Here is a 69502-nt window from a genome sequence, read left to right as displayed (position 1 = left end):
AAATTACATTATTGCCCATCATTTTTTTTTTGTGATAGAAGACTAATTTGTCTTTTTACCTTTTTTTAATTGTCAAAGAGGGTTTTATTAATTAGCTTCATAATTAGCTAGTAATAATTTTGTTCAAATTCGCCTTTGACGAGAATTAAACCTAAGGAAAATTAATGAAAAGGGTTTGAAAACTTTGAGTTTTAACGATAAAGACAAAATAAAGGATAAAGTGAATAGTACCAGGATTGACTTTTTAGTGTAAAAATGTGGTTTTTCGTTAAAGTAAAAACAGTACCGGGAACTTTTCGTTAAAGTTCCCTTAAACTTAAGATCTCTTATTTATAAATAAAGAGAAATATCACTAGACCATAGTACTAAGTGACTATTTTATATATTAATTACATATTGCGTAAACTCATAAGAACCACGTCATTGCCAAAACAACACGAACTACGTAATGTACATATTTAATATAAATACATGCATTGGGGATGATTTTGAGGCTAACAACTTGGATTACGGTTATTCTTTTTAAGTCGTGTCTTATAAGTTTGTGTCAATTTAATATTATTCCTAAGTAAGCCCATTAAACAGATTTGATACGATATAATTGGATTGGCAAAAACTTAAGGATAAGTTACATAATCCATTATATTGTGAATTCATAACCTATTATGTACAATCATGTCCATTTCATATTTTGACATAACAAACAAGAAACTAAACTCTAATCCATTTTAAATGGTTAGAACTTAGAACATATCTCAACCACCAACTCATCAAAAACAGCCTGGTACTAAAAAATGGTTGTGTCATGACATTTGCATGCATAAAATATGTTTGTATGTATGTATGTATGTTTGCATGTTCATATTAACTTGTGGGTCAGACTCTTTCTGATTTTAGGGGAAATGAATGAATGCTAGACGTGCTATTTCAAAAAGAATTAAAGTGTAGTGTTGGACCACGTTTTATAATTGTTTTTATTTAATTCTAAGAAGCGTTGTTTATTAATTTATGAGAACTTTAACGAAAAGCTCTCAGTATTGTTCACTTTAACGAAAAATCATATTTTTACATTAAAAAGTCAATCCTGGTACTATTCAATTTACCCTTTATTTTGTCCTTATCGTTAAAACTCAAAGTTTTCAAGTCATTTTCATTAGTTTTCCTTTTATATACTATTATTAAGAGAAGATGACTCGTATTCTTTGACGTAACCGGATATGACGTTAGGTGCTTACAAGCAAAAAGAAATATGAATCTAAAAAATTTGAACAAGCAAAGGGTAGAACAGTAAAATACATTGCATATGTTTTTTATGGCCAATTTTAAAAGGAAAAATAATTCCCGTGTTATAATACAAGTGGATAGAAAATATATCTCTTCAATTATAACCAACGCCATCATTTCCATTCCTCATGGTGAACAATTTTTTTTAAATGAAAATAAATAAAATTGTCCTGACCATATTATTAACGATTAGTTTCAATTTTTCATTTTATGGATATAAAAAACATTGAGTTATAAGGTAAAATAATAGCAACATTTTTTAATGTATCTCATAAACTCAGGACATAATAGGTTGAAAATGAAGATCTTAACCACCATAACAATCTACCATTGTTTTTAAAATATAACTTTTCAGATCATCTAATATGATTCATTGAACGTAGTCAACAAAGGTCATTCATTAAATCTAGTCATCCATATTTTTAAGCGTTATTTTGAATACAATTGATATTATCTAAACTTAGATGTGATGGAGTAGGTTAAACTTTATAATAGGTTAGCCATAATAATTTGGATTGAATTCGACTTTGGTGAGAATTAAATTTAAGACCTATCACTTACAAGTGAAGAGGAATACCACTAAACTTGTTGTACGAAGTGACATTTCCGATCATTATTCTAATCTAATTTAAACTATATGCAAAGAATCCAAATGGGTGCAGAATAAAGAATATATTACTCTAATCAACTTAACTACGCGCATATTTTTTTAACTGTTAACATTTGAAAAATTGAAATATTTGCAAAAGAAAAACTTCTGATACTGTTTACTTTAATGAAAAATCATATTTGTACATTAAAAAGTCAATCATTGTACTATTCACTTTACCTTTTATTTTGTCCTTATCGTTAAAACTAGGGGTGGGCAAACGGGTACAGGAATTGCGGGTCAGGGCTGGTAATCAAGGTTCGGAGCGGGTACGGCCCTGTTCCTAATTTTTTAAAAGAGAAACAGGGCAGGGCAGGGCGGGGAGGGGCTTTGAAATTTTAGGGGCGGGTCGGGTCTAGAAGTACAGAAAAATGGGTACCCGGACCGGCCCGGCCCGTTTATAAACATAGCTCATTCCCCAGTCACCCAACTCACCCCTCCACTCCTCGTTTTTATCATATTTTTCCGTGCGAAATGAAATTTCTCTCACTACAACCGGAATCAAATTTCACCCATCCATTCCTCATTATCATCGTTGTTTATACCATATTTAGGGCCTCGTATATTTGGGCCTTGGGCCTTGTATTTAGGCCTCACACTAAAGCCCATACTTTGTAAAAGAGGAGGAGCCCCTTATTCTATAAAAGGGGACTCCTCCCCTCATTCTAAGGGAGGCAAAAGAGCCAAGCCAAAGAAGGCTAAGAGAAGCTATCATTACATTCAGGAGAGACCTCACACCACCGAGGCTCTCCTCTCCCTTCTCTTCTTTCTCCGGGGACTTCCCCCAAACACTTGTATCCATACACTTACAGAGAAACAGAATCAACTACAGTGTGGACGTAGCCCAAACATTGGGGTGAACCACGATACATCTTGTGTTATTTACATTACATGCAGATTCACGGTCGGATTTACGTTGTTCCAAGACCTCCGGTTTTGTGCATCAACATTTGGCGCCGTCTGTGGGAATCGACACGAAAAGCTATGTCGGTTCTCTTTCATTTTTTCATCTCACCACCACCGTGAGACCTCATCACTGTCCACCATGAATCTGCAAAATCTGCAAAAACCCAGAAACTGAAAAGATCTAAATCTCAAACAGACACAAAGTTCTCTCTCTCCTCTTTGAGCACAACCTCTCTCTCTCTCTGTGACCATATTTCATCCAATGAATTCCACTCTATTAGAAAACAAGCGTCTCTCAACAAGACTGATGAGACTGAAAGTTGGAGTTCAGTCCCTTGCTCTCTTCCTCAGCAGCAAGCATGCACCGCCAGAAGCAGTAGCACGACCCACGAGACTGACGAAGGCCCGTCGGATTCAGGCCCCCTTTTCACTTCAAGATCACTTCAGAAGCTACCAGGTGCATCAACCAGAGCCCTGTTTTGGTCGATTCATCGACGATGACGACGAGCCTGCCGTGGGTGACGAGAATAACTTGTCCGATCTGCACATATCTCTTGAACAATAATTTTTTCAGACAATCTGAAAAAACCGACGCAGATGAATCGGATAAGATGAGCGAGAGGTAAGAGATTCGCCACCATCTCCAATTGCTTGGATCTGGAGATTATGTACCTGGTTAAGACTCCTAAGTGCACCAATGTAAACTTGCCGCCATACCCAAGTGCTTCAGTGAGCGTCGTGGTCCTTGCGACACGTCGGCAAAACCCAAAAGCATCAGTGGTCTATGCTATCAGCTGAGCAATTAACTTTCCTTTCCCTTACCTCATTCCTTCTGGATATACAAAATAAGACTAGGATTCTCAGCTTCTCTCTCTCTCTTCCACAGCGAGAAAGATGAAAGATTTATAGCTTTTACTGAACCAAACCCAGAAGGTTCGACTGCAGAGAGCTTTCGAAAAGCTCGGGTCCTTGTCTTCAAAAGCAAATTCCAACACCTCCGTCACCGTCACGTAACCACCACTGGAGTTCGTCGTCACCAACGTCCTGGTCGTTCGACCATCGCGGAGAATGTCACGCGTCATCCACGGGATCCACCACGACACCAGCGCGGGAAAGCCAGTACGGATACACTGTCGACGATGACGCGGAGGACCAGATTGAGTGCACGGGGAGGCACGACAAGTCGTTCAGCGGCGTGGCGCTCTGCTGTTGCTCTTGCGCGCTGGTAAGCTCCACCTCTGGAGCTTCCTCGCCTCTGCGCATTGGTAAGCTCCGCCTCTGGCTCTCTGTTGCTACTCCGTCCAGAATCTGGTGAGGACTCTGCCGCTCTATGTATACAATTTTGGAGTCGCGAATTATGCCGGGGACGGCGCTCTCTCTTCGTCGATCTTCGTCTCTCTCTCTATCGCTACTGCTAATTTATACCGGCTTAATTAGCATCTAATTACCAAAAGATACAGCAATCAAGAAGAAGAAGAAAACGATGGAGGGACAGCAATCATGGCGGCCAAGGCTCTCATTCAGGAGTGCCACCATAATGATGTGCTTGCTCAACCTGATCACGGCGTTTCTACTGCTTCAGGACTTTCTCTCCTCCATTACTTCTCACTCCAAACTCTTCGTATCTCGCCTCAATTCAGGGAATTAGGATTTCTAATGCGGGTCTTTGTCCCCTAAGACCCTACTCGAATTGGACCGGTACGTGTGCGAGATCTGCAACCAAAGATTCGCCGAATTAGGTCAACTTTTTGACCGAGGCCTTCGAGAAAGATCAACCCCGGTGTAGACACCGGAGACGTCATTCTGTATCAACCCCGATCTAAATATGAGTGTTTTAATCCACCAATTCCAGATGAGGCCCTCGTTTATTTTCTTCCCTTCAGTGTGGTGATGTTGGTGCAGTACCTGTACGTGGCCGACTCCCATGACACTCAGCCCATCGGACGAGCTGTCATCGACTATGTCAACGTCATTTCTGATAAGCATCCCTTTTGGAATCGAAGCCTTGGTGCTGATCACTTTATGCTTTCTTGTCATGATTGGGTAGCAACAGAGAGACAGAGGTGTAGTGGAAATGAGAAAGAAAAGAAAAAGAAGAAAACAATCAAGTAAGCTGTGGCACAAAAGCAAAAGACAGAGACGCAGTGGAGAGAAAAGAAGAAAAGCAAAAGATTTTCTTATTATTATGATTCTTTCTGTCTGCCAGGTGAAGATACAGAGAGAGGGCAGCAGAAAAACAATACAAAAGCAAGGAATAAACACCCCACCCGAATGATGTAATTTATTTTTATTATCTTTCGGAGACATCTGTATAAACCCCATCAGAGGGTAATATGTATAAACCCCATCAGAGGGTAAAAAAAAAAAAAAAAAAAAAAAAAAAAAAAAAAAAAAGACGGCAAAGCCCAAAATAAATGGGTTGGAATGTTGTGTAGAGGGCGAAAACCCATAAGCCCAAAACAAATGGGCTGACATGTTGTGGAAAGCAAAAAGCAAAGCAAAGTAAAAGAGCAAAGCAGAAAGCATGGCTACCCTTTCAACATGAGATTTGCGGTGGAAAAGAGCAAAGCAGCAGAAAATATGGCTACCCACTGAGATAATTACAAAAGTAGAAAAGAAAGAGAAAAACAAAAGTAAGGAATAAACATTCATAACCATCATTCATGTCAACATGCATGAGCATCACTCATGTTAACATTCATGAGCATCACTCATGACAACATCCATGAGCATCATTCATGTCAATCAACATAAACATTCATGAGCATCACTCATGTCAATCAACATAAACATTCATGAGCATCACTCATGTCAATCAGCTTCAAAAGCTTCATTTACAGAGCTCTAGCTTCAAAAGCTTCATTTACAAAAGCTCCAGTTTCGAAAGCTTCATTTACAGAGCTCTAGCTTCAAAGCTTCACTTGCAAAGCTTCACTTACAAAGCTTCAGTGCAGGGTATACAAATACCACATCCGAACAACCGCCACTTCGGCCCATACATGGATTCAATTTGAAGTCTTCAGCCAACAGACTCTATTGACCGAAGACTTGGGGGACTACATTATGTACCATATGTTGGGCCTCAACTGGGCCTCATGAAAAATACTTGGGGGACTTAGCCCATTATTTATGTATTGAGGAGCAAACCCTTATTCTACAAAAGGGACTCCCCTCACCACTATTAGAGAGCATCAACTCTAGCCCATCATCCATGTATTGAGGAGTAAGCCCTTATTCTATAAAAGGGACTCCCTCACCTTCAAACGCCACAAGCCGAGCCAAACAAGGCAACATAAGCTACAAGCAAAGCGGCCTCGCAACATGTGCTACTTCTAGTTGAGCATCATTTCAGATTGGGCACCGCCTCATATCAAGCATTAGTTCTAGACGACATCTAGTTACTTCGGCCCACACATGGACTGAATTTCAAGTCTCCAGCCAAAAGACTCTCTTGACTGAAGACTTGGGGGACTACTGTTTATACCATATTTAGGGCCTCGTATATTTGGGCCTTGGGCCTTGTATTTAGGCCTCACACTAAAGCCCATACTTTGTAAAAGAGGAGGAGCCCCTTATTCTATAAAAGGGGACTCCTCCCCTCATTCTAAGGGAGGCAAAAGAGCCAAGCCTAAGAAGGCTAAGAGAAGCTATCATTACATTCAGGAGAGACCTCACACCACCGAGGCTCTCCTCTCCCTTCTCTTCTTTCTCCGGGGACTTCCCCCAAACACTTGTATCCATACACTTACAGAGAAACAGAATCAACTACAGTGTGGACGTAGCCCAAACATTGGGGTGAACCACGATACATCTTGTGTTATTTACATTACATGCAGATTCACGGTCGGATTTACGTTGTTCCAAGACCTCCGGTTTTGTGCATCAACAATCGTCACCAACCATGTCGCCGTCGTCGAAGAAGATCACCCTAAAGAGCTCGGACGACAAGTCGTTCAAGGTAGAGGAGGCTGTGACTTTGGAGTCGCAGACCATCAAGCACATGATCGACGACGATTACGCCAACAATGGCATTCCTCTGCCCAATGTCAACGCAAGATTTTGGCCATGGTCATTGAGTATTGCAAGAAACATGTCGACGCCGCCAAGGCCGACGAGAAGATATGCCGAGGACAGTCTCAAGGGCTAAGATCAGGAATTCATCAAGGTTGACCAACCTACGCTCTTTGACCTTATTCTGGTATGTTTAAACCCCAATTTAACCTTGAATTTTGGTTTAAATCTTGTTCGTGATTGATTGGTTTGATTCTAGGGTTTCAGAATTTGGGGATTCTGTTGGGTTAGGGTTTTTTTTATTTGGGGATTTGGGGATTGGGTTATTGATTTAGGGGTTTTCTATGATGGTTTGGTATGATTTAGGGGTATTCATAGGTTTTTGTTTAAATTGGTTGATTTGTTGTTTCATTATTGATGGCTTATCTTGATATCGAATTACCGGTGGCAGGACGGCGAGTCATTCAAGGTCGAGGAGGCGGTCGCGATTTGGAACTGGGTGTGGTGGCGATCTGGAGCTCTGTATCAAAGCCCAAAAAAAAAAAAGACCTGTGGACCTGTCCCGAACCGGCCCGTTTCAAACGGGCCGGGTTAGGTCCGGTTCCAGTGATTAGTTTTGCAATACTTGGCCCGGCCCGGCCCATTTCCTTTTTAAGCGGGTCCAGTCCGGTCCCTCCAAATTTGGGCCCCGCCCGGCCCGTGCTCACCCCTAGTTAAAACTCAAAGTTTTCAAACTATTTTTATTAGTTTTCTTTATTTGAAATTAGCAAGTATTTGAATTTTTTTCCCCCATAATTTAGATTGTCCCATCAGCAACATCTGGAATACATCTAGAATATAAAAGCATCTCTTATAGCTACAACCACAAAAGGTTACATCAAATTTAGGTTTGATTTGCTATTAATCCTACAAAGCACTGCCATGTGAGAATGGTCAAACTCGAATCATGGCCAAACTACATTTACCCGAATAGTCATATTGTTTTTTACAACAAAAAATAATAATAAAAAACCTAGTTAACGACTTCGTTATGAAAGTTCATCCTTTTGAGAACTTGGAAAACTTAGAGATGCATTTCCACTTACAAGGGCCACTACTATGTGATTCACTAACATTAAGAATCGTATCTAGAACATGTTATATGAAATATGAGCTTGAAATTCGTTCCTAACCACTGGGGCATCCTATGTTGGTTCTCAATAGCCATATTTTATGGAGTGTGCTATCCACACACCCCTTTTTGCTTCTCACACACCCTTTGTTAATTTATGTCCGTTGATCTCCTTCCATTCATTCGATCTGATGGCCAAAAATTAGAAGAGTGTGTGAGAAGTAAAAAATGATGTGTGGATATCACATCCCTATTTTATTCATGAAAGTTTTTTTGCTCACCACCATAAGTTATGATGTATGCTCACTATACATCTAATCATCTGTCACATGTTATTTCGCTCAACTTTAGTTATTTTTTTTTCAAAATTTAAAATATAACATTTCATGTGAAAGTTAATTAGAATTATATGAAATGACATGTAACAGATGATCATTTGTACGTACACTATAATTTATGGCGATGAGTAAAAATACTCTCTTTCATGGAATGTAAATTTTGTACGTTGCTCCAGTTTTATGATTTTTTCAATTAAAATAACGCGTTTTATTAAATCACCATAAGATAATATAATAGCACAAAAGAATAGCAAAAAAATCGTCCAAAACCAGACGTCAAAATCGTATATTAAAAAAAGAAGAAGAAGGAATTATGTACAATTTGAAAGGACACAAACACAACATTATTGATACCAAGAAACTTGTGCGCATAAGTCTTTGAAATCATGCACCCTCGAGATTGGCATGCGGGACAAGTGCAATATGGTGAGAAGGAGTTGACAAATAATGTCCTTCCATTTTGCTCCATATTCTTTTCATGTTAGATCGAAAATGTCTTGGAATGGACATTTATATTTATTATTGAAGGGAAAAAATTTAGTGGAAGAGATGTAAAATACCCATTTTGGTTGAAAGATATAAATTTACGATGATGTTAGAGACATCATCTTTTTAAATTATGTTGGTAGGTAACATGATGTGTCAGTTGATGGTTAGATTTTTTTTTTAAATTATTAAAAATGTAATCCAACCATCAAGCGTCACATCATTTAGTTTACAAAATTTAGTCTAAAAAAATGATATTTCTAGCGTTTTTCATAAATGTGCATCTGGATCTTGCAAGTTTAAGAGAGAATAATAAATGACATCCCAAATTTATCTCTCTCATTAGAATAAAAATAAAATATACATCTCCCAAAAATGTAAAGTGAAATGTAAATGCTGCTTTTACATCTTAAACTTGCATCTCTCTTTTGGAGATTCTTTAAGGAAATTTAGTGGTAATCATGATTAGTTGTAAAATTGTGCTTATCGTTTGTAATATTTTTACATTGAACATAATAAAATAAAAAAAATTAATCGGGTCAAAGAATGGAATAGAGACTCCCTATCTAATCCCACAAGCTAAAAGTCATCCCCTGCGAGATATTTTTCAGTGTGTCAGACATACGACATAATAGATCAAGTCTTATAATATAATTAGTTAAAAAATTGAAGAAAAAAGAATTTCCAACCAATTTTATTATAACAATTTGCGTATCAAACCGTGTTTTCAGTACACTGAAAAATCTTTATTTTTGGAGATGCATGCTTTAAGGAAATTTTGTGATGAATCATGATTAGTTGGCTAATTGTGCTTATTTTTTTGTAATAATTAATTGGGTCAAAGAATGGAATAGGGACTCCCTACCCTATCCAAACCCAAAGGCCTAAAAGTCATCCCCTTGAACATAAAATTCTCCCCTTTTTCTTGTAAATGCCTACTAACTCTAACCACCCTCCATTTTTCCTTCATAGACGTGTTACGTGCATACCACAAGAGTTCATGCCTTTGCTAAGTTTGCTTCATCATTCAATTAAACATTAGCCAAATACTTAAAAAAGACAAGATTCCCATAACTTCGATTCCAAGCAAAGTATTTCTTTATAACTCTACAAATGTTTAGACACTACCTATCTTTAATTTAAATCCTCTCTCAAGGATTATTCCTTCAAAAATCAACTGTACTTAAGGCTTTTTAATCCTCGTGATGATGAAACAATAATATTTTAAAGGTGTTTCAACTCGTATTTCTTTTGTTGCAAGAAAGTGAAGGAATCTTTTTTAAACTTACAGGATTTATTGAACAATCTAGTAGCATTACATTCTAGTGTATTTTTCTTTATTTGTCAACGGGATATTTTAAGTTCAATTTTCGTAAACGATGAATTTGATACCAATTTATTATGACTATCTTATTTTGTGCCTTGGCCTAAATTCCCTAGTATTGAAGTTGGCATTTTACATTTCTTGTTAGTTGTAAAGCTCTCCAATTGCAGGACGTAAAATACTTATCTTCTCTCAAAGATGTAAATAAAAATGAATATTTACATCTTTGGGATGCGAGTCCCTTAGTTATAGTCAGAGAAATAAATGAGTCACCTTTAAGTCTCTTTCCTTGGAAAAAAAAAAATTTTTCGTGTACCGGAAACACAGCTAGATATACCAAATTGGTTGAAATTTCTTTTTAGGGAACTTTAACGAAAAGCACCCGGTACTGTTCATTTTAATGAAAAACCACATTTTTACACTAAAAAGTCAATCCTGGTACTATTCACTTTACCCTTTATTTTGTCCTTATCATTAAAACTCAAAGTTTTCAAGCCCTTTTCATTAGTTTTCCTTTCTTTTTAAGTACCCAACCAATTGTTTTGTGACATTTGGTGTCCCGGATTGTGTTTCCAGTACATTGAAAAATCTCTTCTTTCTTTGGAGTTAACTTTTCAATTTAGATCAGTTGCATTCTCATTATCTCCTCAAAATTGTAACAAAGCAGCTCACACGGTGGTTACTCATGTTTTTGAAGAGAATATGTATCTAGTGGGATGATTGGCAGCCAATTTAGTTGTTCAATATCCTCGTTGTGGATGTTAATATATCGGATCCGATTTAATCATTATAAGGCAATTTATAGTTTGACAAAAGACACAAATTACATTCATAATAATGTAAAACGAAATACAAATATAATTTTTACATCTCAAATTTGAATGGAGTAGGATTCTCTTTCTTATTTTTATTCCACCCCTTCCCTCCCCTCCCCTTCTATTTGATCGGTCACGGTTAAGTTATATTAATTTTTTTTATAGAAAAAGAAAGATAAAATAAATAATATGAGAGGAAGGGATAGAAGTGGATGAAAAAAAAAAAGAGAATCCTAATCCAATTTGTATTGTTTCCATCGAAGATCCTAACTTAAAAACAGATGCGACGCTTGGGCGAGACGTTTACACGTCCCTTAACCTTTTGGCAAGGCGTTGGCCACGCCGCCGATGACGACTCATTTGACGGTTTAAATTTGGCTGAACGCCAGAAGGGGATCTCTTTCTCTTTGTTCTTGTTGTTGTCCAATTGGGGCGATGCAAGCAACCACCATAGAGTCCAATAACAACTCGCGCGAGTAGCCATGGGAAATAGTTACTCGCCTACCCGTGCTCCTCACCTGCCCTATCAATCCCTCTCACTACCAAACCTAAGGATATATGGTTGCCTTCCTCCTTTAATTTAATTACTTTTTAATTTATAAAAAAATGGACAATAATTGATGTTTGCCATATTAAACTAAATTAGTACGCTTTTAGAATCTTAGAATTGCATCATGCTTTTACTCATCTCTATTATTCAATCGCCACGTGTGAATTGTGATGAAGAATTATTATTATTTTTTTCTTCATATTACCTACTTATAACCTAAACTACATGTTAACAAAAAAAAACAATTTATCAACCGAAAAAGGAAGAAAAATCAAATTAACTCTGTCAACAAAATTGAAGAAAAATAATCAAAATAAAATTTATGGTCAATATAGTAAATTAAATACAAAATGATTTATTTTTGTTTTTTTTAAAGTAATGTTTTATCACATATTTGTACCATTATTTGTACATCTCTATAATAGAAGAAAGATCTGCCAACGCATGCGAGTCTCATCTCTATTAGAATTTAGAGAGATGATACAAAATATACAGTAAGAGTAACATTTTTGTATTTCAAACCCTCACAACCAGGTAACTATGTCTCCGTTTACTCTTCTATGTTTTTGTCTCAAATAAAATAAACTTTTAGTGATGAAATATAGTTGTCTAAAAAGAGTCGCTAAAGATATGAACAATCTATTTAGAGATGAAGGATTGTTTGAAGATCGTCATAAAAAATCTTAGCAATCATTTTATATATTCTCTCTTCGTAAATTTTATTTTCAAAATTTTAATGAGCACATACATAGCAGATAGTACGAATAATAACAAAGGTGGTGTTATCTACACACTTCTTCTGCAATTCATTCGATCTAGGTACCAAAAACTGAAATGGGTGTCTGAAAGATAAAAAGAGGTGTTATAAATATCTTCGTCCTAATAACAATTCATTATCCATGGAGCAAACCTCAATATAAAGAGAACGACTTATACGGTGCCAGTATACGGCTATAGTTGTGTTTCGCGTCAATAAAATAAAAATATGTGTAAAATTTATTCATATGTGTTTGATTTATTGACACGAGGCATCATGTGGTTGTGTGCAAGTGCCATATAAATTGTTCTCCAACATAAATATATAAAATTTAAGAACACAAACCCCTCCATTCCTAGAGTGAATCCTTGCCGGATCCTCTAATTACATCCGTTTATTGTACATCATGCAATCAGTTTTCATCAGGTACTATTTATATTCAATTTTAAATAAAAAAATTTACAATGATTTCTAACCCACAATGTATGATGAACAAATGTGATTTGAAAATTCCCAATATCCTTACAAAGAGGATCTGGTGAGGATCCTCACTCCTCCATTCCATCTCTTAAGAAAATTGTAAAGGAGAAGAAAGGCGTCATTTTCTTTACTATTAAAAAGTAGGTTTTGATGATTAGTGAGGTGATTCATTTCAAACCGGTGATTGTTTAGTTTCTCTCAAGAAAATTCTTAGTTTTTTTTTTTTTAACAACGATATTATCTACACTAATAGATGAGGGAGTGAGCTAAATTTTACAATAAACTAGTAATAACATGTTCCAAATTCACATTTAGTGAAAATCAAATCTGAAATCTCTCATCTAAAATAATTAGAATATCGAATTTAAAACCGCTCTTGCAACATAACAAGCATAAACAGAAGTTAGGTCTCCCTTGTACAATCTGAGGTAACGGGTTATAGCACGTCATTTCAAAGGGTCAATGATTCAACTTTCACTCCCTATGTAAGTTTATATTAAGAGTTCGTTGAACTTTTCCTTTTTCTTGAAAAGTAATTCTACATAAAAGTACTTTCTGTGAAAAAAATTCATGTTTTTCTTGGTTGGATCAGCTCGGTCGGCGATTTTCGTCTTCTTGTGAAGTTTACAAATTTGCTCTTATAAATCGATGAATCTCCGTATGCTCCTAGTCTTGACTTGCCCAACAGCCACACAAGCTGGATAGAAAACGCCCTAATCCGGTTCAACACGTCACACCGTCTTTGGCATTGATATTTTTAATAATAACACTTTGAGTTATATTAAAAGTATTTTCAAATACTGCATAAATTTTGCAGTTAAGATAGGAAAAGGATTCTGATCGGATTATATTATGGGGATTCGGAGGATCTCGTGATTATAATCGTTTATCGTACATTATGCGATCATAAATTATTTTAATTTTAAAATTTAAAATTAAATATAAATAGTAACTAACGAAAACTGATCGTACGATATACGATGAACGATTATGATCTTGAGATATTTGGGATCCCAAAAAAAGATCCGCGAGGATCGGATCCTCTCCTGAGCCAATGGAGAGGATCTTCCTGACCAAACATTGTTGACCGTTAGATTTTCATCCAACGACTATCATTATTATAACTTTAAAATGACTAACCGTTGGATAAAAATTCAACGATCCGCAATGCTTGGTCAAGAAGATCCTCTCCATTGGCTCAGGAGAGGATCCAAATCCCTTTTCCGTTAAGATAATGCTTTACAAACTAAAGAATGGTTAAAAGAAGGTGCTAGTTCCAGTTTTGATTGGACCGCATCCGAGTAGTATAAGGGTGGTCCTAAATGTCAAACTTTTAGAAATCCAGGTGCTGGCTCAATGCTGCCTCCACGAAATCGTGCACCAATTGGACACGTTTCAAAGTTGCAATTCTGCCAATTTGGACCATACACATACCATATAATAAGTTTCTGCCTGCCCCCACTTGCGAGAAATTAAAAAAGCAAAAGATGGAAAATGGTTATGGTGGCCACTAATATTGGCAATCGAATGAAAGGTGGCATTCAAATTTGATGGCGAAGTTGTGAACACCAGGTGGTGTATATGGAACAGTACTTTAAGAGTTATGAGTAGAGGTGTGATATCTACACACTTTTTTTTACTTCTCACACACTTTTCTAACTTTCGGCCATCTGATTGGATGAATTGAAGAAGATCAACGGACAGAAATTAACAAAGGGTGTGTGAGAAGTAAAAATGAGTATGTGGATAGCACACCCCTTATCAGTATTATGTATTATTTGTAATTATGCTTTGAATTTATTATCATTCTTTGCTCGTGTTTTATTTCAGTCTTGTCCCTATTTCAAGAGAATTTCTATCCAATTTTTGATAGATTTCCATCTGCGACAACTTTAGTTATGTCTTCATGCATGTCATTACTACATCACCTAATCAGATGATGGCTAACACACCTTGAGATTGATGCCCACTAGACGGTAGGGTGGGGTGTATCAGTTTGGAAGATTTTTTTACCAAGGTCTACTTCATACGTATTCTAACGCGACGAAAAAACGTGCTTTATTTTTTGAAATTTTGTTTTGAAGACGCGTTTTATTTTCCTTTTGATTCTTTCTTGTTTACGACCCATAATTATTTTCAAGCAGCAAATCTTTTTATGAAGATTATGCTTTTGTTTTTAATTTTCACGTTTGACTCTGAATGGTTTTTCTTCCTTATTTTGTTTTGTACCATCTTATAGTGATTCAAAAAACACTTTATGCCCAACAAAAACCACCTCAGCTTAAAAGCCGAAAAACATATAGGAAATTAAGAATTCACAAACACAGCCCATAGAAAAAGATTCAGCCCAGGTGACTAAAACTTGGTATGTAGTTGTGTTGGACTCTCATTGTTTGGGCCTGCTCTTGTGCTGTTAGCCCTTTTACTATATGCATGTACGAGTCGACTCATCTTTTCCATGTCTTCTTTTATACCATACATTGTCTAACATATTATCGTTCACAGCCCAGCCCATACATTGGTTTTAAATGATTCGTTCAATAATCCATCACGAGGTGGCTAAATGGTTGGAGATGAATTTCAGGTCCGTATTTCACACAGTACATCTTGGGTTTGATACAATCGTGGGCGAAAAAGCTGAAATGCTTATGTGAATCTTCTCGACTCCCAAAAAAGTGATTTACCGTGACGAAATCACCAATTGGTTCTCTTTTTAAAATGAAAAGAAATGACTCGTTCCATATGCGAGCACTCTCTCAACGTGAATTTGACATTTATTTTTATCTGCATAAATTTGCAAATCTGAAGACATGGTAAGGCAACAAAGCGTAACTTGCACTGCAAGTTACTACCCGTCAAGCCGTACGGGGTCGAACATTAGCTGCTAGCTTCCACGAAAGTGGTTTGGGAAAGGAAGAGGATACGCAGCGTACGCTTCCCCTTTTTTTCACAAAGATGCGAGTCTATTGCGGATGAGGATTTTGGGCAAACAAAACTGATCCCGAATGCTTGAACGTATGTAGTATGCTACGCCGAGAATGTTGCAAGCAATATCACGGCTACTTGTGGATGAGTTATCAAGTCACTTATGTTAGATGATCATAAACATTATCTACATCAATTTTTTGCATGACTCTTGATTCCACATGAAATTACACAACTCATTGATGAACCGGATTGTAATCAAACATCTGTTAAGAACCGATAAAAATAACAAGTTTAATACAACACAACCTATTAAAATAACTGATATGATATGAGAAAAACATCAATACAACAAACACGATGCAGAATTGTTTGATTGGAGAGAAGATAAACGTGGCAGAGAGTCCGGGAGACTTGCTTTTTGAGCGAGTCCATTTCTCCACGTATTTATCGCTGCACGTGTAATTTTTTTAACATAATTTATTAAAAATCTCGATTTTATTGATAACAGTATTATCAACCGTATGAATGTTCTTCACTGTCTGCTGTCAGTTTCCAGAGTTGCACCACCTTAAACGACGTCGCAAACCAAATCCCGGAACCGGAAGTCCTTCTTCTCATCAGTCTCTCTCCCTGAATCTCCCTGACTCCAGAAGCTCAGCCATGGCGGTAACTCCTCTTCTCACTCTTCCACATCTTCCTTATTCGTACTCTTTACGAAAAAATTATCAACTTCTAAATGCATGGCGGTTTTTTTTTGTATAGGACTCGTTTGGGAAGACGCTGATGGATCTGATATCGTCGGACCCGTCCACAGCGTCGTCCTCCACCTCTTCGACGACGTCGTCTTCGGCGTCGACTCAATCGGCGGCTCATGCGCCTTCTCCACCAAAAAGCAGCGCTGGCCTTCCGACGGCTCTGGGGAAGCCGGCCGGAGAGAAGAGGTCGAAGAGGGCGGCGCTGATGCAGATTCAAAACGACACCATCTCTGCCGCCAAAGCTGCGTTGCATCCCGTCCGCACCAACATCAACATTATGCCCCAGAAGCACAAGCACAAGCAGAATAAGGTACTTCAAATCGTATCAAATCAATTTTTTTGTTCTAGATTAGGAATTAGGGTTTAGTTATTGGGCCTAACTGCAATTGGAATCGCAACGCAGCCTGTTTCGTATGCAGAACTTGCAAGGAGTATCCACGAATTAGCTGCTACATCCGATCAGGTAGCTGTTGAATACTCACCTATTTCCGGCACCTACTTTTGTACATTTATTTATTTGTTTACTTTTGAAAATTTAAGTGTTGTTTGTTTTCTATATCTTTTGCATTGCGAATAGAAAAAATCCCAGAAGCAGCTAGTGAATCACGTCTTTCCCAAGCTTGCCGTCTACAATTCTGTTGACCCCTCCGTCGCACCTTCACTTCTCATGGTAACTTTCGCTTGTTTACATGTTATATAGCTTATTGATGGAATGCAGTTGCAATACTTCCATATGATCATATGAAACTTTATAAATTCTTATTTTGCTTTGTTATATTTCCCCTTTACTTAGTTCCATGTTCCTTTGTCATGTTAATGCGATGCCTCTACGCACGAGTGCCAAATAGGAAGGACAATAAGAATCTCAGCACTCGGCACATACACAAAGATACTTAGCACATCAATTCAATAAGCCCACATTGCTAATATTCAATGTTGGAACTGAATCTTAGTTGCCAACTTGCCATGTCTGTTGTTCCCTGAGAGTAGTTTCATAACGAGCTTAACTGGTGTGTATGGTTTGTGAGGTGTTGCACCACTGGTAGGATATGTTTTCTATAGCTAAAGTTAGGGATATTGAAGATGATGGAGTGGCTTGAAGTTTCATGAAGAATGAAAACTACGATTGCACAATTTATTACCATCCCTTGATATGAGTCCTGCATATCTGTTAAAAAGGTGTATTGATTCTGATAGAGTGCCTCCAGAGTTCTGAGAGCTTCTTTTGAGGAAAATGCTTATAGTGGTCAAAGACTCAAAAGTATATTTTGCTGAATCCCTCGTTGCTTTTCTTGGTGCTTTTGGACAATTTCCCAACCATAAACCAAAGATATGTCGATGATGAAATGCTGTTAGGAAGATAAACTTTTTCGGCTTTTAGTTTTACCAAGAGAAAACACGTGTTGTGGGGTTTAACTAGAAACGAGATTCATATTGTTTTTCCTAAAACACATTTATGAGATCATAAATGTTGGCTTTTATAACTGACAGTCTATCGTTCAAATACATGTTTTTCTTAGAAGTCTTTGTTCTTTCTGCAGCTCAATCAGCAGTGTGAGGATAGGAGTGTTCTGCGATATGTCTATTATTACTTGGCCAGAATTTTATCAGATACCGGTGCACAAGGTGTAAGCACTGGTGGTGGGATCCCAACTCCAAACTGGGATGCCCTAGCTGACATTGATGCTGTTGGAGGAGTTACCAGAGCTGATGTTGTACCAATAATAGTGAATCAGCTTACAACAGAGGCTTCAAATGCTAATGCAGAATGTAAAGTATTTTTCAGAGTTTCTCGTAGTTTAATAGGCTTCTTTTTATTACTGCATTTCATGGTTTCCAGTGTCGGAGTAACTTAGAGTTGTATGCTGTCTATTAAGAGAACTCAATGCACAAAGTTCTAAATTCCAGCACATACTAAGGACACACTTTATCTTTTTCAAGTCTATATGGTCTTTGAACGTGGCGTGAAATGGACTTGGTTAACTAACCTTTAAATTCTGAGGGGTTTTGACCTAGGTCTTCTAAACTATTTCTTGCCTTTTTCTTTTTTTGAAAGAAAGAAACTCTATTAAACTATATGCACAGAAGTTAGTGGATAAGTATGTAAAATGGGCCATTCAAATGGAAATCTTTTATATGATAGTTTAGAATATGATGGTTAGATTAATTTTCCTTTTGTTATAGTGCTAGAGATGGTGGATGAAGTTTTTAGCCAGACTTCTGAGAGATCTTATCTAGTGTTCTGCATATTCCATCAAGCTATTCTGTTAGTCTTAGTATAGTCTTCTTTTTCAATTGTTTAAGAATAACAGGTGGGAATTGCAGCTTCCTGGTGGCCAGGTGCTTTCTTTGTAATTAGGGTTTTACAAGTGTTGTTGATTTTACTTAATTATGAAATTATGTGATGGCAGCTTCAATATTCTCACTTTGTAGACAGTGGGTTTTACAAATAAATTTGAAAATCTTCTTATCTGCTGTTACATTACTTGTAGGTGAGGGTTTGATAGAAGTATTTATGCATTTGAGTAGAAAGTAGCATTTTTTCTTTTCTTTTTAATGTTAATTCAATGTGACTGATTAATAGTCTCACTATTTCTTTGCTTTTTAATAGTAACTTAATGTCACATAAGAGAATTAGGGGAGATGTTCTTAAACAGGGACAAAGTAATTGCATCATCTGGGGTGTGTTTTTAAGAGGGGAGATATAGGTTCTGTTTATTGACATTGATTATTTTTTGTTGAAGTTCATGCGCGAAGATTGCAAGCTTTGAAGGCTCTTACATATGCTTCTTTGACCAATTCTGAAATACTGTCCAAATTGTACGAAATTGTGTTTGGCATTCTTGATAAGGTATGCGTTTGGGTTATCTCATATAAACTCATTTGTTTCTTACAATAGGGTTATGTCTGAATCATCTTAGAATTTTGTTCTTGATGGTAGAAAAGAGTAATTTTGGTATAGAGTGACGGTAACTGTCTAACCAAATAAAGCCAAACAAAATTATGAGATGTAAGGGGGAACTCTAAGCTTTATGAAGCTCTGTTATTGTGGAAACTATATATATTTGCCTGTGTATATGCCTTGGGGGAATCCAAATATCTAAATGTGGTTGTGGGGCTTTGAAATCTTGTCTAGTTTTAGGGATGGATTTGGATATCAAAAGGAGATTGAGAGTGCCTCTCTTTTGCGCAATTTAATTTCTAGGTTGCTGATGGCCGGCAAAAACGCAAGAAAGGTATGTTTGGGACTAAAGGTGGCGATAAAGAGGTAAAGTACATCTACTCAAAGGTTCTTATTTTTAATTTTTATGCTGGAAGGCATGGAATTGTAATTAATGGCGGGTTCCCCTACATGTGTGGTACAAGTGTTTTTTTCTTATGATTGAGAACTGGATACACACCTTAATGCTAACGCGTACCTATCATTAGTGGGTCATGTAGTTTTTCTTAAATTTTTCTGTTAGTTATTTACAAGATTTAATATTGGGGAAGGGGCTTTTTTCCATGGAAGACAGATTTTGGATGCCGTTCTAATTGCAAATGAGGTGGAGGAAGTTAGGAAGAAGAAGAAGAAAGTTTGGGTGGTCACTGGTGTTTAAGATAGGCTTTAAGAGGCCACATGATCACGTGACTAGGGTTTTGGAATTGTTGGAATTTGGAGAAAGTGGATGTTTGAATCTGTATGCTTACGTAAAAGCTGGGGGGTGGGGGTGCCCAAAGCCTGTGGAGCCCATTAGGATGCTCAGAACCTGACTTATTCAAACATCTCTCCTCTCTTTTTTGGTTACAAAAGCCTCTTACAATTTCTAAAAAAATTCTTCTACTATGCACCTGCATTTTTTCTTGTTCCTTATCCCATGGTTGTTGAATTTCCCAACCGAGCTGATTACGTATGCTTTAGTTAATCCATGTTTTATATACATTCTTTAATTTTCATTTTCAACTTCAGTTCATCATCCGGAGTAACTTGCAATATGCTGCCCTAAGTGCTTTGAGGAGACTTCCGTTGGATCCAGGAAACCAGGCATTTCTGTACCGTGCTGCCCAAGGGTGTGTTTTCCTTCATTATGGTAGTCAACTTTTCATTGCATAGAGCTGTTGCTTGAGAATATTTTTCCGTATCAATTTCCTCATACAATTTTGACAATTGCATGTGGCACATATCCATTTGGTTCCGATATTTTCTTCTGCCACATACGTATTTTTACTGCATGAGATTGAGTTTTAGTTGGAGAAGTTTTTTTCGATCAAACATTTTCAACTGACTCATTCTGTTTTTCTCATGTCCTTTTTTAAGCTTTGAATCTGTTTTTATGTATCCTTAAACTTGCAACACTTACTTAATTCGTATTACTACTCAATGATTGGTGGGATATCTTTAGAAACTGTACCTCTGTTGTGAAATTGGTTCTCTAAGTCAAACAAGTTTATGTTACACTTCAGGGTTTCATTTGACGATCCAGTTGCTGTACGGCATGCATTGGAAATTTTATCTGAGCTATCTACAAAAGATCCTTATGCGGTTGCAATGGGCTTAGGTGATTTGATTAATTTAACCTTTTTTAAGATTTCGCTTTCTTATTGTGTGTGAAACTAAGCTTCACATCTTTATGCTTCTAATACTTTTCAATTTATTACTTTGTGCAGAGAAACATGCAGAGCCTGGAGGTATGTTTCCCAATATTTGTTTCTTAATCTGAGAAAAAGAAAAGATTACATAGGATCCAATTTTTACCGTAGAAAAAGAAAATGGCTTTAGGTTCAGACAGGCTTTCTAGCCAATCATTTTAACTCGGGCTTTAGCTAATATAGGTGACCAGAACATTTCAAATTTGTTGACAAAAAAAAGAACATTTTTAATTTTTTTTGTTTGCCTGGCTCCTTTAGAAATTGTTCATTCTATTTGTAGGAAAGCAAAGAAAATAAAGACTTGTTCTGTTACAAGATATGTTTTTGCAATGAGTTTTGTGAATGAAATGAGTTTGGTCTCATCTGGTTCAATGCCATTTTAGATTTATTTTTTCATGTTGAAATTTCAAATTGTAAAGTTTGTTTGCATCTTAATATGCTCAAATTGTATGTTCTTACTGCATTTTGTGGTGCCTTGGTTTGTTCCATGTATCAGGAGCTTTGCAGGATGTCCTCCATTTGCATGATGTTCTTGCTAGAGTTGCTCTAGCGAGGTTGTGCTATACAATTTCTAGAGCACGAGCCTTGGATGGTAAGTCTATATGATGAATTCTTCTTCTTCTTCTTCTTCTTCTTCTTCTTCTCTCTCTCTCTCTCTCTCTCTGTGTGTTTAATTTCTGTTTCCTTGTAAGTTATTTGTTTGTTTTTAAATGTGTCTACAGAGAGGCCCGATATTAAATCTCAGTTCAATTCTGTGCTTTATCAACTTCTCCTGGATCCCAGCGAAAGAGTCTGTTTTGAGGCAATTTTATGTATATTGGGAAAACATGATAGTGCAGAGAGGTGTATTATAAGCCTTCCTTTTATATTGATTGCATCCCTTTTGTCATCACAAGGTCATAATTAGATGGAGATTGTTGTATAACTCAGTGTTCGACCCACATATTCTCCCCGTATATAATTTTCTTCATTTGCTTAGTTCTAATATTCATTTGCTTACCTTTTCAATATGCAGGGCCGAAGACAGGGGAACTGGGTGGTACCGATTGACTAGGGAGATTCTCAAGTTTCCAGAAGCACCTTCTGGGAAGGGTTCCTCAAAAGATAAATCTCACAAGACAAGGCGTCCACAACCCCTTATCAAACTTGTAATGAGAAGGTTTAAGGATCTCTCTCTCTCTCTCTCTCTCTCTCATTTTGGTATCAGAACCCGGTGAAAATTGATGTTAAGAGGTAGTTTTTAAAGCGTATTTTCATATGTAGGAGTCTGGTTGAACTTAAAATGTTGCAAAAATAATATAAAGGTAAAAATAAAAAATTCCATTTGGTCAACTGTCACATGGGGCAAAGTTCAGGTGGTATTGCTAAAGTTTTCTCCTTGTAAAAACTTTAAATTATATTCTCTTGATTTTGTGCTTCCTGTTTTATACAGGCTGGAGAGTTCTTTCCGTAGTTTCTCTAGGCCAGTACTCCATGCAGCAGCAAGAGTTGTGCAGGAGATGGGGAAGAGTCGGGCTGCTGCATTTGCTATAGGAATACAGGATATCGATGAAGCAGTGCATGTTAATACATTGTCTGAGTCTCTTGATTCGCAGGATTACAATATTAATGAAACCGCACATCCTGAAAGTAAATTTCCAACTTTTTTATCTTTTGACGGGATCTCTTGTAAGTTGTAACCTTTTAGATACTGGTCCATAGCTTCCATAGCATCTTCCCTCTAATATTTTAGAGGATCAATGATCATTAATTTTGATGATAATTGTGTAGATTATGTAGCTATACAATGAGTGATGTGAGTCACTGGAAATATCTCATTAGTTACGGTTTATATATATATAGAATTTGCATGTATAATTGTGTCAATGGACCTTTTAGTAATAGGCATTAGAGTGGTTTTATAATTATCATTAATTATTTATGAGTATGCTATGAGTTCTGCATCTGGTGTTGAGCTCTACAACTCGTCCCCTGTATTGCACTATTTTTTAGTAATGAAAGTATGCCTCTTATACGTAAAACAAAAGGATGCTCTTAGTTCAGCAGTTACACGTGTCTGGTGTACAAATTTATGGAATATTCACAATTAACTTCATATATGTTTCAAGCCAAAGTCATGCTTGGTTTTTAGTTACTTTTATCACAGGGAATTTTGCACCAAATATACTTGAGAACAGTTCGTGCATGAAAATTTTGCAGATGTTTATCTGGCATAGGTTTGATGATTGAATTTTTAAAGCAACATGTTTCACAGAGTGAAGATCTTATATCATTCTGGTTCTCCAGGACATGCATTGCTTTATAAATATATAGGTTTTTTATTTGAATTCTCCATTTCAAGATCAGGAAGGTAAAATGTGTCTGGTTAGAGTGTTTTTTTTTTAGCAAAGTCATTTCAGTGTATATCTGATACTTTTTATCTAAAATTTCACTCTCAATTTTGTTTTTCTTTAATCTCTTTGGGAAAACGATATGCCATATTAATTTCAGTTTTTTGTGGCTAGCATAACATAAGTTGGAATTTTCCATGTTAAGAGTAAAATAGGTAGAAAACACATGATATGTTGTAACAAGGTAGGTGAATGTAAATGAGGCCTGTACTTTCTCCCAAAGTATTTTGGAAATATGTAGGACTTATACTGTTTGCTTGTGTTTTTACTTGCCATATTCTTTTATATATTTTTAAAGGATGAATAGTTAGTATAGTGGAATGCGATCTAATTATGTTTCACGGTTTCCCTTCCCACCTCATAGGCATTCGAAGAACTTCTTCTGTATCTGCTGGAGTAGGTGGCAAGGATACAATTGCTAGTTTGTTAGCTTCATTGATGGAAGTTGTGCGGACAATTGTAGCTTGCGAGTGTGTCTATGTTCGAGCAATGGTAATTAAGGCACTGATCTGGATGCAAAGTCCCCACGATTCATTTGATCAACTAGAATCTATTATTGCGTCAGAGCTTTCTGATCCAGCTTGGACAGCCACACTATTGAATGATATTTTGCTCACTTTGCATGCTCGTTTTAAGGTATGTAGTGGACAAGAAAGTATCTCATGGTGTGTAATTTGTTGGGAAGTGTATATGTGTAGAAATCTCTATTAATGAACTTCGGCACAAAGATGCGTAGGAAGCGAACCACTGAGTAAAAAAAATATAGAAAACCAAGCCACAATCCCAAACCAGAACTACACCACACATCCAATAACAGCTAATGGCTAAACCATTTGTATTGTCAGGCGACTCCAGATATGGCTGTCACTCTTCTTGAAATCGCAAGGATCTTTGCAACTAAAGTTCCAGGGAAGATTGATGCTGATGTATTACAACTACTTTGGAAGGTAATTTCCTTCAATCCTCACTACAGGCAGTTCTTATCTATGTAGATAATTATGTATGTCTTGTCCATCGTATTATTTTCTTGCATTTCTTTTAGTGAAGTCTGTGTTTCTTGTGAAAGAATTTATTGCTGTATGTTTTCCAGTGCTTCTTATGTGCATTTATAGGCTTGCGTCAGTTATGACGATACGGTAAACATTATCCCACCAAAATGAGCAAGAGGATATAGGATACTGGTGCAGTCTGACTCCATTTTGTATTTAGTTGTTTTGCATATCTACGGGCTTTATCGCATACAAACAATCTCTATTGATGATTGCAACTTGTATCAGTGATTTTAACTAATCGTCATTATTGACTTTCTGATTCCAGACATGTCTTGTCGGAGCTGGTCCTGATGGGAAACACACAGCATTAGAAGCAGTTACCATAGTTCTTGATTTACCACCACCACAACCTGGGTCAATGCTGGGCATCACATCAGTAGACAGGGTATCTGCGTCTGATCCAAAGTCAGCTCTGGCATTACAGAGATTAGTACAAGCAGCTGTAAGCATCTTTTTTCCAATAAGTAGACGCTTTATTTGTTTCTCTTCCAATTCATCCATCAAATAACCTGTAGTACATATCCTTTTCTATTTATTGCTGAACAAATGTACTGTTAGGTATGGTTTCTTGGAGAAAATGCGAACTATGCTGCTTCTGAATATGCGTGGGAATCCTCAACTCCTCCTGGTACTGCATTGATGATGCTAGATACAGATAAAATGGTTGCTGCCGCCAGTTCTCGTAATCCTACTCTAGCTGGGGCATTGACTAGGCTTCAGAGATGTGCATTCAGTGGCAGCTGGGAGGTATTAGCTTCCACCTCAGTGTCAGGCATTTGACATTTTTTACTGACTCTATCTTAGAACGATAACAGGGTGCATTAAATACTAGTTTTCCTATGTACTACCACGGTCTGGCAGTCATGGTTAAGGGTTACAATATTCTGTTGAGGCATGGTTTCTAAAGCATCGAAACGATGGTAGAAGTAGTTAGAGAATATACTTTGCCCGTTGGTGGCTCTATAGTGGGCATGCAGGAGTAACCTATAAAACTCTAGTTTACTGATTTTCCGTGGTTAACATGTGACCTCACCCTCTACATTTTTCGGATGGGGGCCTAGATAGATACTACAGAATGTACACACACGTGCACACAGATTTGTTAACCTGTGAACTCACCCTCTACTCATTTGATTGTCTTATATGTTGTTTGTTCATTTGGGTTTCTCTAGGTTCGAATTATTGCTGCTCAAGCTCTTACAACTTTGGCAATAAGGTCTGGTGAACCTTTTAGGCTACAGATCTATGAATTCTTACACACGTTAGCACATGGGGGAGTGCAGTCTCAGTTTTCTGAGATGCATCTCAGTAATGGGGAAGATCAAGGAGCAAGTGGCACAGGCCTTGGAGCTCTAATAAGTCCCATGATAGATGTTCTTGATGAAATGTATAGAGCACAAGATGATTTGATCAAGTAAGTGATACAAATTTCTTTTTTAAACGCGTCATTCTTCTTTTGGTATTCACTAGAGTTTGTTGTGTGGATAATCAGGGAAATACGCAGCCATGACAATGCCAATAAGGAATGGACAGATGAAGAACTTAAGAAACTATATGAAACTCATGAAAGGTTGCTTGATCTTGTTTCGCTGTTTTGTTACGTCCCCAGAGCAAAGTATCTGCCCATGGGGCCAATAAGGTACAAACTCACTTATAGTGCTTTATGTCTTTAATTTGACATATATTTATCTGTTGTAATTTTTTTGTTTAGTCAGATTTTAATCTGTTGTATTTGAAAGAATAAGAGGTGTGAGGTGTTTTTGTTATTTTGTGTGTAAAACTTGATTCCGAAATGTGGAGATGCAATTTTCTAGTTCTTTAGCAAATGTCCAGAAAAAGAATGTCAGTCGTTTGCACCAATGCTTTAATTAGACGATCTCTCTGTTAGGTAAAACCAGAATTCCTCAAATATGTTATCTATTCACTACTCAACACTAATTTTACAATGTCCTCTTTCATTTTATGAAAAACTTCAATCTACATATACCATTTTACCGAACAATTGTTCTTCCCCTTACTCCTGGTGTCTAACTGACATGATAGATAACAAAGGTTGAAAATCTTGATGTTGGTGGAAACATTTGTTGTCCAAATGTTAAAGGAAATATTAGTAGGAATATCAGAAAATAGTATACATGTAAATGGAAATTTGCTCCAAATTCCAAAACCTCCCGGAAATCTTAAAAAAAAAGTATTAAGCATGACACATTAGAAAATATTGTCCAAAGTAACAATTAAACTAATTGTTACTGTACTTATGAGGTGCAAATAGAAGAAAAGTTTATTATGATTCTTGTCTAAGGATTTTAAGCATGTCCCATTTGGTATGAGCATTAGTCAAGAGTGAGGGTAATTTACAACTAATCACTGCTTAGTGCTTACAAAGCACTTTTATGAGGGATTGACTGTGTCAATAATCATCGGTCTAACTCTAAATTTTAATGAGATGATTCCCACATACTAAAACTCTTTTCATTTGACGGCGAGTGTGATTTCTTTTGAATACCAGTTTTACCTTCTTTTCTATCTGCATTTCTGATTTGATTTCCCTTCATAATCTTTTGACAGTGGAAAACTTATCGACATCTACCGCACGCGGCACAATATTAGTGCATCAACTGGTTTGAGTGATCCAGCTGTTGCTACTGGAATTTCTGATCTTATGTACAAATCTAAACCAGCACCTGAAGATCCTGATGTGCTTGATGATGACCTTGTAAATGCTTGGGCAGCAAACCTTGGTGATGACGGACTCTTAGGAAATAATGCACCGGCAGTGAGCAGGGTAAAATATTTAATTGATCTAAATTAAACTTTAAATTTTACAGATGAAAGAAATTAAATATATTAGTCCTGACCAAAAGTGAGATATTTATCAACATCTTGCTATCTTATGTCTCCCACACAAACGCTAAATTTGAAAACAGTATTTATATAATTCTGATTTGAGAGATCTTTAAACATATTATTATAATTCCCTTCCTCTGTTGAATCTTGTAGTCTAACTTTTAAAAGGAATTTGAGTGGGAATTTTTCGTCGATACTGTTTTTCCATGTTATACTGGTTTAAGGTTTGTCTTAGAAAGTGGAATTGGGACTATAGTAGTTAAATTTTGTATTTAACTTGTATGCAACATTGGCTTACAGTAGAATGTCTTGATCCACTTCAAATGGATGACTATTTCACCTCGACTTACTGTTAGGTTAATGAATTTCTTGCTGGTGCTGGAACTGATGCTCCCGATGTTGATGAAGAGAACATAATCTCTAGGCCTTCAGTTAGTTATGATGATATGTGGGCAAAGACCCTTTTGGAGACTTCTGAGCTGGAGGTATGTGTTTTACATAATGTTCCTGGGCTGGCATTGCATGCAATAACTTTGGAGTAATCATGTATACAATGAGGAGGTTGTCACTAATTATATTCATCTGGATTGTAGGAAGATGATGCGAGGTCATCCGGGACATCTTCCCCAGAATCAACGGGATCAGTTGAAACTTCGATATCATCTCACTTTGGTGGAATGAACTACCCTTCACTTTTCAGTTCACGGCCGGTATGAGATGCATTGGTCAAATTCGAATGAATATTTTCTTTGTTTTTTAACTTTTTTTAATAATATACTTCCACTTTTTCATTTGTTGAGGTTCTAGGCTTAAGATTTCTTATTAGGCTCTAGAACGTTAATGCAGTTCTAGATACTGACCATGCGATAATCATTATGCATTAAGAAGTTATTATCTTTCTAATATTTTTTTACAATTCAATACCATGAAGTTGGTTCAACCATGACTCGACCGAAGTATAGCTTTTATGTTTTTAAGATTTGAATTTTGAACATTTTTTCTAAGTATAGGGTATCGTGGAAAGGGTTGATGCGCAGTTATCACTTGCTTATAAGAACTAAGATCAACGCATTTTCTATACCCATACAAACTCGTTGCCTGATTGATGCCCGGAGAGGATTATAGATTTTTAATTGAAATACACTCTATCATCTGCCATATAGGATTCAGTTGTTTGATGAGTTAATTATTTGTAACAGGAGATGTCTGGAGGAAGCAGATATAGCAATCCATCTACGGGAGGTCCCTCATACGGTGAGGGTTTAGGTTCTCCGGTTAGTGCTCATTGCCTCTCTTCTAACTAGTTTTTTTTTTTTAATTTTATGATTCCGTCATAACTGTAATTCTTCTAATTCTTTGCAGATTAGAGAAGAGCCTCCGCCATACTCGTCACCTGTCACACAAAGATTTGAGTCTTTTGAAAATCCCTTAGCTGGGGGAGGATCCCAGAGTTTTGGTTCTCATGAAGACGAACGCATTTCTTCTGGAAATTTTCAGCATGGAACGGCACTCTATGACTTCACTGCTGGTGGAGATGATGAGGTATGTCAATATTCAGTCTGACCTTAAAGCATGGAGTTTCCCTTTCCTAACATGCAGCAGGTGTTCTGCTTGATAAACGATGCAGAAGTTGAAAAATGAACCATTGCCGTCTTTTACAAGGTGATTAATACGGGTTTTTTCTGGACTTGCAGTTAAGTTTAACAGCGGGAGAAGAGGTTGACATTGAGTATGAAGTGGATGGCTGGTTTTACGTAAGTTTACAGAGTGAATAGTACTAAATAACAACAAAAGGAAAACGAAAAAAATCTTGTTCCGTGCTTTTAAGTACTCCAATATCTAGGAAGGAAGATGAATCAATTAGCGTATTGTACTTGGATAACCTCGATTTTGTCTCGTTAAAAGTAGAATTCGCCTAATATTTTTCATCTGGACATCTTTTTTCTCTAGTTGCTCTTCGAAGGGCCATTCTCTTACGTCCTCGCTAGTGAGGCAACATAGTGTATTCATGTCAGTTGCTAATGTATGGCATTTTTACTCCTTACAGGTGAAGAAGAAACGCCCCGGCAGGGATGGAAAAATGGCGGGGCTGGTGCCCGTTCTCTATGTTAACCAGTCTTGAATTCCAGATTGTACGGCCATCTCCAACCGAATGGGCTATGTTTGATCCTCTAATTCTTCGTTCTACACCATCTCGTCCGGCTATCTGGTTTCTTGAAGGCCCGAGCTGCTACAATAATTGTTTTGAAGAGTGGGAACTCCCACTGCATTTTTGTTTCGATTGTTTTATATTTGTTTCCCTTCTTTCACGAATTCGAACATGGGACATTATTCAATACTGTGAAGACATGAGCTCAATTTTGTTAAATTTTCAGAGACTCAGGTAAGTTCTGTTAAATTTTCAGAGAAACAGACGGGTTTCACTAATCTCATTGATACTGTCCTAACTCAATCATCCGTGCAATAGTTTAAAGTTAAAAGTTAGAAAGTCAATTTTGGAGTCAAATTTGACTTCAAATGTTATATCATTTCCACATCAAATAAGAATAAAATAATGGATTTGGCTATAATACTTATGTGTATTTAATACAATCCTTCAGAGGTCAAATATAACGTTTGGAGGCAAATGCAGAGACATATGACTCTTGGAGCCAAATGCAGAATCAAATGACTTTGCACTTGATTCTGGAGTCATATACGACTCTAACTTTTCTAATGCATTGGAGAGAAATTGAGTTAAATTTGAGGTTAAAAGTAATTTTTCTAATGCATTTGGAGAGAAATTGAGTTAAATTTGAGGTTAAAGGTAGTGTTTGACTCCAACTATTTATGTGCATTGGAAATAACATCTTCAAATTCCTTTGTAGACTTCAAATTTTCTAAATTTGGAAACAAAATTACACATACGAGGAGTGCACAATAACGTTTTTGAAGTGTCAATAACATCTATCAAGTTATAGTGTCGTATTTCACTCCAAATGTGGAGATGCAAGTTACTAAATCTAATGGATACAGAGTCAAATTTGACTTTAGCTCTTAACTTGTATGCATTAGAGCGAGATTAAATGAACTTTGGGGTTAACAGTATCTTCTAAAGGTGGGAGTCTCACATTTAACCCTTGATGGCACTAATGAGAGATTGAGACAAATTCAGAATTAAGTTAACTTACAACTCTAAGCCTTGGTTTGGTTTAGCTTAACATTTTTAAGTGTTTGGTAAACACTTCAAATCAGTTTTTTTTCAAAGGTTATGGGTGAAAAAAGTTGAAAACCTGAAGTTGAAAAAGCAGTTTAAAGAAAGGGCTTATTTCGGAAAAACACGGGTGAACGGTAATAGATAAATGAAAACTTCAATCTTCCAATCCTGCCCTCCTTTCTCTCTATCATCAATCTCGCCACTCTCTCGCATAACCCAGTCTCCAGGTCGCGATCTCTCTCGTTCGTGCTAGTGATTTTCGTTTCAAAATAACTTTTTATAAGAGGTTTTCATTTTAAAATAGTTATGGCAAGCAATTAGTAAAAAAGTGAGCTCCACAATGTCAAGTCCTGAGTGCAAGCAAACAACCATTCATGGACGGATTAAGAAAGATATATATCTGTTTGTGGAGTTATGCTTCTGATTTGTCTTAGGGTTTGTGGGGTTTATAGGGACCGTTTTCTGATTTCATCCCCTATCAATGCCTCCCCTTCTAAGTTTGATTAGTTTGTTTCTTGGTTGTGTTACAATATCATTTATTCTTGTTTTATTATATGTATATAAATATATATGTATATATACAAATCAATAGATGGTATCGATGGCAAAGAAAGGGGCGTCTTCATCAATATCATTTGTTCTTGTTTTTTGGGAGATATCCTTGTATTCTTATATTTTAATTTTATATTTGAGTCTTTACACAGGAGGAGAAAACATTGGACTCAAATCTCAAATTTTGACTTTTACAATTGGGCATGTGCACTGGAGAGGACCTTACTATTTACTTTAAATGGTACTTGTCTTTGTACAACTCCACCCGTTGGGTCAGGGCAATGGCAAGGGTAATACTATTCACAATTTTTAAAATTTTATTTTATTTTTATGCTTTGTAAGTTTGTTCTTTGAAAATAAAATGATTGCCTAATTTCAATAAGATGTTGAGTATTTATAGAATAATAAAATGGTTGGGTGTTTATAGAATAATAAAATGTGGGGAATGTTTGGGTATTTATAAAAAAATCCTATTTTTCCTATGTTAGTGCTGGGTTAATCCTTGCACTTGATTTTCAAACTCATTTAAAATCAAGCGCATTGGAATGTGTTGTATGTCACAATGATAATTCTTTTATACAGTTGGAAATCCAACAGCCTGGGATGTGCCACGTCATAGAGTCATTGGGCTCTTCTGTTGCAACAGGGCTCACTGCTGCAGTTTTTATCGGCTCACTCTCCCTTTTGAGTGAGCAATGCATGCGTCATGCACATAAAAAAAATTAAAAAACATGGCCGACGTCATGTTGACATCAGCCTTGCTAGCTGACGCCATGTTGACGTTAGCCTTGCTAGCTGACGCAAGGTTGGGCCGGCATAAATGACGTCAGCCTTGCCAGTTGATGCCTTGCGCAGAGCCGGGCTTATCTTGCTCGGACTTTTGAATGAGCATTGCATGGCCCACTACTTCACTTGCCCTCTTCCATTTCGGCCGCTGAAGTTGTTTTTGTGTTGAAGGGTATGTATGTTTCAAGCACTTGTCCTTGTCATCCCTTGATGGTGGGTGGATTTGCTAAATACCTACTACTAGCCCAGCCCATAGACAAAAAAAAAAAAAAAAAAAAAAAAAAAGGAGAAAAAGCCTCCAGCGCCGCTTCCTACTTCCCAGCACTCTCTGCTCGGCACCTCAATCACTTCACTCAACTCGACCAGGAAGGAGTGGGAGCGTCTTCTGCGTCCAGCTCTCCTTCCGTTATGCTCTCTCTCTTTCTCTCTCAACAATACCTAATACCTCTGTGTCTTGGCAATCGAATTCCGTAATGCTCAAGCAATTTTCGCTGTTGAGTTGCTTTTGAGTAATTTATATCTTTCCACTGCACTTGCTGTTTATATCTTGGTCTTGGAATAATATTGTGTGCGTATTGTGCTATGAGTATTGTGAATAATTGATTATTCAATCGAATGGGAAAGCAATTGATGAATGATAGTGTAGTATCACACGTTGAGAAACACAATTGGTATTTGACAATGTGGATTTATGCAATGGAATGAAAAACATTATCAATTTAGATTTTTATTCAGTGTGAGTACCGAGTGCAGTGGCATTATAAGATTCATACAGCCGACCTCATAAGGCTTTGTTGTTGTTGTTGTATTCAGTACGAGTTTAACACTTTTTAATGTTATTATTGCCTAAAAATGTATTTCCAGCTCTAGCTGGTGGACTTTTTTGTTTGCAGGACTTGTCATAACAGCCGATATTCGTTAGGTTCCTTATTATAAAATTTGTTGCCTATAGCTAAAAGTTTCCCCTCCACAGTTGTGAATACATTGGAGGGGAAGTGGTTTTATTGATGATTGCCGCTTTATTACCATTACCATTTTCTGAGTATCTTCACTGATGTGGGTTTTAAGGGGAACAAAGCTTCAAGATTGACATGTTTTAATCAGAGTCTTATAAAATATTTGGTTTTCTACTGATAAGAAATAGGAGTGTATGTTAACACATTGTATTTTGACAATTGCAGGCTTGGGTTTCTCTTGGGAAGTCATTATGTTTGATGTAAATGATGGTTTCTGGATTATCGACTAGGCTGTTGAACATATGCATAGCTTCGTTTTGTAAGTCCCGGCTACTGGAGAGAGCAGAAGCCGTTATAATTGATGGCATAAGATTAGGGGTGATTCCAGATGTGGTAACTTACAATACTTTGCTCAGTGCCTATTCTCGGTTTGTTAGCTTGGATGCAGCTTATTCTGTTGTTCATAGAATGAAAGAGGCTGGGATTAGTCCAGATGTCATTACATACAATTCTTTGTTATCCGGGGCCACCAGGAATTGCCTGTTATCACAATCCCTGGATCTGTTTGAGGAAATGTTACAAGCGGGCATACATCCTAATGTATGGAGTTACAATATTCTGATGCATTGTTTCTTTAAGTTAGGAAAACCTGATGAAGCCAACAGAGTATTTCAGGATATTTTACTTCACAATCTCACTCCCCACCCAGCTACGTTTAACATTATGCTTAATGGCCTTTGTAAAAATGAATACATCGATAATGCCCTAATGTTATTTAGGAATTTGCAACGTCATGGATTTGTTCCCCAATTAGTGACCTACAATATTCTTATCCACGGGCTATGCAAGGCACGCAGATTGGGGCAAGCAAGAAAAATGCTAAAGGAACTGGGGGAATCAGGTTATGAGCCAAATGCCATAACCTACACTACAGTTATGAAATGCTGCTTTAAGTTTAAGCAGTATGACGAAGCGCTAGAGATTATGTCAGAGATGAAGAGTAAAGGTTATACTTTTGATGGCTTTGCGAACTGCACGGTTGTTGCTGCTTTAGTTAAGACTGGGAGAATAGAAGAGGCAAATGCTTGCATGGAACAGACAATGGGAAATGGCATTGAACTTGATTTAGCGGCTTATAACACTTTACTTAATATGTATTGTAGAGAAGGTAAGTTTGAAGCTGCCTATAAGCTGATGGATGAAATAGAGAATGGAGGTCTGTTGTGTGACAAGTATACCCACACAATTATAATTGATGGATTGTGCAAGGCTGGTAATATTATCGGGGCTGAACACCATTTACAATATATGAAAATGATTGGCTTCCGTGAAAACTTGGTTGCCCTCAACTGCATGATTGATGGCTTTTGTAAAGCTGGTCAAATCGATCGTGCAATGGACTTGTATAAATCGATGGAGACTAAAGATTCCTTTACCTACACCTCCTTGGTGCACAATCTTTGCAAGGTTGGAAGGTTCCGTTGTGCATCCAAGCTTATGATGAAATGTTTAAGAGATGGCAAGAAAATACTCAGGGCTACCCATCGAGCTATCCTTGATGGTCTTCGTAGTACAGGGTATACAGATGAAGCAAGACAGCTTCGGTGGAAAATTCAAGTGGCTCGAATATTACGTTAGAAACTGGCTATGCTTTTGCTGCTGAAAATTAGTTTCACCCTATTTGGATTGGCATTTTGGACAGCACCATTTAAAATCCCTCTTTTAGTCATATTCCGTAAACATCAGTTGTTTTGGGCTGGTAAGCTTGTTCTACCCAGCACTGATTATTAATAATGAAGAGTAATATTGAATCTGAATGTAAGGCGACTAACTACCCTGCCACTGCCTTGCATTGCTAATCTGACAGTGGTTCTGCTGGTGTGCATAACAGAAAGACACTACTTGTAGCAAACACACTACTTCCTTATTCATGTATGACTGGAAACATTTCTCAAATTCATCTGTCAGTCATGCTGGTTCTTCACTTGATGGACCCACTGTGAGTTTCTGTTTTTGTTCCCACTGATTTAATAGATCTTCTTTGACTTTTTAAATAAACTAATGCTCTTCAAAAGTTACTGAAAGAACACCTGTACTAATTTTTAATATTAATTTTAATTTTTTACTTCTTTTGGAAACAAATTATGAAATCTGTGTTACTTTTGGCAGGGGAACTGGTTAGCATCATTGAGAGCAGTTTAGTTAGAACTCAGGACAACTACTAACTACTCCTGAGAGGTAAACTTGTGTAGTACAGCCTACTTTTCGTGTAAGTAACTTTTGACATCAAATTTTGATAATTTGGTTTCTTAGATACATTTAATGGTTGTACGACAGAGGAATAAGAGAGCTTTGATTCTCAGACAGAGAAAAAAGGATGGTTTACTATACATCCTAAAGTAAAGAATTGCAAACTCTTGCATGTTTTATAAAAGAACAATTCTGAGGGAACCCTTGATTCTCTTTCATATTTGTTGGTCTATTTCTTAACCTGTCACAGCAATGATGTTTTACAATTCTTCAAGGTCTGAGATATTATATCTTTAAATAATATTCTTTGTGAGCAAAATACTCCAAATTTTTACCATAAAAGGTTGATTGTTTACTTTTGTTTATGTATGTCTTCCTATATCTTTGCTCTCTACCTGACTATCATTTCACCTCCTTAAAATATGCTGATAAAGAAATGTTAGATCAATATTTGATTTAGTTCTTTTCATTTTAAAGGAGTTTTATGCTTGAGGGGCCTCATTTATTTTGTGCTTCTGTGTGTGCATGCTTATAACTTGGGTCAGAACTCAGAAGGAGATGCATTGACAAAAAAAATAGTTTTCAAGGAGCATGGGATAGAAACTAAGATGTATGATAATGTGCGTGGAGGTCTGGATTTTAAGCTCAGCAATTCAAATCACGTATGTCATTGTGCAGGTGTAGTGGTCTAAACCAAAGCAAGGTGACAGGGTAAGTAGAAGAAAAAAAAAAGAGACAGAAATATGAATTGCTGGTTTACTTCATATGACTGTATTTTATGTATTTAAAAATATCGCCTGTAGCTCCAAAGAGGAGGTTTACTCATTCGGCATAAAGGGTTTCTTTCCTTGATATCCTGGATGTTTTTAGGTGGTCTAGTTTACTGAAAGTAAATTCCCAAATTTTCAGTCTAGCGAATAAGAATATTATATAACTGCAAAAAACATCTGTCCTGGTCCTAAATAAAAATTCGTATATGACTGCACAAACAGCAATTCGAGAAAGGCTCATACTCAATCAGAATAAAGCTGTTCGAATTATTCGAACAATAAACAAAAATCATACAAAAATATAGGGGAAAGATTGAAATGTATCGGGAAGAGATAACAGAGCTGGTTGTATGAGCTGGGACAGCGAAACAAAAAACCAGCTGCTCAACTTCCTTGGACTGGAACAGAGAAGGAGAGAAGGATTGAGGTATGTAGGTGGGAGGCCGATTCATGTCTGCTGGAAGGAGAAATAGGATATCGAAGAGGTTGATGTGGGATTAGGCTTCTCTATTGGGTGGGAGGAGGAGAAGAAGATGGTGAGGGCTTAAGTGAATACACACAATGGCGGCAGTTTTTGTTTAAAAGAAAAAAACATTATCTAACAGATGACACAAATCCTTACATTAAAAGTAAGCAATCACCAATGACCAAAAGGTGCCATTGCCTCTTAAGACTTTTGAAAGCAAAGGTAGGTTTACTGGTCGTCTTTCTTCTGGGGCTTTCGATGTTTCTCCCATTCTTGGCACCACTGCATCATGGTTTGTATCTTGCGCCGCCACATCTTGGAATATGCGTTCCTTGCTAAGCAATCATATGCCAGGGGAATATTCGGCCTTGCCCCAAAGTGCAACTAGACGACTTTGAAAACACTGATGAACATGGTATAATTCTTGCCTCATTGTCTTTCCTTATTTCTTTGTAACATGTTCATTGATTTATCATGTACCACTGTTGTGAAGAATGACGAAGGTGGTAACTCTGTATCCACTGTGCTTCTCGAGGGTATAGTGACAGTATATTGGATGATATTGAAGGAGCAGTGGATGACAGAGTGAAGACGGACAAGGTAATTGACAAGGAACATTCAGAATTTTATATTGCTAGGCTTGTTTTGTTTCACCTCTGCAATAAATGCTAGTGTATGTATAACTTTAAAAAAACTTGGGTGTCTGAACCATTGAATTTATATCTTCGCTATCATGATCTCTTTCATTTCAGGCAACAACTGCTAGTGTATGTATACTGTTCTTGGAGCTGCAGCTACTGAATTGAGTGAGCTAGGAGAGTAAAGGAGTTCTATTTTACAGAAACGGGGAACATTGTCATTTTCAGGCAATGTGCATTGGATGGCCGTGTTTCATATTCAGGTAATGTGCACAGACGTCGTATTTTGTTCACTTTCAGTGATTTCATATGCAATATGCCTGTTTAGTTAAAAAAAAAATGCAATATTCCTGTCGAGGCTTGGGTTGGCCGTGAGTGAAATAATGAACTAAAGAATCAATGATGTTGCAGATTGGACCAGTATACTGTAGCAAAATTTGCCAAAGGCTTTGACACGATGCCTAAATTTCTTGAGAAAAATGCTGGGCTTAATGCAACGGAGATCATATCTTCTATATGTGCTGAACATGCATCAGGAAATACCAAAGTTTGCCTTGACCAAGTAAGCTGTTCCTTGTCTTGTAACAGTTCATGCTTTTGTATGAGAGTTTCCATTGCATTGTATGCTGTTACAGCTGTGATGCTTTGATGTGATATTGGTTCTGAAGATTATTTTTTGTGCATTAAATTTTGGTCTAGGATTTGTCTGTATGTTGTCACGCTGTGGTGTGTGCTTGCTGGTAAATGATTCTTGAAGTGTCGGTGGTAATTTGTTGGAGCGCTAAAGCCTTCTTTTTCACCAAACGGGTGTCTGTTTTGGGAGTTTGTTTTGTGTATTGTGCTGCTTCGTTTTGCTCAGTGCTGCCTTTTTTTGTTTTTAATTTTTGTGGGTTAGATTTTTGCTTCTTCTCAGTTCATACAATCACAAGATTGTGATAAGTATTTATGAATCAAGTTTACAATCTCTTGCCAACGGGAGTTGTTTATATTCTCTCTTGCTCTCACGTTTCATAGTAACTTTGATATCGCATACATAGCATCTCTCTCTCGCTCTCACGTTTCATAGTAACTTTGATATTGCATACATAGCATCGATCGAGTGCAGCTTAAAATCCACATCCTTTGCCTGCTTCTTCAAGATATCCTTGAGGCGGCCGATTTCACAGGTAAGTGAAGATGGTATTCTTACATAGAAACATTATGCTCAGTGAAGTGACAACCTAGTGCTTCACCAGGTCCTTGTTTGCTAGTGCTTTGGTATGAAACTGATTCTACATTCTCGAGAACGATTTCGTAGCAGGGAATTGATGCTCACCACTGTAACTATATGTTAACTATATGTTAAGATATATTTGAAGATGCTTTTTTTTTTTTTGAGAAGAAACAAACATTTTATAAAAGAAAAGAGAAATACACTGAAATGGATAAGAAATCCACCATTTACAAGAAACAAGAAAAACTCTCAATAGGATTTGGCTACAGCAACAATAGCTAGACCTAACTCACTTTACCGCTGCTAACAAATCTCAATATTTGAAGATGCTGGGGGATTGGAAATGGCGGAGGTGTGGGAAAAGGTCAAGCTTTGGGAACTCTATGGACTCCTGTATTTCGTATTTATAGGATACACATCTATCGACCATTATACTACCCTAAACCCTAAACCCTAAACCCATACAGGTATTTGAAGATTGTAGGGGATTGGAAATGGCGGAGGTGTGGGAAAAAGGTCAAGTATTGAGCAACGTTTTGGGCTTTTGTATCTCTTATTTTTAGGAATATACCTCTATCGACCATTATACTAGCTTGGATGCTAAGCTGCAGTGTCTTGATGTTTTAGTTTACTTATAGATTACTTGTGCATTACTTGTTCACTTTGATGTACAGGCTTTCTTTTGAAATAAATCTTCTTTTTTCGAAAAAAATGTATAGACGTGAAAAACTTTATTGGTCACTTCTCCACAAACAGTAAAAGGAATGTTTAATGAGGTTTGTTATGCTTGTGTTGCCACAGTTGTCTGGTTGCTGGGAAAGTTGGGGGATGTAAACAGTGTCAAGTCAAATGTTGGGTTTTGTTATTCAATGTTTATTCTTTGTAACTATCTATTTTTGTGAGGAAATTTTCTCTACCCCTGGAAATTGAACTTGTGTTGTGTTCCTTATTTTCGCTTTGCAAGTACATTATCTATTTGCTTTGCTTTCATCTGCTGCTAAAAGATTGAGAATGTTGAATGGAATGAAAAGTGAATATTTTTTGCGTATAGCTTAGTCTATAACTAGCTGTGTTAGGCTAAAATAGGCGCTCTACATTCTCGTGTCAGAATATCAATCACTTTTGTGAAATTGCGGCTCTGTTGAATAGTGGATTTAATTTAGCGGGAAACATCAAAATTGGGTTTGTGTGGTTTTTTTTTTCCTTCTTTTTTTCTTGCAGTGAAAGTTGGGATACCAGAGTTTTTGAATGGCATTGGCAATGGAGTGGAATCCCATGTAACCAAGCTTGAGTCTGAGATTAGAGACTTCCAAAAGTTGCCTGTCATTCGTACTCTCAGGCTGAAGAAACTTGGCGTCCCTTGCAAACATGTAAGCAATCTCTTAGTCTAACACTCATGTAAGCAATCTCTTAGTCTAACACTCATTGTAAGGTATTAATAACTGTATTATTCAGCACCAGCTGGGCATTAACACAGTAAAGTTTCTGTTTTTATTTTTTTATCAATTCTCGTAATTTAGGAATGTATAGCTGTAGTACCTACTTAGCAGCAGTAAAGTTTCTGTCTTGCTGATTAGTGGGTGTGGAACGAAATCTGTGTCTCCCTTTCTTAAAAAAACGAATAAATTTCAAGGATTTGAAAGTTGCAAACTTGGTGTTCATTTGGTGGTGAAAATAATTTCACCACTTCACGTGGACTTGTATTTTAAAATTTGATAGCTGGATTCTTTTGCAGAGGAAGCTCATCTTGAAATACACTCACAAGTATAGGCTAGGACTCTGGAGGCCTCGAGCTCAGCCCGTCAAAGCCTAGTTAGTTTAGGAGTAGCGGAGATGGATTGTTTGCCCTCCCCTCCCCATACCCTCCTGTTTTGTGCGGTCATGGTTAAGCCACGTCAACATTTGCTTTTTGTCTTATTATTTTTATAAAAAAATTAATATAAAATATTGACGTGGCTTAAGCGTGACCGCACAAAACAGGAAGGCATGGAGAGGGTATGGAAAGGAGAGGGCAGACAATCCATCTCCTAGGAGTAGCGCGTCCTTTACACACATATTGTCTGCCGCAAAATGTGACTGTCGGACACTTGATGTACTGAGATTTGAAAGAAGAGTTTTACTTGCTTGTTATAGTCGTCCGTCTCCTTTATTTAATTTATAATGAAGTTTAGTGGTTTAGTGTCTGATATACTGGATGTTCAGTTTCATAATGTACCTAGCCAGTTGAATATAACAATAATTTTTTAGCACATTTAATTACGTATTACTCTTCGCATCTCTCATTCGTGTGGAACTCGTACGTAGAATCCCATTCGTATTTGTAAGAGATGTGATCTGCCAATTTTCGATACATGTATCATGAATATCTGCATGACTGAAAATTAAGCTCCGAGTGTTCTTCAATTGAAGCGATGCAGTTGGACCATGTTTTACGATACTGAGGCAGTTGGAGCATGTCTCGGAGTATCAACGTAGCATTCAAAACTGGACATTAAAGCATAAGAACATATTGACACTCATATGTTTCGATGCCCACGCCGTTGGATTGATCGTAACGAGTCGTAACTGAAACGGTCACAACCAATCTCACAAGCTTGCAAACTTATAAATTTTCGTATCTTTAAACTCTCAAGGAAGGAGAGCCCCCAAAAACCCTACATATGGTGACAAATTCTCGATTTAAACCTTAATCCCCCTGACAAAACCCTACTAGTATAAGTACTACAAAAGCTTGTATACCAAGGGAACCAAAACAGGAAACGTCACACTTGAGCGACCAAAACACAATGTTTGATATGATAGTGTACTTGAGCTCTCAACATGACAGATTGAGAAACTAGAAATTTCATACGGTAGTAGACTTCGACCAAAAAACCGTAAAATTTGAGTTCTTATTTTCAACAATCTCCAACTTGACGAAAAATGTATTGGCCGCCACTTCAAATCGAGAAGTCGAGTTAATCAAGAAGCTCAAGAGGATAATCGCCTAAAATTAAGGTTCAGGGGAGAAATTGGCCAATTATAAAAGTTTAGGGGTGGTAATTGGTTAAAATTAAAGTTTTAGGAGGGAAGAGGGGAAATTGACAACTCCTTAGAAGTTGCGAGAAGGGGGGATCGACGGATACCTCATCATATAACAACCCCAAGAATAGAAGGCAAGTTCAAAAAAACCAAACCCTAGCTACATCTTTAAGAGCAGTTCACTCGTTTTAGGAGGGCCAGTGTGAGGGCAAGGCATGTAAATTGCCCTTGTGCAACTCCATCCGTTAGGCAAGGGTAAAAGCAAGAGCGATTACTATTCACATATATATATTTTTTTATTTCTATGCCTTGTAAGTGTGTTTAAGTGTGAACTTTGTAAGTTTTTTTTTTTTAAAATAAAATTCCCAAAAATATAACTCATACCATATTTTCCATACCACGTTTGTATCATCTCTCCAACTAAGGTAAGACTCACATGTGTTTGTGGACCCTACCTTTATTAGAAAAATAATACAAATATGGTATGAAAAATGTGGTAAGTGTATCATTACTCTGAAACTTCATGTTTAACTCCAATAATTTAATTTCTAAAACAAAGCAAATCATAGAATTACAACTAGTATGATATTAAAACAATATTATTCTGAGTAGCCTACAACTTAGGACATACAATGTGTAGTGCTAGGCATCCAGCGTATGGCACAATTTTGTATTTAAAGTATGCTTCACAACATTCCAACGTTTGTGCCTTTGTGAATGATGTATTGTTGTTATGAAGATTAAATCACATTTGTGCTTTCTATTATCTCATTGGCTAGATTATCGCCACTTTGATAAATTGCTTCTGCTTTTGTGAGGACTTCTTGTCAATGCTTCAACTCTTTATGTAGATGTTTGTGCCTACTCTACAAAGATTCCTCTATCCGGGATGTGCCTTGAATCTGCTTAACAAATTGTGCATGAATCTTCTTTCACATTTATTGCACCCTCATCTCATTTTTCGTGATCGGTTCATGAATAACACGTACCTAACTCTCAAGCAAAGCAACATCTTAATCGACCAAATTGCCTTCTCACTCGATTTGTTTTGGGTAAAAAATAGATTTGGAAAGTGGAAACAAATATAGAAATTTGTAGTAAAAATGATGTTGAGTTGTGATGTGGGGAATAAAGAAGATGGTTGGGTATTTATAGTATAATAAATATATTCTTAATTTTTTTACCATTGTATTATTCCTGGCCATTGATTTCCCAACTCATCTAAAATCTGACGCACCAACACGTGCCACGTGGCACAATGATAACTTTTTAAATTTTTTTTCTACCGTTGGAAATCCAAGAGTCTAGATCACATAATCATACGGATCGACGTGAGAGTCCAACTACATTGCAGCTAGAATCCACGTTGTACATTTGAAAGAGGTTGACCCCTTTGCTTCTCTTATGTTACAATCCTCTTCCCCCTGAGCCTCTCTTTCTCCTCAGTCCACATAGACAAAATGTAGAACTGGGGCGAACAGTTCATCAAAGAAGAAAGGACTCACTATTTGTTGGTAGTAGAGCTATTACAACGGGCCCCATGACAACAAAAATTGTTCGTCCAAGTGCCAGACTCACTTCACACGTATAATGCATGTGACAGACAAAAAATAAACGTGGCTGACGTCAGTCTTGCCTGCTTTTGCAAAACTAGATCTAACTTGCCTAGGCTTTTCGGGGGCTTCACATGACCCACAACTTTCCCTTTTAATTTGGATTTGGATCCCATTCGGATCCAAAATATGGGGATCCTAGGAATCTTCACATTTTAACCATTCATTGTGCATTGTGCGGTCAGAAGTCATTTGGTTTTTTTAATTTAAAATTAAACACACATTTAGTATCTGATGAAAACTGGCCGCACAATGTGTGATGAACGGTTAGGATGTGAGGATCCCTAGGATCTCACAAAGTGGATCCGTCAAGGATCCTTGTAACGCCCCGCCCCAAATATTTGCTTTATTTCGGGAAATAATAATATTAGTGATATGCCCAAACTAAAACTCTTGTTTAGTTTGTTACCATTTCTTCCAATTCACTTATAAATCTCCAAACACCTCACACTAATTTTTTTTTTAAATATTTAATTCCCAAAAGCATAAGGTTAAATCTCTATTTATGCATCAAATTCCTTTACTTAATTCCATTCTTCACATTACTTAGCTCAATTTCTCAAACAAGGATTTTATCTCAATTATTTAAACTACTGATTTATAGTGATTCTCTAATCACAGGCCTTGAATCCAACCATACTAAATACGTATTATTTCTTCTCATACCAAAAGTATGATTTCATTCCCAATATATCACCTTTCTCTTTCATAGATCAATTTCCATTCGAATCATGGTTAAACTTATTTTCGTGAATCAAATTTCATCACTCCAAACGATTTAATTCTTACTAAACTATCCATGCTGTTAATTACCAAAACACTCAATTAAATTATCAATTTATTTCCCCAAATTCTTCTATCAAACAACCTCTAAACAAAAGATTAATTCTCGAATATTTAAGGCTGCATCTAACGTTGTTAGACTGCCTACGTACTCTTTAGCGGGATCAAGCCTTTCGTAGTTCACAAATTCAAATTTAACCTAATTACGAAATTCAAACAAGTAACCATAAATCAACATCTATCTCCAAACAAGCGAATCACATCCAATGCTTATCAAACTTGATTTCAGAACATCAAAATTAACTTAAAAATATGGCTTTAGCTCACTGGCCACGTGCCGCCGCCGGTGGCGGTCGGCTGCCTCGAATAGTCAGAAAATATCAACTATTTTTAAAAATTACCAAATTATACATAAATGTAGATTTCAATGAGTGAAGCAACTTTCATACTTGTGACCAAGACCAATTTGGCCTGAAAAAGCCTCAATTTGCCTCTAACCCGTCGAAACCCTATAATTTGGGTGTCCTCAATTCGACTCCATAACAACTCCGACGCCCCCAAACTTGTTTGGGCCTTGTTCTTGGCCTCCAAAGGAGTGTTTTGGTAGTGGAAATTTGAGGATTTTGTTTCAGGATTTGAGGGATTTACGCCATGAACCCGAAGTGCCGCCGTCGGGTTTTCACCATTTTCTCACTTAATTTCTTCTAATTTTAGGTGAAAATGGAAGAGGGAGGGTCACTAATTCAAGTTTAGGTGGTGGCGACATTCAATTCGCCTGAAAAATCACTAAAATGGAGTCGGAGAACCCCTCAATCCCTTCGGGTCGGGTTGCGGTTAGGAAGGATGTCTGATCCCCTCCTCTACTCCCTCATTTCCCTTCCTTTTTTCCTTTCCTCATTGGCCATCCCTCCTTAGATTCCTTCTCCCTTTTCTCCTTTCTATGCTTTTCTTTTTATCACAGCTGTCCATCATTTATATTTCCTTTATCACAGCCACACACGTGGCACAACTCATTGCTCCAGATTTTCCAGAGCCTTCTAAATGGAAATAAAATTACCATAATATCCCTGACTTTAAACATTAATAACTTATTCGTTATAACTCCGTTTCATGAACAGTTTGCGCCTACGCGTTCGTGAGATCGAGCTCTATTCAAATATATAAATTGTGACCTCGAAAGGTATATAGATTTTAAATAGTTAATTTCCAAACTTTAAACCTCGTAACTAGTTTAATTTAAAACTAAACTCACATAAATTATTATAATTCTCAAGAAATCATATAAAAGCTCAATAATACAAATATGTAGATTATCATAATTTCCGGAAACAAAACTTTAAAAGTTCTCGATTAAATTCTTCATAATTATAAATCGATTTATTTTCGATTTTTCCCACATATCCCTAATTATGAATATATAATTCATATATTTAAATTTTCAGGATATTACAATCCTCTTCCCTTCATTTTGGCCCGCTGAAGGTGATTGTTCGGGTTATCAATACACAGAAGTCTTAGGACTTGTTTGAAAAATGATTTTAAATGAGTGAAATCACTTTTGATAAAAATGTTTTTGAAACCAATTACTAATAAAAATGTAAGTTAATCATGAAAAAGCACTTGAAGTGCTTATTGCAACACATAACTGGTGCTTCTTGCAGAAAGCACTTGAAGTACTTTTAAACAAAAAATATTTATCTAAAAACACTTTCAGTCATTCGCAATTCCTAACGAGCTCTTAATCTATTTTATAATACTTAAGTACCCGTTCGAAAACCAGACACTGTAAAAGCTTATTCCAAAAAAGGCCATGCAATCACAGAACAACATGTTATCCTATGACGTAGCGACCAATAGCCAATTTACCAGAACACCCTTGCACTTCCAATGGACCGGCGATATATCAGTCTCCTCACTCTCCTCTCACACACACAGCAGAGTCGTCTTCTCCTTCAGTCTACGCTCTCCCTCCCCAGCCGAAAACCCAAAAATAATCCCAGACGAGCTTCGTTTTCTGATTCTGTGGATGGTGGATCTATCCAAACCCGTATGCTTCTGAAGGATCCGAACCCGTTCTGTTTCGTTCGGTAACTGCAAAATGAGGACCCGTTTTAAATCTGCGTTTTGTGCTGTGATCGTCCTGGTTTGTTTGGGAGCGTCCGGAATCGGTTTAGTTTCGGGTCAGAATCGGAGGCCCAAGAATGTTCAGGCCGCGGTTCGGGCCAAGTGGTCGGGTACTCCATTGCTCCTGGAAGCCGGGTAAGCTGCTTTCTTTCGAAATTTTATGTTTTGATAATTCTGGAATTGATTGTGTCGGTAAAGTTTGAGCTATGAAGTTGTTGGTAATGTCGAAACCGTTATTGTTTTACGCTACTGCGAAGCCGATGCTTTTACAAATTAGGAAGATGATGATTGAGTAGGCGTGCGTTTTGGAAACCATGGAAGGGGCAACGACATGAGGGATGTAATCCCAAAATTGTAAAAGTTTTGTAGGAAGTGAAAAAAACGGAGCGGGTTTCTTTCGGAAGAGAAATGTGGAAGCAGAATTCAATTTTTTTTAGTTGGAGATAGTCAATTTTAAACTAATTTGAACACTTCATTCTAAATATAAGTAGAAATGAAATAAAATTTTAATTTTATGTAGTTTAGATGACCGAAAAATGATTCCTTTCGTTGATAAACTAGCATTGGGGCTGTGCTATTTGTCACACGAGTAAACAGAATGAGCTACTGTATCTTGAAGGGGACGACCGTCTTGAATGTACTTTTATGTATCATAATAACTTAAAATAAGCACATGAAAGTGCTTCCTCTTAAAGTCTTAAATAACGAGAAATTTGAGGTGGTTTTTGAGTTAGAGAAATAGTTGTGTTGGAACTTGGATGCACATGGGATTTTCTCCGTTTGGAAGTTCTGAAGTTTTTCGGTGGAAAGAGAAGGAGGGTAGTGCTTAGGAGATGTGCTATGATGGTAATTTTCTTGGTGGAATGGGAAGAAAGGAATATGAGGAATTTTGAGAATGTTATCGCTGACTAGATGGAGTACCTTTTTGTGGGCATCTGTAGCTTTGGAGTCCAGAGATCTCTTTTTCTGTCATTTGATCAAATTTGAAGGCCTCTATATTGTGATTCTGTGTTTTGTCTTTTGTTTCTTGTTAAAGAAAGAAGTAGCATATGTTATGAGTATTGTGATTATTGATGGTTAGAGCAGAATCATGTCTATGAGATGATTATTCTTTAGATAAGTTAAATTTTGGAGTTCGAATTCTTGATTGGAATCAGCAAATTATTTTCATCTGCTTTTTGTAGATATAGTTTATCTCATATATGGTGCCTTTCCTAAGCTATTATTGGCTTCCTGTTTTTTAATGCAGTGAATTACTATCTAAAGAACAAAAAGACCATTTTTGGGACTTCATTGATGCCTGGCATCATAGTGAGAAGGATGATGCTGAATCTTATACTGCTAAGGGCTGCCTAAAAAAAATTGTAAAGCACGGACTCTCTATTTTAAACGAACCATTGGCATCTTTGTTTGAATTCTCCCTCATGCTTAGATCTACATCTCCAAGATTGGTTCTTTATCGGCAATTAGCTGAGGAGGCTCTGTCTTCTTTTCCTCTGGTTGATGAAACTAATTCAAGCAGTGACAGTGGAATTTCTGAAACAAATGAGCTTATGGAAGGTAAAAGGTCAGATCTTTTGAACATTGGTCGAAACCCGAAGAGCCCTAATGGGAAATGTTGTTGGGTGGATACTGGAGGTGCACTGTTCTTTGATCCAGCAGACTTGAAAATTTGGCTTCAAAGTCCAAGAGATTCGTGAGTACTCTCTTGAATTTTGCCTTGTTCTCTATCTCTAGAAAGAGTATCCATATTGGGAACACTTCCTTACTTTATTTTTCTTGTTTCTCAGTTCTGGAGATTCATTTCAGCAGCCTGAACTTTTCGAATTTGATCACATCCATTTTGATTCAAGTGTTGGAAGTCCTGTTGCTGTTCTTTATGGAGCTCTTGGAACTGATTGCTTTAGGGAGTTTCATCTCACCCTAGTTGAAGCTGCAAAAGAGGTTCACATCATGTTTTATACTTTATATCCTCTTGGACATTAAATTGATTAATCACACTACAGTAAAATTTTTTTTTTTGAAAAGAAACGAAAGAATTTTATAAAACGAAAGAAATACAAAAGAGAAATAGAAAACCACGTGGAAAAGATATCCACCTGGAGCTAGAAGAAAACTAGCAAGGGCCCCTAACTAAAACTAAATGAACAGAGGAAAAGCTAGACCAAATCAAATAACGGCAGCTAACAAATCCCTAAAAATAGAAGAGAAATTGTAATCTCTAAACTCCACTGAAATCGAAGCCCAAAGGGCTGCCCAGTGTTTTACTCTATCCCAAAGCTCCTCAACCCCCACTCCCTTGTAATCCTCAAAGACTCTTTTATTACGCTCCAACCAAATGTTCCAGAAGAGGGCCAACAACAGAGATCCCCACAAAGTTTTGGCTTTCCTCCCTTTCCCTAGGCCTTCGAACTTAGTGCTTAGGAGCTCAAAACAGCCCTTTGGAGTGACCCAACTTGCTCCAGCTTCCTTGAGCAAATTCCACCAAATTTGAATGCTATACGGACAGTGGAGGAAAACATGGTTGATGCTTTCCTCCCCGGATTTGCACAAAGCGCACCATTGGGGGGAGAAACATGCAAAAGGCATTCGACTTTGGACTTGATCACAAGTATTAACCTTCCCGAGCGCCACTAGCCACACAAGGATTTTGACTTTTGGAGGCACTTTTGCTTTCCAAATCTGAACGAAAGGGGGAAATTGTTGCACAACTTCATTGTTGCAAAGGAAAGAGTTATAGGATTTGCAAGTGAACTGGCCAGAACCTTCTAAATTCCATCTTCTCCTGTCTTCTCTAGAATGACACAGCCGTACGGACTCCACCTTCTGCAGTAAACCAGCCACATCTTCAATCTCCGACTCTCTTAGGTTTCTCCTAAAATCGAAATTCCAACAGACCGGCTGTAAAGAAGAAACCACCAAATTGGAAATACTTTGGTTTTTTGTCCTTGCTAAAGAAAATAATCTAGGGAATTGCTCCTTCAACGGTTCGCCCTCCAACCAACCGTCCTCCCAGAATCTCAGCCTCTCTCCGATACCAACCTCGAAGATGCATGAGTGAAGAAATGAAGGGTAACCAGCTGAGATGTCTGTCCAGGGACGCTTGCTCGAGCCTCGACTCGGACAATTAGCATCCCAACCATTTGCCACCAAACCGTACTTGCTCTTTATCACCCTATGCCAAAGAGAGTTTGATTCGCACGGGAATCTCCACAGCCACTTGGCTAATAAGGCGGCATTCCGATTTCTCAAATTTCCCAGACCAAGGCCACCTTCCTCCTTGCTTTTACACACTTTCTCCCACTTGACCAAGTGAAACTTCTTTCCTTCCTCAACTCCTTCCCAAAGGAACCCTTTCATTAGCTTTTCCAATCTCCCAATGACCCCGCATGGGGCTTTGAACAGGGACATGTAGTATATGGGCAAGGATCCTAGGACAGCTTGGATCAATGTTAATCTTCCGCCTCTAGATAAAAAAGCTTTCTTCCAACCCTGAAGTCTCAAATCCACATTCTCTACCACCGGGTCCCAGAACTTAATAGATTTTGGCTTGCCTCCGAGGGGAAGACCCAGGTATTTCATTGGCCAACTGCCCACCTCACAGCCCCAAGAACTTGCTAGCCTTGTAATTTTCTCGCCATTAGAATTAATTCCCACCAAGGAACACTTTGCTTTGTTAATCTTCAAACCTGAAACCTTGCCAAAAATTTGCAGCAAATGTAATAAATTGTTCCAAGCCTCCTCATGCCCTTCCAAGAAAAAAATTGTGTCATCCGCAAATTGAAGATGAGAGATCTCCACGTTATCTTGCCCAACACGCAGCCCTTTGATCAAATGATTATCTTGAGCCTTCTCAATTAATCTGCTCAGCACGTCTACAACTAGGGTGAACAAGAACGGAGACAGAGGGTCACCTTGTCTCAGACCTCTTGAAGCTTTGAATTTTCCCCTAGGTCTCCCATTGATCAGAACTGAGAAATTAGCCGTGCATATGCAACCAAGCACCCATTTTCTCCATCTAAACCCGAATCCCTTTCTCAGTAATACTTCTTCCAAGAATCTCCAATCGACGTGGTCATAAGCTTTTTCGAAATCAATCTTAAGAACCAAACCCTCCTCCTTCTTCTGCCTCACCTCTTCGACCACCTCGTTTGCTACGAGGACAGCGTCCAGAATTTGTCTGTCTTTAACAAAAGCTCCTTGAGATGGGGAAATTGTACTGCCCATGACATTCTTTAGTCTTGTAGCAAGGACTTTCGCCACTACCTTGTAAAGACTGGTAACTAAGCTTATAGGCCTATAGTCCCTCAAGTGCACAGAATCTGCCTTTTTCGGGATTAGGCATATATAAGTTTCATTTGTTACTGTGTTTTTAATCCCATTTTCGAAGAATTCTTCCAACACCTTCATGATATCCGCCTTCAAAATATCCCAAGAACTTTGGAACATTTGCAAAGAGAAGCCATCTGGGCCAGGGGACTTATCATTCCCACAATCGAAAACGGCTTTTTTAACTTCGGCTTCCTCGAACGGCTGTTCAAGCCAAGTTGCCTCGGTGGCATTAATTGGACCCCAATTAATACCATCCAGCCCCCAGCACTCCTCTTCGTTGCTACTGTACAGAGACTTGAAAAAATGAATGATTGCTCTTATTTGTTTGAGAAGTCTAAAAATTGGGTATAAATCATATTATAATTGAGGAATACATGAAGGGAGGTGAGTGGGTGAACCATAATAATAGGTGCAGCGAAGTACTGTTAATTCTAGATTGTTAGAAGCTTTTCTGGAAAGACATCCCCGAATGGCTACACCTGTTTTTGAGTTGCTTCCAGGTCGTTTTGGGTGGATGCTATTAAGTTCTGGGAGGATGTTTGGGTGAGCTAAAATATTTGGATACGGTTCAAAGAAGATGGCCTTCTGTCTTTATTTCTGCCCCCTGGTGTTGTGTGTAGGAAGGATTCTGATTATAGATCACTTATTGCTTCATTGAGCTTTGGTGTATTCTTTACGGTCACAACTACTCGTGGAGACAGGCTTATAGTCTCCTCTAATATCATGCAATGCTTTGTTGTGCGAGGAACTTAATTTTTTTGGGATAATATGGAGTTGGCTCGTTTATGGGGATAGGGTCCCTTTTTGGTCTTCTCTGTGGGCATCACTTTAGAAAGTTGTCATTTTCTTATTTTATTTGACTGGGTGGCAGCTGTTATGTAATTTTTATGATGTATATTGCATCTCGGTAGCTTAAGATTGGTAGTTCTAGTTCATCGTTTCAGTCATGGATTTCTTGTTCACATTTCCTATACTCTGTGACTGTTAATAAAAACACTGTTTCTTAAAAAAAAAGAAAAAAGTAACTATGCAGGGATTCGGGGTAGTAAACACAAGGGAGAGAATTTACTTAATTTGTCAGCTTTTGTTCTTTTTGTTCATTTTCTACTTTTTCCTTTTTTACGAGGATAGGTACTAACTTTTTGTCATATGATCTCATGATGCTGCTTTATGTTTAGAGTCTTCGTACTGGTTATCTCTTTTATGTTCTGTTATACATGTATTTTTATATGTTTTGCACATATGTAAGAAAGGTGAATGTTGCATAATTTTTTGCACATATTACAAATCTTTGTTTGCTTGATAGTGTGTGCTTGTATGTAATATATGCAAAATCTTTCTAAAAGATTGGCCCAAAACTTCCAGGGAAAAGCTAAGTATGTTGTTAGACAAGTATTACCTTCTGGCTGTGATGCCAAGATTGACCGTTGTGGTGCTGTTGGTACAAGAGATTCATTAAACTTGGGAGGCTATGGAGTAGAACTTGCTTTGAAGAATATGGAATATAAGGCTATGGATGATAGTGCTATAAAGAAAGGTTAGAATAATTGATTCTAGCTGTTGCTCTTGATTCTTCTGTTGGCTTGTCTTCTCAAGCTTTTGAGGCATGTCCCAGTATCTTAAGGATGTTTGAATGCAAAAAACGAAATAGGTATTGAACTGTTTCTTGATTAATAATAGTATTTATGAAAGAAGTGTGATGACAGTTAAATTGAAAACTTTATAAATCCCATGTGTGAGGCATACGCTATCCTTACTCTTTATATATGTTTCTGTTTCTAATAACTAAGTAAACCTGATAAACTCAGACCTGTAGTCTTAACAAAAAACGAGATTACAATGGAATGAGTGAATAAAAATGTCTACGGATCAAGCTTTTGAGGTAGAATTATGTTTTCCGCTCAGTTTTGAAACCAGTGATACTTTTGCACTTGAAAGTATTGCTACTTTTCCATAAACTATGAGAGCGCTATTGGATTCCACTTGAGCAAGTTACATTAACCATTTTCTTATTTTGTTTCAAGATAGTCAACACTTACTCAGAAAAAATATAAAAACTTTCAACTACTTTAAACAAGTAATACCAATAATTACCAGAGATATAGAAAGTTTGTAAAGCTGCTTAGCCTCCTAAACATGCATGAATGGGTACCTAACACATACTGCTGACCAACTTAACCTGAGATCTAGAATTAGTTGCTTACACATGCGCACAATATCTTGAGTAGCTCAAGCCTCAACACAACTTGAATATATTCTACTCTCTTTACTCTTCTTCCAAAAATAGGCTTGACTCTCTTTACAAAGAGTCAGTTAAGCTTGAAAATTGCAAATTTCCTGAAATATGAATTGGACATTTTTGAATATTTTCTTTTTCTTCTTTTCTTCACATCTTCATGTTTTTTGTTATTTTTTTTAATTGCAGGAAACAAAAATATGTTTAGTGCGTGTACTCATGTTTAATTGTTCGTAGATTTTTTGTTTTGGGTCAAAATATTCCTCAGAAGTACCGGGTTTATGTTGCAGGTGTCACATTAGAAGATCCCAGGATTGAAGATCTCAGCCAAGAAGTCAGAGGGTTTATATTCTCCAAAATTCTGGTTTGTTTTCCTTGATATAATAGCACAAGTTACAATAAATTTTATTATTAAAAAGATTCTGAGTTTTAAGCATGGACACTCTTACTCTCTTTGGTTTTCACTGGAAAGCTTAATTTTTTTTTTTACATGAATGCCATTGTATTTTCCCTTTCACTAATGACACAAATTGAGTCCAAGAATTTTCGTAAGTCTTAGACTGGGAAAATATCAAAAGAAATCCGGAAGAAGAATTTGAAACAGCTTTTGTTTCAATTTCTTTTGTCCTTTGATTATTGGAAACAGAAAGAGGGAATAAATAGAAAAGGGAACAAGAAATTCTTAAGTTTATCTGATTATTACCTCTAGGTTTTGTTTATCTATTCATGATTTTGTTCATATTAGAGATAATACGAACTTGATCAGGAATAGATGAGTTTCCAAACTGAGTATGAAATTAAGTTGCAGTTCACATTAGATTTTTTTTGTTTGTTTGTTTTTGTTTTGTTTTTTTTTAAATTATTTTGAAAACTGGTTTTTCTTCCACTTTCTTTTTTCTATTTTAAAATACATAAATAAACAAAAAAAAAGAAATCTGACATAACTAACTACCCATGTTTGAATGTTTTGAATTTAAAGTTTTCTTGGCATTTACCATTTTATCCCTGTTAATTAAATTGTCTATCATTTGGATTCCAAGTTAGGGAAGGGCAATTTTAGGCATTATGAATGTTTCACCCTTTTTGCCTTCTAACTTTATATATACTATAAAGAGATAAAAGGGGAATGTTTGTATATGAATTAGTATGCATCTTTATTTTCTGGATGGTATTCTGTACATTTTATTTGAGATACCAATTTATACCATGTTTAACACTCAAATTGTGAATATAATGTCTGGATTTTCATAATCCACAGATACACCATACGTAGATTAATTTAGTTACAGGAAATTATAGGGAGGATGGGTTGGAAGGGTTACTGGACCCAACTAATATTAAACAAAAGAAAATAGTGGACACATTAAAGCTTGTAGTCTTATGATAATATCATTGCTGAAATAACAGGAATCCAGTTTTGTATTTTTTTCATGTGGGGGTTATTTTCAGGGTATGACTAACAAATCACTCAAATATGTGGAAAGAATTTGAACTAAACTTATTCCAAGAATTTGAAGCCCTCTTCAAGAAGTTTGATTAATAAATCATGTGGTTGGCAGAATTAAGGAAATATGATTAGTTTTGTGATTAAAGCTAGAGCAATGATTGGAATGAAACATTGAAACATTGAAACATTATAAGTCAGATATTAGAAGGTAGGCATTGTTAAAAAGACGAATTGCCATCTGGTTTCGCATTAAAGTTTTGTGGAGTTGTTTTGATGCTTCTCTGTGAGTGTGTGCTCACTTGCCATGATCTGATGGTATTATTAACAATGTCAGTTGTGATAAGAATGGAGTTATTGTAGTTTGTGGATAATGAATAATTTTGAAGCCAGGATGACATTATTTGCTCCGTTCACTTTGCAGGAACGCAAACCTGAACTCAGTTCAGAGATAATGGCATTCAGGGATTATCTTTTGTCATCAACAATATCTGACACACTTGATGTTTGGGAACTAAAAGGTATCTGCAAATTAAGGCTTTTCTCCTGATTTTGATGAACTACAGTATCCTTATGGTTTTCTGTTCAACAGATTTAGGACATCAAACTGCACAGAGGATAGTTCAAGCCTCCGATCCTTTGCAAGCAATGCAGGAAATTAATCAAAATTTTCCGAGCATCGTCTCTTCCTTATCTCGCATGAAGGTAAAGAATTTATTTGCACACTTTGAGTTTGATTGAATCTTAAAGTAATGTCTCTTCCTTATATAAAATTTTAAAATATTTCAGAACAGATATTTTTTTGTTGCTATTGTCATCTATTTACTGAGCGTTTTCTTGCAGCTCAATGATTCAGTTAAAGATGAAATAAGTGCAAACCAGAGAATGATCCCACCTGGCAAGTCCTTAATGGCTCTGAATGGTGCTTTACTCAATATTGAAGATATTGACCTTTATCTGTAATGCTTTTGCTCTCACTGAATTTCTTTTCATCTTTTTGACACCAACAGTTTATAGTATCACCTAGTGGTGAACTGGTGATGCATGTGGTTGTTTGTCATTACCAATTTTGAAAGTGCTCAACGTTTCTGTTGTTCATTTGACACTCATTCAAGCGTGTACAAGTTTAATGCTCAACTTTGTCTGTTCAACCTCTGACATTGCATTTCTTTAATATTCTCTTAGGTTGCTTGATTTGGTTCATCAGGATTTATCGTTGGCTGATCAGTTTTCAAAGTTGAAGGTAGGCATTCAATCTTAGCTATGATTAGCTGGAAGAGTGTACATGATGGGCTAATATGTGGCCAAGTTAGTAAATGACCTGTTCACTCCATCAAGTGAAATGCTAACCTTGAATTTTTGAATTCACCCAATGTTATAGTTTTAAATATGTGTACTTTGACCCCATTCCCTCTCTGTTTTTGTTTTGCTTTATAAATTACTTGTCTTTCAGAAGCAATGTTTTTGGTTGCGAAATGTGATTAAGAGAAACAACTTTTAGATTAAAATTTCGTTAACAGCTGACCTTAGTTACACATATGACCTGACACCATCATTAATCTTGATTGTTCAATCAGTTGATTACCTTTGAATAGAGTACACTGGGAACCCTTGGTTTGGTATGCCAATAGTTTTTATTTTTTATGCTTAAAAATATTTACCATGGTCCAGGGTGAGATGTCAGATGCTCATCCTCTATGAGTTAATTCCGGCTCAGATAATGGATTAGGAATTGGGCTAGGTTGAGCTTGGTCTAAGGTCATATCTGACTTTTAGTTACTAAGCTCCTGGCCTAGCTCTGTAATCTTCTTTCAACTGTGATCTATAATAGCCTCGAACAATGTTATTCAATGCATTTTATCATAGCCTTTTAAGTTCTCTGACTTTGTTCTTACTATCAATTATCACAGATTCCTCATGGCACCATACGGAAACTCCTGGCGAGTCTGCCTCCTCCAGAATCTAATATGCTCCGTGTAGATTTTCGTTCAGATCATGTTCAGTATCTGAATGACATAGAAGAAGATGATATGTATAGACGATGGAGGAGTAATTTAAATGAGGTGGATATATCGCTTCTTTCAGCATTTTTCTTTCTCAGTTTTGGATGGCATTGAATGTCCATGATTTTCTGGAAATATGATCCCTACAATTTATTTTGTGTAGATTTTGATGCCAGTCTTCCCCGGTCAGCTACGTTATATTCGCAAAAACCTTTTCCATGCAGTTTCTGTTATTGATCCATCAACTGTTTGTGGTCTTCAGGTGAGTTTTATATTTCTTTACCAAGTTATATGTGATATTCATGCTTCATGTTATTTTGCTGGTTATACTTGTTGATCGTTTTATTATTAAAATCTTGCAGTCCATTGACATGATTTTGTCTCTTTACGAGAACAATTTTCCTATGAGATTTGGAGTTGTACTGTATTCTTCGAAGTTCATCAAGCAGATTGAAACTAGGGGCAGTGAAGATGACCATGAAATTGAAGAGGATATGTCCAGCTTGGTATTTTCTTCTATTGCCTTTCTTATTTCGTTATTCTTTGTGGGTATTTAATTAAAACTACTCCTTAGCCAGCTTCCATATGTCCCTGCTATCAACTCAAAATACAAAATATTGTTCATGTCTTACAACAGCAATTCTTGAAAATGTTTTTTCTTTGCAGATTATACGTCTCTTCATTTATATAAAGGAGAATCATGGAATTCAAACAGCTTTCCAGTTTTTGAGCAATGTGAGTGTGATCCCATGTTTCTGTCAAATTTTTATTCGTATCAATAACAGAAGTCGCGTTATAAAAATATACGAAAGTTTTTCGCTTAAACCAATTAAAATACGAGAGTGACAAGATGTCCAGAAAGTAAGACATAAACAGCAACTGGATAATGAATGTGACCACCATCCTCAATTTAAAACCTCTATGAAACTCCATAAAATTAACTAATAGTGGCTTTGCAGTTAAGCCATATATCTGAAGACAAAATGTCTAATCTCTAAGGAAACATAGGCTCATAGGGATGACCATAAACAGACTTTCTATCTCAACTCATTTCTTTTGCTGATTGTATGTTCCTCAATGATCAGCCTATTTCTTTCCATGATTGCTCTTCATCTACTTTTCTGCTGTAATGATGTCGCAATATTGTTTTATTGACTATTCTAAAGCACCTGACCTGATCCTTGTTAAGAACGTTGAAATCCGGTATTTGTTTGTTATTTTTTTTTTCTGTGCTGCTTAACTAGACTTTATCCATTATAGCATATAGGTGCTACGTCATCCGTAGAAAAAAAAGGGGACACATTGTATCTTGTACTTAAACACAGTGATATTCTTTTACTGCTGAATAATAATTATCTATTTTAGTATGTAGCCTCGTTTGAAAATAAATGGGGCCTCATGCTAAACTCATTCAGTGAGAGAACTTAGATAAGGACAAGTGCCAAATGAAAACGCTTTACTTTTTTTTGTTGACTTTCTCTTGTAATTTAAATGATTTCAAATGGTCTCTGTATTTTCCAGTCACTCTTTGGTGTAATGTTGCTTTTCGATATGCGGTGACATTTGTTGATGCTATTTTTGACTTGTAAGACAATGCTGTGGGAAATAATAGTTCATAATTCTCATGCCTAAAGAATGTTATTCTGCTTGATTCTGGACACATGTCAGATAAACAAATTGCGGATTGATTCTGAAGATTCTGCCGATGATGCTCTTGAAATGCACCATGTGGAAGGAGCATTTATAGAAACTGTATTGTAAGTGTTTCATAGATTTTATGGTGATATCAATACTTGTATGTTAATGAGGAGGGCCTTGTAAACAAACATACATATTCTTTATTATATTTTCGGGTGATCTGAAATACGTTCTCATTCTCCTTTTCTAGGCCCAATACAAAATCTCCACCTCAAGATTTATTGCTAAAGCTGGAGAAGGAGCAAACTTTCAAGGAGCTTTCGCAAGAAAGCTCCATGTTTGTCTTTAAGCTGGGTTTGGCTAAGCTCCAGTGTTGCCTGTTGATGAATGGCCTTGTGTTGGAGTCTAATGAGGTGTTGTTTGAGATCTTTTGATAAATCTTCACAATAATAAATCTAATTACCTAAGAGTTCAGTACAATACTTGAGTACATTATGGCACCCCGATCCCCAGAGCGAAATGGTGATCCCTCCCCCTAATGGGATGATCTATCAGCAGTTGTAATAATTAATATTTCCACCACCATCCAGAATCAATTGCAGTTGACAGCCTGAAGTTCCTAAAACTGAAGCAGTCAATATCTCAATATTGTTGCTCAGAGGATTGTTCAACTTTTAGGCTATCTGACTTTCTGATTAATTTATTAGGGCCCCTTTGATACCCGTTTTGATTTTAGTTTTAGTTTTTGTGCTAGAGATAGAAAGGAAATACATGGGAGAAATGAGGGATATCGAAGAATGGAGGAAGGATAGTGGGAGAGATGTAGAAAGAAATTTATAGAGAAGGGCACACAAAATGAAACTAAAAACCAAAACTATTGATGTTGTTTTCACTTTCAAGATGTATTTTCACTCATTCTTTATTTCTTCCCCTCTTCCACACCCTTTTTCATCCATCAAAGCGGCCCTTAGACTCTTGGGTATGTTTGATCATTTTGAATTCCCTAACCGTTGGGCGACTATAGTTAAACTCAGCTATCTTTACACCTCTCATTATAGGGGATGTGAATTCCCAGATTCAGCTTTAGAAGGCACAATCTCAACATGCAATATGGCTAACATATCAAAATTTGTCATTCTTGCACTTGCAATTGGATTTTGATTTTTATCTGTCAACTTCAGTTTTATGTAGTTTATAATATTTGTCTCTAGTTATTTTATTAAGCTACAGTCACATGTTATAAACCATGATTTGTTTTGGTTACATTGATCAGGAGGCTCTTATAAATTCCATGAATGATGAGCTTCCCAGAATACAGGAGCAAGTGTACTATGGGCATATAAATTCCCGAACAGATGTTCTTGACAAGTTTCTGTCAGAAAGTAGTACTACTCGCTATAATCCACAGGTGGAAGCATTTAACAAAGCTTTTAATCCAAAATTTAGAATAATTAGTTACGGTAATGATAGTCCATGTATCTCAATGGTTTAACATGTAGTGTGGGTTTGTAGATTATTGCTGGTGGAAAGCCAAGGTTCATTTCTCTGCCTACATCTATTCTTGGAGGGGATGGTGTCTTAAATGATATCAACTATTTGCATTCTCCCGAAAGTAAGCTTTTTTTAGGTTGAAAATATTAGTTCACACGTACTGTTTTGCTCAGTTAATTATAACACATGGTTTATTTTGATTGCATCCAGCTATGGATGATTTGAAGCCTGTGACCCATCTTCTAGCTGTTAATATCGCATCAAAGAAAGGGATGAAGCTGCTTCATGAAGGCTTACAATATCTGGTTAAGTTTTGGACTGTGATACTAATCTCACTTGAATTCTTCAAATTTATATTATGTGTTTGCTGTCATCATTTCACTCTAAATCTAAACATGTTCATCACTATTATCATAATTATTATGTTGCTTTATGTTTTGTATTTATTCTTTTTACTCTTAATTCAGATAGAAGCGTCCAATCGCGCTCGAGTAGGTGTGCTTTTCAGTGTGAATCAGGATGCTGATGTCTCTAGTCATCTTTTTGTGAAGGTGTTTGAAATCACTGCATCCTCGTATAGGTTTGTATTCGTATCGAAGCTTAATGGGTTATCTGTCAATGGATGCATAACTCATATTAAATTTTCATTGACTTATTGTGCAGCCATAAGAAAAAGGTGTTAGATTTCCTGGATCAGATGTGCTCATTCTATGAACATAATTATTTGCTTGCATCATCTAAGGGTACCGAAAGCACTCAAGAATTTATAGATAAAGTGTGCGAATTGGCTGAGGCTAATGGTTTATCATCAAAGGCCTACAGATTTTCCCTTTCTGAATTTTCTGATGAGAATTTGAGAAAATCTATGAATAAGGTATGCATTTATCTGTATGCTTTGGCTTTCGTTTTGTTTTGTTTTTTCCCTTTAAATGTAATTTTACTACTTTCACCAGATGTCTACTGTTCTGATAAAAACTGGCTTGCTAGAGGACCTCACGAATAGTTCTATGAATTCTCTCTGATCAAACCGTGGTTATCTATTGTGAGAAAGTTCTTATGACAGCTGTTTATGATGGTTTCCAGGTATCCCAATTTTTGTATAGGCAGCTTGGCCTTGAATCTGGTGTTAATGCAGTCATTACTAATGGAAGGGTAAGTCTTCTTTGTAGACATTCTACTTAGTTGAATGTCATATTAAATGTTATTTCAACTCTTTTAATTAAATAAGATTTGTTTGTTGGAAAGAGACTCTAAGAAAAGACTTGGAGTACTTGGATCTAACAGAAGACCTAGCACAGAACCGAGTGCAATGGCATTCTAGGATTCATACAGCCGACCCCACTTAGTGGGATAAGGCTTTGTTGTTGTTTGCATGACAATCCGTTCCTTTGGTCACTGTTTCTTTGTTTATTTGAAGTTAAAGATAGTCTAGAGATTTAGTATTTTTAAATGATTATCTTTGCATTAAGTTCCCCAATCTTGGCAGTTATGCCTTTATTAATGAATCATTATCCGATAGGTGACAGTTGTAAATGATGGTGGCACATTCTTGAGCCATGATTTACGCCTTCTAGAGTCTCTAGAGTTTGCCCAGAGAATAAAGCACATTGTGGAAATTATTGAGGAAGTGAAGTGGGAGGATATGGATCCCGACATCCTAACAAGGTTTGTTAGTTTTAACACTTATTTTCTATAGCCGTACAATGTGCACTACTGACTACAACAGCTTGAAATTCTCCTTTTTCCACCCGTCTTCTATGCATTTGGAAGATCCATCCTCCGTTGCAAATACATTAGGGTAAAATGAACTGTCCATATTACTGTTCTTATTGGGAGTGAATAATGATATTGATAGGGTCAGTAGAGGCCACTGATCTATCTGTAAATCCGGACTAGACTGTCTGATAAGCACCTGTATTCATCGTATTATGTGTTAAAATGATTCATTAATAAAATGATTTCACGTTTTTATACTGATCAATTTATCCATAAATATTTCTGTAAATTCAAGTTCAGAAGTTGTATCAATGCCACTACTTTCATTTTTGAACAGGGGATTGGTGGCTATTTTTCTGTGATATTTTTTCTTCACTAGAGTTTTCTTTCTTGAAATTGATGTTGATCTTATTTGTTGGCTGTATTCTCTTTTATTTGTGGAAAGACTGATGGTGATTTTTAAAATGATTCGTGCAGCAAATTCATTAGTGATACTATAATGTCTGTGTCATCTTCCATGGCTATGCGGGATCGAAGTTCTGAAAGTGCCCGCTTTGAAGTTTTGAGTGCACAATATAGGTAAACAGATAATTGTTTCTTTGAGTGGATGCATATATGTGGAAACTACAACTATATGGCTCATTATCATTCATTTTCACTTTACTTTGTAAACAGTTTTGATATTATTGTTTGATATCCAATATTTAATAGAAAAGCACTGGTGTGTTCTTTAGTGACGATTCTCCTGGATACCTTGGGGTATATAAATTATCCATTGTTTGATGTTGTGCGCAAATTCATTTAATTATTCATGGTTAAGAGAAGGTCATTGTTATTGCTTGTTGAGATTATTGTCACGGATAGGTCTATAAGTTATGTGATTTTGATGTCCTTTTATATCTTACACTTATTTTTTCTTTATTCTTTGCAGTGCCATTGTTTTGAACAATGAAAATGCTAGCATTCATATCGATGCAGTTATTGATCCCTTAAGTCCATTTGGGCAAAAGCTATCGTCAATTCTTCGAGTCCTGTGGAAATACACTCAGCCTAGCATGAGGATTGTACTAAATCCTTTGGTGAGTTACTATTTGCTTCGTTGCTTGTACGTCATTTATGTGATACATGATCACCTTTACCTCTACGGTGTTTCTTTCCATTTAAGCTGTTGCCATCTTTTCTACTCCATTTTGTAACTTATTGTCTGTCTGCAATAAAATTTGTTTCTTTTCCACAAAAAATAGATTACTTAATATGGAATGAACCACCCTTTTTGGGTCCTCCTCATAATGTGATTTCTTGATCCAAACCATTCTTTTTCAGTTAGCTATTTGCTTATCATCTTAACTTTTTCAGTGTTTTTATCAAATTCACCAATGCTATTCATATGAAATATTGATTTCCGAGTTTTCTATTTTCATAGAATACTCGAGCAAGACAACACACTTTTTCTGCCTTTACCCCGGTCTCCATAGCAGATAACAGGATTCAACAAATTTCCTTGTCATAATCTTTTCTTCTTTATTATATACTTGTATGCATCCGAAGCATAGATAACCTTTTTATCTTCCATGTCTGACATTCTCTATGTTGCTAGTATGAAAAGAGATTTAGGCATGGAAATTTTTGTCACCATATGAAAGCATGACTAAAATCTGATTAATATCAATATAGATTTAGGCTTCCCTACCAGTGTTTGGTTTAACATTCAAGTTGACCTAGCAATTGCATGATCGACTCATGATTAGTCGTCGTACCCAGTGCACAAGGCTCCCGCTTTACGCAGGGTCTGGGAGAGGTGAATGTCGGCTAGCCTTACCCCCATTTATGGAGAGGCTGCTCCCAAGTCTCGAACTCGAGACCTACTGCTCATGGACGAAGGCACTTGCCATCGCACCAAGAAACATATATTTGTTAATGGAAATTAAGAGAATGCAAAACACAGGAAAGCTAACTTTAAGAATGAGGACCCTCACTAGCAAACTTTAAGAATGAGGACCAGCACAGAAAATCTAATCTTAAGACACTCACACCTTTCCAATCAGACAAAATAACTGAAAATGATCATTACTTTTACTCAAATGGGAAGCCCATGTGGATGCCCAAAACCAGACCCTCTTCTACAGAAGAAACAACCATCACACCATGCCTCCCTGGCAACACTACCCACACTTCTCATTATTGGCATGGAAAAATCAATAAATCATAATGGATTGGCGTCAATAATGACGCCAATTGACTACTACATAACATCACTTTGTTCTGGATAGACTTCAAATTACAATAATTAAAAAGAGGTGTAGGTTCACTAGATTAAGGAAAAGAAGAGTAGTAACAGACACTTCTAAATAAAACATAGTATCAGAATTTATTTATTTATGTTGGCGCTGTCTTTTGAGGTTTGACCTATTTTCATAAGTCATGATTTGGTATTACCTGTTTCACATTCAAGCTGTATATGAATTTTGAGTTCTACAAGTAATAACAAGGCTGTTATTTGATGTTTCACTGGGTATCTATATGTTGGTATGACTGTTTATAACCCACAAAGACTATTTTTCAATTTCCATCAGTAAACCAAAGAGTCTGTAGTAAGTTTGCAGTTTACAAACACTATTTTTAAATTTCCATCAGTAAACCAAATAGTCTGTAGTAAGTTTGCAGTTTACTTACTACTCTGAAAGTGTTTTGTAAAATCATTTGCAGGTGTAAATGTTTCTCATTGCACTTGCTACTACAGTACTATACTCTTAATACTTTCCACATTCTAACAATTGAATTCATGGCAGAGTTCTCTTGTTGATCTTCCTCTGAAGAATTACTACAGATACGTCCTACCAACAGTGGTAAGTCAGATGAATCTTTTGTTATAGCCCCAAAACTGTTGTCTCCATTGGAATGTAGACTCCGGTTTCGCACTCTTAGTTGTGTCATATTTGCAGGATGACTTCAGCAGCACTGACTACACAATAAATGGGCCAAAAGCCTTTTTTGCAAACATGCCACTGTCCAAAACACTCACAATGAATCTTGATGTTCCTGATCCATGGCTAGTTGAGCCTGTTATTGCAGTGTGAGTTTCATCATTAACAAAGTTTGTAGTTGTCATACTTTCTTTCATTAGCTCTGCTTTGAACAATTTTACGTTATGAGTCACACTTTTTGTGCTTTGCCTTTGCTAAATTTGTTTTTAATTATACACAGCCATGACTTGGATAATATTTTGCTTGAGAATCTTGGTGAGACACGAACATTACAAGCCGTGTTTGAACTTGAAGCTCTTGTTCTTACGGGTATGATTTATTTGTTTTTTGTTTTTTAGATAAATTGCAACTTTGAACTGCCTTGCAATTTTACTCCAAGTTAATGGCAAAGTGAGGGTTACCAACTATGTTGTGATATGCACTGACAAGTCATCTACAGGTCATTGTTCTGAGAAAGGTCATGATCACCCCAGAGGCCTTCAGTTGATTATTGGTACTAAGAGTACTCCTCACTTGGTTGATACTCTTGTGATGGCCAATCTGGGTTATTGGCAAATGAAAGTGTCTCCTGGCGTTTGGTACTTGCAACTTGCTCCAGGTAGAAGTTCTGAACTTTATTTTCTGAAAGAGGATGGCAACGAAAGTGGGAGCAAAACATTATCCAAACGTATCACCATAGACGATTTACGGGGTAAAGTAGTTCACATGGAAGTAGCAAAGAAAAAGGGAAAGGAGCATGAGAAATTGTTGGTTCCTGATGGCGAAGACAACTCACACGATGATAAGGAGGTGAATTTTTGCTGTTTTGAAATATTGTTCTAATGCTTACTAATGCAGTAAGTTAATAACCAAACAAAAATATTGTGTTTGTGTGCAGTCACACACCCTTTCTTTTTGTATTTTTATTTCCTTTCTGTTGTTGTAGGGAAGTAGCTGGAACTCCAACTTCTTGAAATGGGCTTCTGGTTTTATTGGTGGTGGTGAGCAATCTAAAAAGAGTGAAAGTACTTCAGCGGTGAGGAATTTGAGCTCTTCCTTTCTTTACTTGAATTTAACTATAACATGATATCAGTTCCATTTTTTCTCTGATTGTGATTGAAAAATACTCTCTTATCTGGTTTTGGATAATTATTAGGAGCAAGGAAAGGGTGGACGACATGGAAAAACGATTAATATTTTTTCTATTGCTTCTGGACACCTGTAAGTGCTTTTTCTTTCTTGATTTTATCTGCTTATTTACTTTATGCTTCCTCTGACAGTCTTTTTTGGGGTTGAAATACTGAGTCCATGATGGCTTCTGCATCATTGTTTTGTTTATCTAGGGTTTTTTCATGTTTCTGCCTTGTATTATAAGCGGACAGTAAAATATCACCTGTTGATAATCAAATGCCAGAGTCATGATGTCATTGCATATTACTGGAATAATCAAGTGCTTGATTCATGTACTAAACTTCATTCTTGTTTGTGTGAACTTTCAGACATTAATGATCAACATGGTGAACTTTTATAAGCCCTACACTCAGGAATTAAGTGTCTGAAAGTTTCTAGATTTTTGATAGAGGGCGTGCCATACGCTATAGTTGAACTTTTAATGTATTGAAATTAATTCTTTATAAAAAGATTTTAGTCCATGCCTTTACATGTTGGATTCAAAATTGTTTTGCACGGATCTCTGAAAAACGTTACATTTTTGGCGTCTTAGTTCCATAAAGGTCGTACCCAGTGCACAAGGCTCCCGCTTTACGCAGGGTCTGGGAGAGGTGAATGTCGGCTAGCCTTACCCCCATGAATGGCGTCTTAGTTCCATACTGAAATAATTTTCCACTTTGAAAACTATAGTAATAATAATATGATAAAAATAATAATGATAATGAATAATAACAATCATCATCATGGTAAAACTTTGCCTTCTTTTGATTTATTTGTTAAGCATGCAATCCTTTAATGACTTCCTTGTGGAATGTTTTGGCAGATATGAACGTTTTCTGAAAATCATGATTTTAAGTGTCTTGAAGAATACCCATCGTCCGGTCAAATTCTGGTTCATAAAGAACTATCTTTCTCCTCAGTTCAAGGTTATAAAATGTTTAAGTTGTAAACTTTTCAAGGTTTTTGTTTACTTGCTGAGAACAAATGAGAGTGCTTAACATGGATGCTCGGTCATTATTGTTATATGCAGGATGTCATTCCACCTATGGCTCAAGAATATGGTTTTGAGTATGAACTGATCACCTACAAGTGGCCTACATGGTTGCACAAGCAAAAAGAAAAGCAACGGATTATTTGGGCCTATAAAATCTTGTTCCTTGATGTTATCTTTCCCCTTTCTTTGGAAAAGGTATTGACATTAAATATTTTCTAATTTGACCTGTTGCCTTATTGGGTTTTCATCTTTAGTGATACTCGTACATTTGACATCTACAATATGTGCCAATATCTGCAGGTCATATTTGTTGACGCAGATCAAATTGTTAGGGCAGACATGGGAGAGCTGTATGACATGGATATAAAAGGACGACCTCTTGCATATACTCCATTTTGTGACAACAACAAGGATATGGATGGATATCGGTTTTGGAGACAAGTAGTTACCAATAATGACATTTTCGTTTACTTTTTACTTTCTTTCTACACTTCTTATGAATCCAGCAACCATACTTGTTACCGTATTTTAGATCCATGTCTATTAAAAGTCTGAAGGAATAATTTCTTAAATCATGTTTCTTTTTAATTCATTATTGATTGCTCACATGTTGTCATTTTTCTGGAACAGGGTTTCTGGAAAGAACATTTACGTGGGAGATCTTACCACATAAGGTAAACTATGACTTTTGTTGACGTGGTTCATAAGCTGGCCATATTTAGTAATTTATTTGTAGTACATAGCCATTATTAGATGGTTTGATAAATATCCTTCACTAGCAGACTTCTCCCTACCCTTAGAAGGATCAATGTATTCTTTTAAATCAGATACCATGATAAACTTATATTAGTTAACCATGGTTTCTAAAAGCTTAAAACTATCAGGATCTAAGAAAAAATAATTAATTTACATTGAAAAAAAAAACAATAAAGAAAAACAGCAGGAGTTGACATGTTGATTTTGTGCAGTGCTTTATATGTTGTCGATTTGAAGAAATTTCGAGAGACTGCAGCAGGAGATAATCTGAGAGTTTTCTATGAGACTCTTAGCAAGGACCCAAACAGTCTATCTAATTTAGACCAGGCAAGTGGTTACGTTTCATGATTCGCAGTTTTGATTGCACCATCTCATATTACTCTTCCAATTTTGATGCAAGTGAAGCCAGAATTAGTGTTGCGATGTCTGTCTGAATGATATTCTGATTTTCTTTGCATTCTAAGGCACTATAAATTGATCTTTTAGGACACGTTTCTAACAGTACCACAACTGAGGCCCAATATGTGAGACGTTTGATTAATTAGGAGGGAAATTTGATTGATTTGTCATTATTTCCTAATGCTTTACTATCATAAGGATATAGGCAAACAATTGCTTTAATCTTAAGTATTTCATTGGGGCATAAACTAAAAGAAATTACAACTGAAATTCTTCTTATGAATTTGTATTAATCTTATCTATACATGCAAACAACGAAAATGGATCCATGCTTGCTGCCATCATTGAGTGAAAATAACCAAATGCATTTACAAACACAACCCCAATCGTTGTGTAAAAACACCGATGGAATATTTTTATTTCACTTGTTCCCTTTTCCACTATCAGCGAGATCTCCCCTCTCTCTCTGGAGGAGATAAAAATGAAAAATCAACAAACTGACGTCAGGAACACATCATTTGGAGGCTCGTTGTAGATTCATATTTCCGTTTTGTTTTCATTCATTATGCTAAATGCCATCGTTCATATTTCAGGATCTTCCAAACTATGCTCAACATACAGTACCCATCTTTTCATTACCGCAAGAATGGCTGTGGTGCGAGTCATGGTGCGGTAATGCAACTAAATCCAAGGCAAAAACCATTGATCTTTGCAACAATCCCATGACAAAGGAACCCAAGCTTCAGGTAGATATGTGTTCCTTCGGTTTGTGATTTTTCACTTACTGAGCAGTGAGCTCGCACCCAGACCATATTATATCATTGTTTTTCCTGAATATCGTCGAGTCTTGCAGGGCGCTAGAAGAATAGTTTCTGAATGGCCAGATCTTGATTTGGAGGCAAGGCAATTCACTGCAAAGATCTTAGGTGACGAACTGGACATCCAAGAGCCTGCACCACTTCCTAATGAACCAGAGAAATCAGTGACCGGCAGTCCGGAGGAGGATCTTGAATCCAAGGCAGAGTTGTGAATATAACACACACTATGGTTCAATTCCAGTAGAGCAATTATTCAAAAGATTCGAGGTAACAGGTACACTTACACATAATTTGACCTGAGGGTGACGGCCCTTACAAACGGTATACCTGTATGCTAAACAAGAGATTTCGGCTAATCAGCAGGAAGATAATGTAATATCGGTAAACAGAGGCTTTACAGGCTTTCTATGTCATTGCAATAGCGACTGAGACTCGTTCGGGCTTATTAATTGTTAGCCCAGATACACTTGAGAAAAAGAGATTTTGTCGAGCTAATTTACGAAGACTTCTTTTGTGAACGATTGAAATTGGATGGATGACAAGAAAAATGAAAGATGTCTACTTTAGAATGGCTTTTGCTTCTTTAACTAGCTTCAAGATGGTATTGATAGGCAACGAATTTGACATATTTAAGCATTAAACATGTTTATTTTCACTTTACAACTATATCAAATCGCTGTCTGCGCAATTCAAAGTGCTTTTCCAAAGGAGAAAAACTACACATTCAACGACGGTGATATGATTTTTACCACATGCGCAAGTGTTAAGAACACCTATAATACTTGTAAGAATGACAAAGATATTGTAGTATAAATGGTTCTAGTAAGGTCGTTCTCCACAAGGAGTATTAAATAATTCATACCAAACCAAATTTTAGTTAATTATTGTAAAACAAAGATTTGGAATGATTGATTTTATGATCTAATTTAATAAGAATGAATTTAATTAAAGAGAGTAGAACAATCTACAAGTATTAGGGATCCGCCGTCACCTTAACAATCTTATATAGTTCTCCAAATTACTTATGACCTATATTTGCATATTTCGAAGGTTAGGTTTTCCTAAAATATGCCTATTTGGACTCCCAATATAGTGTATATTAAACATGCAATTTGTCTATTATATTCAGATCAAATTTAAATATGCATGACTCATTAAGTTTTGTGAAACCTTTTGAAAAACCATGCAACCCTAAAGACGTGGTATTCATCATAAGTGAACTTGCACATATTAGCCACAAGAAGCCTTCGTCAATTTCAGGGACCGACCTCCGACCAAAATTATATCAAATTACTTTTCTAAACATCCTAATGGTCGCGAATCATCAAGACACTTAGATAATTTAAACTGGTGATTTTCAAAAACCTGCATGCATATTATCACAAGCAACTTGAAAAGAAACTACATATTCTTGCTAAGGCTCGTGGCCTCACCCCTAGCAAAAAGGGAATTAGTTACGCATATTCATAATAAAAATCACAAAGTTCTTTATTGAAATAATAAAAGATCGAAAACACCTTGAATATAGAAGTTTGAAAGTCTCTACGCTTGACCAATTTCCTCTCTCAATATCGCACGGAGTAGAAGATGACATAAAATAAGGCTGGCCAAGCTTATTTATCCCATTAAAAATTAATTCCTCCTAATACAAGGTCTTCCAATCAAACTGGGAAACCAAATAATTAAAATAAAATAAGAAACATAATGCTCAATTAAATGGTAAAATTCGTCTAAAATCTGCACAGCCACGTTTTGGAGTTTTGGACCCATATCTGCTCCAAAACCGGCCCAAAATAGCTTAGATTTAAAGTTTGGAATATTCTGAACACTTCTCCAAAAGACCACAAACCCATCACAAGTTA

The 69502-nt window shown here is 36.7% G+C and overlaps 3 protein-coding genes across 14 annotated transcripts; all 3 read left to right on the top strand.

The window, feature by feature from the left end:
* Positions 1-16175: 16175 nt before the first annotated feature.
* On the top strand, positions 16176-29710 carry LOC126602008 (uncharacterized). Its single transcript, XM_050268806.1, has 27 exons — positions 16176-16305; positions 16402-16704; positions 16798-16857; positions 16972-17064; positions 17936-18164; positions 19139-19245; positions 19600-19662; positions 20344-20444; positions 20838-20932; positions 21042-21062; positions 21520-21615; positions 21746-21866; positions 22039-22182; positions 22456-22652; positions 23778-24049; positions 24259-24360; positions 24731-24907; positions 25024-25212; positions 25638-25879; positions 25958-26104; positions 27034-27250; positions 27669-27797; positions 27906-28022; positions 28512-28586; positions 28675-28854; positions 29007-29066; positions 29360-29710. The coding sequence occupies exons 1-27, from the start codon at positions 16300-16302 to the stop codon at positions 29432-29434; spliced, it is 3618 nt and encodes a 1205-aa protein (XP_050124763.1). The 5' UTR covers positions 16176-16299; the 3' UTR covers positions 29435-29710.
* Positions 29711-32129: 2419 nt separating this feature from the next.
* On the top strand, positions 32130-40395 carry LOC126602012 (pentatricopeptide repeat-containing protein At5g46680-like). 12 transcript variants are annotated; one of them, XM_050268818.1, is made up of 7 exons: positions 32130-32251; positions 33028-34801; positions 34972-36703; positions 36782-36888; positions 37041-37189; positions 37338-39509; positions 39875-40395. In XM_050268818.1, exon 2 carries the CDS (start codon positions 33067-33069, stop codon positions 34438-34440), a length of 1374 nt encoding a protein of 457 aa, XP_050124775.1. In that variant the 5' UTR covers positions 32130-32251; positions 33028-33066; the 3' UTR covers positions 34441-34801; positions 34972-36703; positions 36782-36888; positions 37041-37189; positions 37338-39509; positions 39875-40395. The 12 variants fall into 12 exon arrangements, with proteins under 12 accessions (XP_050124775.1, XP_050124774.1, XP_050124773.1 ...); XM_050268817.1 differs by having other exon boundaries at positions 32136-32339; XM_050268816.1 differs by having other exon boundaries at positions 32136-32355.
* A 5083-nt stretch (positions 40396-45478) lies between these two features.
* On the top strand, positions 45479-68209 carry LOC126602007 (UDP-glucose:glycoprotein glucosyltransferase-like). The gene is made up of 37 exons (XM_050268805.1): positions 45479-45815; positions 46930-47376; positions 47471-47624; positions 51378-51549; positions 52539-52612; positions 54117-54213; positions 54285-54397; positions 54536-54651; positions 54878-54935; positions 55603-55755; positions 55859-55957; positions 56058-56201; positions 56362-56430; positions 57364-57452; positions 57584-57746; positions 58607-58741; positions 58846-58945; positions 59035-59129; positions 59292-59404; positions 59488-59698; positions 59908-59976; positions 60344-60489; positions 61018-61119; positions 61472-61619; positions 63330-63386; positions 63483-63613; positions 63745-63833; positions 63964-64313; positions 64450-64539; positions 64660-64724; positions 65497-65599; positions 65704-65862; positions 65968-66108; positions 66298-66341; positions 66636-66750; positions 67416-67568; positions 67676-68209. Exons 1-37 carry the CDS (start codon positions 45655-45657, stop codon positions 67850-67852), a joined length of 4902 nt encoding a protein of 1633 aa, XP_050124762.1. The 5' UTR covers positions 45479-45654; the 3' UTR covers positions 67853-68209.
* Positions 68210-69502: the final 1293 nt, after the last annotated feature.

The sequence above is a fragment of the Malus sylvestris genome, chromosome 15 (genome assembly GCF_916048215.2).
Source record: "Malus sylvestris chromosome 15, drMalSylv7.2, whole genome shotgun sequence".
NCBI lineage: Eukaryota > Viridiplantae > Streptophyta > Magnoliopsida > Rosales > Rosaceae > Malus > Malus sylvestris.
This window is presented reverse-complemented; position numbering and strand designations above follow the sequence as displayed.

What these genes read in the sequence shown, in the direction of transcription:
- LOC126602012 (XM_050268818.1), top strand. Translation starts at nt 33,067, where the DNA reads ATGATGGTTTCTGGATTATCGACTAGGCTGTTGAACATATGCATAGCT.
- LOC126602008 (XM_050268806.1), top strand. An exon ending in TAGCTGCTACATCCGATCAG is followed by an intron (nt 16,858 to 16,971) that starts GTAGCTGTTGAA and finishes CATTGCGAATAG; the next exon opens with AAAAAATCCCAGAAGCAGCT. An exon ending in TAGAGCACGAGCCTTGGATG is followed by an intron (nt 21,616 to 21,745) that starts GTAAGTCTATAT and finishes ATGTGTCTACAG; the next exon opens with AGAGGCCCGATATTAAATCT.
- LOC126602007 (XM_050268805.1), top strand. Translation starts at nt 45,655, where the DNA reads ATGAGGACCCGTTTTAAATCTGCGTTTTGTGCTGTGATCGTCCTGGTT. An exon ending in GATATCGGTTTTGGAGACAA is followed by an intron (nt 66,109 to 66,297) that starts GTAGTTACCAAT and finishes TTTCTGGAACAG; the next exon opens with GGTTTCTGGAAAGAACATTT. An exon ending in GGGAGATCTTACCACATAAG is followed by an intron (nt 66,342 to 66,635) that starts GTAAACTATGAC and finishes GATTTTGTGCAG; the next exon opens with TGCTTTATATGTTGTCGATT.